Below are 65,031 nucleotides of genomic sequence, written 5' to 3' on the forward strand. Positions count from 1 at the left end.
CCATGTTTTTGTAGGAGCGTCTTCAGTGTTATATAAAACATGCACTTTACAAGCACCACCAGTGGACAATCTATGAAACTAGACCCTCATTTAACCCTTCCAGATGAATACGTCAGCGAATACAACAATGAAGATGATATATGAAACCCCCTTTCAGTGGATCTCCACCATGTAAATGTCACGGAGATGCTCAGAGCTACTGTAAATTTTAGAAAAGGAAATAATGACGCCGTCGCACTGTTTCAGAACACCAGGAGCTTATTTTTGAAGTCGATATTATTAGCTCATCCATGAGGGAAAGGTTGGTTGCTTCAAACCGTTCACGGGAGGGACGTCTGGCTGTTGGCATCTTTGATTTCCCTCCGCTTTAAGTGCTCAGCTTATAGTCCTCTGCACTCTCCACCCAGAGGAGGGTGTGCTAAAAATAGCCATTTTCTTTGGGAGCAAAATAGATGGGGAACTGGATGCATGTCTAAGAGATGGATATAGGTGTATAAAGCCTGTCAATGTATACTGGAAAATGCTCTGGAGAGTGTGCAAAGCGAGAATGTGTGTGTGTGTGTGTGTGTGTGTGTCGAAGTGACAATAGGAGGAGGAACAGAATGTTCAGAAGAGACAAGAATAGATGATGGCGAGCGGGAGGTGCAGGATCAAATATGACACCTTTGTGAAATATTTATGGTTAGGCAAAAGATTTTGTCCGGCAGCAAATACTTCCTTATCCACCTTATTCATAGAATATTGATTATGTTTGCAGCTGTTTGTATTCTGATTGAATAATAATAATAATAATAATGCATTTTTTGAGGGGGCTGAATAAATATGGATTGTTTTATCAGTTATATCAACGTGGAGTGACTCTCTCTGAGGTCAGGAATGTAGAACAAGCTCTATTTGCATATAGTGAAACAATATAATAGTGACACGGTGGCTCAGTGGTTAACACAGTCGCCTCACAGCAAGAAAGTTGCTGGTTTGTGTCCCCGCTGGCTCAGTTGGCATTTCTGTGTGGAGTTTGCATGTTCTGCCCATGTTCGTATGGGTTTCCTCTGGGTGCTCTGGTTTCCCCCATAGTCCAAACACATGCACTGTAGGTGAATTGAATAACTACTAAATTGGCCGGAGTGTATGTGTGTGAATTAGTGTGTATGGATTATTCCTAGTACTGGGTTGCAACATCTACTGTGTAAAACATATTCTGGATAAGTTGGCGGTTCATTCCACTGTGGCGACCCCTGATGAATAAAGGGACTAAGCCGAAGGAAAATTAATGAAATAATATTACAATAATCAAGCTTGTTTCTGTATCTGGTGCTGGTCATTTCTCATTGAAAAGGAGAGCATAGACGCCCTCTAAAGGCAGTGCACTGAACATAACTGTACATTACAGTACCAAAAAAAAAAAGAGCATGTTTTTGGTTGTTTCATATGTCTGGGTCATATTTTACTACATTATCATAAACAATTGGGGAGAGAAAATAAAGACAATTAAAAAATATATAGTTTATTTAAATTGAGATTACTAATTATGATTAATTGACCAAAATTCTAATTATAGTTACAGGGTAATTAAAGTGAACCACAGTGCTCAGCATATACGAGTGCACCCCATTTTAAATGTTTTATTAATTGATTCATTTAATATTTATAATAATTTATATATATATATATATATATATATATATATATATATATATATATATATATATATATATATATATATATATATATATATAATAAAATAATATTTTAGTCACAAAACATTTTGAGAAATGGAAATACATTTAAATTCATGCTAAAAATTGCAAAATAAATTATAAACTATAACATTTTAACAAAATTGTATATATTTTTTGTTCCTCTTCATTTTTACTACTTAATTTTTTTATTTAACATTTTTCTATAACATAAGTTTGGGCTACAAATTTTTGAACCATTATATAGTTATTTTGTTCGCTTAGCTCAAGATTTGGCTTCAGTATCTGACTAAACTATTGTATATGCACAAATATAATATTGTAAAGCATCCTGTCGAAAATAATAATTTAAATGAGATTTGTAGGAGGTGGACTACTCATTTATTCTGAGCACTGTAGATGTACAAACGTAAAATTAAAATAGTTTTTACTTAAAATAAAATAAACATTAACTTAAACAATAAAATAATATAAGAAACATATTCAAATTCATCAAAATGTATTTAAACATTTTATATCTGCTTCTTGAAGTAATTGTTTTATTATTTATTTTTATTTAATTATTTATATATTAGTTGTTTTTATTATTATTATTATTGTTATTATTATTATTATTAACAAAGTAATTATGTTTATCATATTTACATTAAACTTAACTTTTTTTTAAAAACGGAAAGTAAGATGTGGTAAAACTATAGACACATATTTAGAATAATTTAAAAGGCAAAAAAGGCAACCAAATCACAAAAGCTATGGCAAAAATAGCCAAAATATTACCATATACAGTTGAAGTCAGAATTATTAGCCCCCATTGTAATTTTTTTCTTTTTTAAATATTTCCCAAATGATGTTTAACAGATTCACAGGATGTCTGATAATATTTTTTCTTCTGGAGAAATGCCTTATTTGTTTTATTTCGGCTAGAATAAAAGCAGATTTAAATTTTTTATAAACCATTTTAAGGACAAAATTATTAGGCCCTTTAAGCTATATTTTTTATCGACAGTCTACAGAACAAACCATCGTTATACAATAACTTGCCTAATTACCCTAAGCTGCCTATTAACCTAATTCACCTATTTAAGCCCTTAAATGTCACTTTAAGCTGTATAGAAGTGTCTTGAAAAATATCTAGTCAAATATTATTTACTGTCATCATGACAAAGATAAAATAAATCAGTTATTAGAGATGAGTTATTAAAACTATTATGTTTAGAAATGTGTTGAAAAAAAATCTTCTCTCCATTAAACAGAAACTGAGGGAAAAAATAAACAGGGGGGCTAATAATTCAAGGGGGCTAATAACTCTGACCTCAACTGTATGTATGCTTAGAATTGTACTTTAAGCATTTATTTATTAATTTGCTGCTGTATGTAGCTGCTTTGACAATAAACTAACAACAAAATCTTAGCTGTTCTAAATGAACATTATTTTAGAAATTTTAGAAAAATACAATTAATATACATGCATACAAATATACAGTATCAGCCCTCCTGTTAGATTTTATATTTTGTCCCCAATTTCTGTTTAACAGAGATTTGTTTCAACACACTTCTAAACATAATAGTTTAATAGCTCATAATAACTCATTTCTCATTTCTAATAAGATTTATTTTATCTTTGCCATGATGACCACATAATATTTGACAAGATATATTTGAAGCTGCTAGTATTCAGCTTAAAGTAGGTTAAATTAGGTTAATTAGGCAAGTTAGGGTAATTAGGCAAGTAATTGTATAACAATGGTTTGTTCTGTAGACAATAGGGGAAAAAATGACGCTAATAATATAAAAATATATTAAATAAAATATTGTAGGAAATACTGTGAAAAAAAAACTAAAAAATAATTTTTAATTCAACTGTATATAATGCAATAAAATATTATTTGTATTTGTTCATAGTTATGCAGACCATCCTGTGTTATATTAACCATTTGTGGGATTGTTAAACTCCTTAAATAATTTATACTACACCAATGTCATTAGTATTCAGCCATCAAATCTCCTTTCAGTCCCCAAGTGCAAAGTTGCCATATGGCCTGGACTGAGATCCAAGAACACGGGCTCCTGAACCGCACCCTCCACCCTGAGAGATGGAAAACTGGAGGTTCCCAGAGCGCACCTCACTCACACAGTCACAACCGGCTGTTTGTTTACCACTGATGCGCTACAGCCCTCCACTAATATTCACACTCTGTTAAATACAAGCAAAGGCTATAAAAAAAGAACGTCTTTATAGCGTCAACTTTGGATTTGTGTTTAATTCAATTCAATTCATCTTTACTTCCATAGTGCTTTTACAATGTAGATTGTGTCAAAGCAGCTTAAGAAGATTATAGTAAATTATAACAGTGTCAGTTCAGTTTTTAGAGTTTAAGTTCAGTTTAGGTTAGTTCAGTGTGATTTAATTTTCACTGCTGAGTGTCCAAACACTGAAGAGCAAATCCTTTGATGTGAAATCGAATTCAAAATATTAACAACAAATCTTTGCTATGATTGAAAATAACTAATTGCAAAAAATGCATGAAAGTGGGTAATAAAATAGCAAAAACTATTAAAAATGCCAATGCCATCACAACAATAGTTAAGCAATGTCAGTCAACTGGAAGTGTTATGAATCAGTCAGGAGAAAGACATACAGTTGAGTATGTCAAAATTATTCACCCTCCTGTCAATTGTTTTTCTTTTTCATATATTTCCCAAATTATGTTCATCAGAGCAATGACTTTTTCACTGCATTTCCTAAAATATCTTCTTCTGGATAAAGTCAATATCATTAGCCCCTTTAAAGGTTTTTTTTGATTGCATAATTACTCTAACTTGCCTTATTAACCTAATTTAACCTAGTTAAGTCTTTGAATTGCACTTTAAGCTGAATACTATGTTGAAACATACCATGGCAAAGGTAAAATAAATCAGTTATTAATGAGTTTTTAAAACTATAATGTTTAGAAATGTGTTTAAAACATCTCTATGTTAAACAGAAATTGGGGGAAAATATAGAGGGGGGTGTAATAATTCAGGACAGTTAACAATTCTACTTATTCTTCAATAATTAAGAAATATCAATCAATTGTTATGAATCAAGTCAGGAACAGGGCATTTGTCTGTCTTGTTTCAACACTGCTAAAGGGACAGTACACCCAATACTGAACATGTAAAGGAGCACGTGGCACAAAGTAGCGCGGGGTAAAATGCAACAACGAGTTTTAAGGTATTTGCTCAGGGTTAACCATGGCATGCTTCTGAGGTTTTCACCACAGTGTTGCCAGTTATTGAAAAAGCTCTGCGAAGTTTGGATGTGAAACGCAAGTGTTTGCCTAATAAATAGGCTTGTTTTTAATTAAAAATTAGAATAGCATCCATTTTTTTTCTAATAATATAGAATGTAATAAATTTTATTTGAAAAATAAGTATTATTCTCATATTTTTTCTGCTAAATCTTTAGGAAATGTTTTTGGTACGTCAAAAAGTGTTTGCCAATCCATCAGAAAATAGTGCTTAAAAAGTATTTAAACCTCATAAATAAATAGAAAATGAGGCTTATAACTGCAAAAAAGAGCATATTTAAGAAAAAAAAAGAACCATCCCTTTCACCAGACCGCCTACTTGCCTGTAATAGTGTAAATTCACCATGATTTATCTACTATTACTGATGCAGAGAATAAATCCACGTTTTTAACCAGCAAAACGACAAGTAAATGAGGACCTGATATGGAAGGAAGGGCTTTCCCAGATACTGAGTCAGGATGATGACGCATTTGGCTCAACCTCGGGTTACATCGTTTACACACACACACACACACACACACACACACACACACACACACACACACCTGTGTATCTACTGTTGTAATCATAAACATCCTCATAAATCCCGAGTCTCCTGCTGATGAAAGCTGTGGGTTTTAAGGTGCAGCATGATTCTTGTAACCTACCAGAGATATGATAAGTCTTAAAATACCCATCATGAGTTAATATTTCATCGCCAAATGCAAGCTCAGCGGCGTCTCTCTTCAACACGGAATATTTCCTACGGAAGCCAACAGAAACGTCAGCGATAAAAAGGGGGTGACCTGAATTTAAATGAATGCAACAAAAGACTTGTTAGAATCAGAGGCAGTGAAATTAATGAGGGGTGTGGACAGAAATGGCAGCACAATAAACAAAAGTTGCCCGGAGGATTCAAGGGAGAAATATGTAGCTGCACAATTAAAACAAACTACAGCTGTATCACACCGGTAGGACGTTCAACCAATCAAACACATTTCTGTTGAGTTTATGAACGCAGCAGCCAATAAAATGCGCAAGATTAGCACCGCTGTGTTTTGTTGATAACACACTTACAAAACTTTTCACATTGCTGAAACGACGTACTGTACGTAAAACATTCATTTCTGAAATTCAGTTTTTCGTAATTTTACGCTATAATAATGTCTTTGACCTACGTGTTTTGCCTATTTAGTCAAACAATGCAGTGCCATGCCAACTGACTGATAATAATTAAACTATTAAGTGCCTCATTACTTCATTATGCTGCAGTTTTACTCTGTAACGAATTCATATTAAACATTTTTTACTGTTTATTTTTGTTTATTTTGTTAACAGTTAATGTTTAGATTGATGTAAGTTGCCAACTTAAATAAATATAAGTATTTGGAATAAAATCAACACATTTACACAGCTGATAGGGTTAAACATGTGCCTTAAAAAAAGTCAAATAAAAATAAAATACTCTGGATGTCCATTCCATGGCCGAATATTCAACCTTAATGAATGAAATAATTTAGCCCCTGAGAAATATATGACAAAATTTGATTCCCTTTTGACTCCCTAATATAGCTCTGTAGCTCACTTTATACAAATGTGTTCATAATGTATGCAACTGTTTCACACAAACGTAATCTAAAAGCATCCAGTAACGCAGAGGTGGGTAATTCCAAAGACTGTGGTAATTCTCTATACACACTTTTCCTGTAAGCAGGTGATTTTGCTCTTGTCCACTGGAGGCGGTGTGAAACAACACTAGGGCTCCTCCTCAGATCAGCTTTCAGCAGCACACAGCATGCTCACTACAGAGGGAACCACACTAGGGAGAAAAAGACAGGGGCAAGTCAAAAGTAAACATAGCATTTTTATATCAAAATATGGTTGAATATAGGCTACATTATCATTTATATGCAACAAGTCTATTCATGTACAATTTAAACACTTATTATTTCCCAGTGATGAGTTGCGGCTGGAAGGGCATCCGAGGTTTTAAACATATGCTGGATAAATTGGCGGTTCATTTCACTGTGGCGACCCCTGACTAATAAAGGGACTAAGCCGAAAAGAAAACAAATGAATGAATAAACACATATTCTGGGCTGTATTTAATTAAATGCAAGTGTTCAAACCAAATTGTGTGAATGATTTTGGGTATAAAGAATAAATTCTTAAGTTACATACAGTGATCATCATAACTGAAAACACCCTATTTTGAAAATGAATATTTTTATAAATTTTTCAGTGAATATAGGCAATGTATTTTGGAGCATTTGAACAAAACAGATTTATTAAACATATATTTATTAAAATAATATTCTAGTCACCAAACATATTTAGAAATTGAAAGATAATACAATTAAATTCAAGCAAAATATTGCAAAAATAAATTACAACCTACAAAATTTAAAGATAATTTTTCAATTTTTCAAATTGTTTTTAATATTTTTCTATAACATATAAATTTGAGTACTACTTTTGTTAGATTAGCTCCAGATTTGGCTTCAGTACTGACTAATCTAATGTATACGCACAAATATAAAATTGTATAACTTCCTATTTAAATATGAATTTAAAAGATAGATTTGAGAGGGGTGTACTTATATATGCTGAGCACTGCAAGGAGTATTTTGATGCAGCACTATGGTTTTAATATTTCTTGAAATGTGTTTACAAAGAGTTTTTTATGTTATGTAAGAGTTTTAAGTTTGAAAAAGTGACTTTTTTTTTTTATAGTTTAAAGTGATATATTGTCTGTGTTGATGTTGTATTACGATACAAAAAACTTGTAATAAGCTGACAGTACTTTTTCTGTTGTTTTACAGACTCATTTCCAAATATATTATTTGTTATACATTACGTTATTTTAAACTACTAAAATGTCACTAAAAGTCACTTTGTCTTTTAAACTGTAGAGTTAAATTTTCTGCATTAAAAGTCGTCAGTGTTTAATTCACAAACCATTTCTACAGTGTAGACACCAATGAAATATTTCCTATTAAAAGTAAACCAAAAAAAGCAAATCTATAAAAAGAAACAAAACAGAATGACTTAAAATATCTCATTGCTAAAACATTGCTAATGTATAATTGCTATATAATAAAAATTGCTATAACTCAAACTTAAATGAATTAAGATATAATACAAATAGATGTATTACGTTTTAAATATAATATAAATTTACCTTTAAAATGTTTTGGTCTTAAGGGAGATAGTAGGAAATTAAAAACATTTTTTATTTTGAAAGACTTTTTTGTGGACGTTTTCTGTAAATCATAATAAAATTCTGATTCTTTTTAGCACAAGCAAAAAAAGTAAACATGCACATTGTAATGTATACAGAATTAATTTATTCTATTATTAATTATTTATTAATTTATTCTAAATAAATTATTAACTAAATCAATCCATCAATGAATCATTCAACCATTTTTATTTATTAGGTATGGGTTTAAGTTAATATTTTATTTTATATATATACATACATATATATATATATATATATATATATATATATATATATATATATATATATATATATATATATATATATATAGTAAAAAGATCGGCTAACATCCAAATTTCTAATAAAAATACTCTCTTTTTTGAAGTCATAAAAACCTGCTCATCGATTTCCTGTTGAAAATAAACCGAAAAAATAAAATCTAAAAAAACAAACAAAAACAAAATGATTAAAAAATTGCTATAACTTAAAATTAAATTGATAAATAAAACATAAATTATTAAAATAGCCCAATTCAAATTGTTTAGAAAACTTCATTAGAACCTCAACCGCACTAAAACAACACTGCTCTGAGTTTGCACAATTAATATAACACAAAAGATCCTACATTCAACCCTCAGAAGGGCAATTAATAAGCCCGGTTATCGTTCCCTTGAGCAAGGTGCTTAACCTCAGCCCTCCACCTTGATAATACATACAATAACTCTCCGTTAAACAGATAACAGCAACTACATCAATATTCACTTTACCGCCAGACCCATACATTTCATAACCGCCCCCATAAACAAACTAGCATTTAAAGAATCAATGCTAAAGTAAGAGTAAAGCTAAAGACCCAAGAGGTGTAAATGTTCAAACCCATTTGTTTATAGAAAGCATCATCTCGTTGTAAGTGAATTGGACTGCATAAAATCGATGGAGCCGTTGCATTACTCTCAGGCCTATTGATCGCACAGAGCAGAAAAGAGCAGCAGAAGGACAGTCCCTAAGTCTGCGTGTTGCTAAGGTAAGGTGATAGACAGTGCGGACACCTCTGTGAAATACTATAGACAAACTGTAGAGCCCAACAGCCCACGTCTCATTTCACATGTAAGACTACACAGTTAACTTCTGACACGCCACAAAACAGACTCAGTACAGTAGCTGCAGGAGCTGTTTGGATACTGCAGTGGATGAATGTCAATAATCTGTCAATGTTACTTAAAAATAGACAAGAAAAGTGAGGAAAGTGTTTCACATAGATAAATGATGAAATGAGCATGGATTTTTAGTCATTTCATTCAGCTTTTTAGTTTTGGGTAAAGATAAGACATCACGTTTTGGGGGTAAAATAAATATAAAATGTGATTTTACTGTATATGGATTTAGTAAACAAAAATATTTTTGTGCCGGGCAAAGATTGATCACGATCATTCGCACTCCAAAATAAAAGTTTGTTTTGACATATATGATTGTGTACTTATATTTACTATGTATATATAAATCCACACATGCATGCATATTTGAGAAAAGGTTTATTCATATTTAGTTATAAAATATATACACTCACCGGCCACTTTATTAGGTACACCGTCCAACTGATTGTTAACGCAAATCCACCAATCACATGGCAGCAAGTCAATGCATTTAGGCATGTAGACATGGTCAAGAGGATTTACTGCAGTTCAAACCAAGCATCAAAATGGGGAAGAAAGGTGATTTAAGTGACTTTAAACGTGACATGGTTGTTGGTGTCAGACGGGCTGGTCTGCGTATTTCAGAAACTGCTGATCTATTGCGATTTTCACGCACAACCATCTTTAGGGTTTACAGAGAATGGTACGAAAAAGAGAAATATCCAGTAAGCGGCAGTTCTTTGGGCACAAATGCCTTGCTGATGCCATAGATCAGAGGAGAATGGCCAGCCTGGTTTGAGCTGACTGAAAGGCAACAGTAACTCAAACAACCACTCGCTACAACTGAGGTATGCAGAAGAGCATCTCTGAACGCACAACATGTCCAACCTTAAGGCGGATGGGCTACAGCAGCAGAAGACCACACCGGCTGCCCCTCCTGTCAGCTAAGAATAGAAAACTGAGACTTCAATTCGCACAGACTTACCGAAATTGAACAATAAAAGATTGGAAAAATGTTGCCTGGTCTGATGAGTCTGAATTTCTGCTGAGACATTCAGATGGTAGGGTCAGAATTTGGCATCAACAACATGAAAGCATGAATCCATCCTGCCTTGTATCAACAGTTCAGGCTGGTGGTGTTGGTGTAATGATGTGGGGGATATTTTCTTGGCACACTTTGGGCCGATAACTACCAAATGAGCATCGTGTCAATGCCACTGCCTATCTGAGTATTGTTGCTGACCATGTCCGTCCCTTTAAGACTGCAGTGTACCCATCTTTTGTTGGCTACTACTTCCGGCAGAATAACGCGCCATGTCTTAAAGTGTAAATGATCTCAGACTGGTTTCTTGAACATGACAATGAGTTCACTGTACTCAAATGGCCTCCACAGTCACCAGAGCTCAATCTAATAGAGCACCTTTGGGATGTGGTGGAACAAGAGATTCGCATCATGGACGTGCAGCCGACAAATCTGCAGTGACTGCATAATGCTATCATCTCAATATGGACCAAAATCTCTGAGGAATTTTTCCAGTTCCAGGAGGGGTCCAAGGGGTTCAACCCGGTACTATGTCAATGTCAATTGTATTTATATAGCACTATTAAACACAACCAGAGGTTGACCAATGCACTGCATTATACACATCACAACAGAGAAAAGAGATAAAATATTAAATTATAGCTGAAAAGAGGTTAGTTTTCAGTTTCGAGTTTGATTCCGGACTCGAGGTCCTTTGCCGATCCTTCCCCTCTCTCTGCTCTCAGTGCTTTCCTGTCTGTATCCTCCAACGTCCTTTCCAATTAAAGGTGAAAAACCACTAAGCTATTTTTTTCTCTATAAAGGTCTGAAACAAATTTTAAATAAAAATTTTCTCTTTTTTTACAGTAATAAAATAATTTAAAAAAATATTAGTAAAATCTGCACATGGAAGTACAGGGTACAAAAGCATCTTTAAACATTATTTAATATTCTAATATGACCACAAAAAGTGCAAAGTGCAAAAAAGGTACTTAAAGACATTTGTCGCAGTGACTTGTTTTTTACTTTCCTTTAAATTGACAAAAGTCAAAATAATAAATGTTTTAATTCATTGTAATTTAAAAAATGAAATCAGTCATTTATTGGTTTCTGAACTCTATACCAAAGTTAAGCCTGTCTAAAATTGGCAATTGCCCAACATCAAGTGGCTTTGCATTGCATTCATGCATGTTACAGGCCCGTAAGCCAATAAATGGCCAATAAAAAGTTGTGAAGCACTAAAAGCAGCCCATATTAATACTTATTGGGCTAGTGTTGTTATCCATACATTTTTAAATGTGCTTTTTTCTTTAACGATTTTTCTAAAAGAAAAGTTAGAAAAATCGTTAAGCTCTACATTATTGTAATCAGGTTTATTTTTTTTATATTCAAATGGCCAAATTCTGAGACTGAGGAAAGTTGAATGTACTGACCAGTTTATTTTTTGCCAAATAAATGACAATAGGCCACAATTTTAAATTTAATACTTTAGCAGATTGTTATTTTTTTTTTTCCCTTAGTGAAATTTATAAAGTAGCCTAAAAATATAGCCTCTTTAAATTTCTTCATTTTAAATCTTTGGCGATCCCTAAATCATGTGACCATCTGACAAGCTAATCCAGCTAACAAATGTGCTTAAAATCATAGTTAAATAGAAAATGAGTCCACTTTTAAAAGGAACTACCCCTTTCACAAGGCTGGCTACGGGCCTGCAATTCAAACATCTATAAGTGTACAACTAGTTTTTGGGGGTCACTGTTGACGCACAGTATCTCCAGGGACATAATGAGCACACAAGCCTGAATGTTGGAAGTTTACAGATGAGAAAAAAGTCAGAAAGAATATTGCAATATATGCAAGTAAGTGTGAAACAGCTTGTTCTGGGAAATAAGCCCTAAAAATACCAGCCCAGGCTTTCCGGCTATAAATAATCAGGAGGGGCACGACTACCTTCAGGCCCCATTAGTTTCATACGGAACTCAGTTTAAACCTTGATTCTCTACTATGCACATTTACATGCCAGATTGCCTCTGCTTAACCAATGCGAATGTTGCTGCTGTACTATTGGCTATCCAGATGGTTTCACAGTGTGAGACTGACACCAGTGTAAGCGACTCTGGAGAGCAGGAGCACCTGTGAAAGCTGTGGAGGAATAATGAGGAGAGCTAACAGGCTGCTTCCAGAAGTGCAAGGTACAGAGAGAGAGAAAGAGAGAAAGAATGCTTACAAAATACACTGCCCTACTCCACTAATACTGGCACCCTGGGTAAACATGAGCAAAGAAATCTACAGGGGAGTAAAAAAAAAATATTTTATGTTTAACCTTCTGTCCTTTTGCTCAAAATACGAACACAACGAGGAGCAAAGAGTTTGTTTTTGGAGAAGAGGTTTTTGCTCAAAGTTCTTTCTAACAATTTGTGGTGATGTACAGTACTGTGCAAAAGTTTTAGACTTGTTGTTTTACTGGTGGTGTAATAGATATATGTGATCCTTAACCACAAATCCAGTCATAAGTGTAATTTTTCTCGAATTTAGATTTATAAAGGGTGAATAAATGATCTTATTAGTTGATGTATTGTTTGTTAGGATAGGAGTTAGGTTTGGGTTTGATTTATTTTTGGTTTATTTAATGGAAAAATAATTATATTGAAATGCAAATTAAGTATAAATAGCAGAAGTGAACAAATAGGTTTTCCCTACCAGCAAATATTAATCCGACACCAAATATAAAAGCTGACACTAATCCGATATAACATCATCACCAATGACTAAATCTCCAAAAGAGCGATGAAACATTGGTGAATTGTAAAGTTTGTGATCTCTGTTTTGTTCTGTTAATATTTAATCCAAATATTCGTAGCTTAAAACTGATGGAAATATAACTGGATTGTGCTGCTTTTACAGCCCCTCACACAGCTTTATCCACGCTGGCATTTCTCCCTTTGGGTTTTAGGTTTTGGAAAGGGAAAAAAATTCCACCACCCCGTCCGAACTTTTAAGATACCGGGTATTAGATTTGCACAATCCATATGCACAACGCTATGGCTTGTTTTCCTCGCTCAAAAGCTTGACAGGCCTCCTGCGTGTAGTTACGGTTGCTAAACCACGATTGGTGTGTGGTGTTTTTGTTTTTTTTAGGTGTGGCTTAGCAAGGGTCAATTTGCAGATTATCATCATGCTGAAAATGAAAACTATTACCACTGAAGTCCTTTCCAGAAAGAATGGCATAATGGATTAAAACCTATCTGTACTTTTTAATATCACAATTCCATCAATTCAGATGATATTGCTAACAGCACTGGTAGAAATGCAGCTCAAACCAGGACAAACAGCCTCTCTCCAACATTGTCTTTGACTTTCAGATTTTGTGTTTCCTCCTATTTATACCCCTGTGAAACAGGAGGCCATGGTTGAACATTGTCCTGATCCTAGCCACACAGATACTAAAAACATAAAATATCAGTAGGAATATATTAACGAAACATTTTGCTATACATTCGTGAGGGTGCCAATAATTGTCACACATTTATTCAACCATGTTTGTATATGTTAGGGCTGCACGATACTGGAAAACAGTACATTGCAATATGTATATTTTCTGTGATTTTGAATTGCAATTTTTAACAAGATAACATAATTAATGAATAATTTGATATTGATTGGGATGATTTTATAAAGGAGAGCATAAAATATGATAAACAAATTACAAGAAGAGATAAATAAATCAGAGAAAAATACAAGTGAAGGAGTCTAACTGCATTCAAGTTCACAAATAAAACAATAAAGCAGCATATTCTTCATTGTGTAAATAATTAAATACACTTAATCGTTGGTAAAGCTATAAATGTAATATTCCCTTGTGCCCAAATGCTTAAAGCTAGCTTAAAATGTTTACTGTAGGCCTTAAAAACACAAGCAATTGATAAACCTTTACATTATTATGGTTTAACTGATATTACCTCAAAATTCCCATGTGTTCTGAACTGCTGTATCTACTCAACCAGCCTGATCTCATGAGGAAACGTAAGTATTTTACGTTTTGTCAGTTTAGTGGCTAATTCGTATGAGTTCAGTCGTACGAAATTGTACCATTTTAAAAAGGAGGCATGACACCTAACCCCACCTCTAAACCCAACGGTCATTGGGGGATAAGCAAGTCGTACTAATTTGTACGAATTAGATCTTACGAATTCATACGAATTAGCCACTAAATCAAAAAGTTACAAATTGCCGTGAGATTGTGTTGGCTCAACTACAATCATGACTCAACATTGCACATCCTGTAATGTGACTTGCGTATTCACACATTGTAATATCAATGCTGAAGGGATAAATTGTGCTGCCCTAATATATATATATATATATATATATATATATATATGTGTGTGTGTGTGTGTGTGCGCGCGCGTGTGTGTGTGTGTGTATATGTGTGTGTGTGTGTGTATATATGTCTGTGCGTGTGTGTGTGTGTGTATGTGTGTATATGAACATTTTTTATTAAGATTTCAAGCAACACAAAAGGTTAAACAATAAAGATTTTTTTTTTCACTTCCTTTGCTTGTATTTACCAACAGTGGCAATATTAGAGGAGGGAATCTTAAGTGGATGCGGCCTGTTTTATTGAGAAATCTTTAGCCAAGTGAATGACCGGGCTGTAACAGACGAGTGCTCTCAGAATAAATTAGACTACAAACCGATATTTGCTATATATACACACATTTATATAAAACAGTATCTATCTCTAATTATAGGGGCTTTTGCTAATTTATACCACCTGAGTGATGCACTGGACAACATCCAGAGCCCTTTATAGGAGAAATCCCTCTGGGCCGGCGGATCATTTCTGGCCTCATCGGGAACCTGCAGCTCAATCCTTTAATGGGTGTGATGCGGCAATGCAAACGAAGCAACTGTAGCCGTTTCTCATTACTTAAGACCATTAAAAAGAAAAAAGTGCTCATCAGAACACTGAAACAAGTGGTGAAAGGATAAGTGAAAAATGAAAAATGTCACTACATATACTGCATAAAGGTTGGCCTGCATATACACAGCTTTGGGGAAAATTAAGGGAGCACTTAAACATATTTGGTTGCTCATAATTTATTAGGTATGGGTTTGGTTAAAATTCAATACTTGTTTTATTCTATAAAGGTCCAATTTCATTTCTTATGTAACGTAACATTTATTTATTCATTGTCCTTCACTTTAATTCTTTATTTATAAGGGGGTTACCGCAGCAGAATGAACCACCAACTATTCCAGCATATGTTTCCCGCAATGTATGCCCTTCCAGTCGCAACAACCTGCTTTGAATGTCATCACTTGACTGAATGATCGTTATCAGTGGTTATCAGATAGATAGGCTACTGGTAGGCTCAGAGGGCTGTTATCATCCATCCATATGGTTAATCAGCTAATAGAGAAGACTCCAGATCAAGATCTTTTACATTACTGTAACAGTTGGGTTTTGGGTTAGGGTAGACTTTAATAAAAGTACAGTAAATAATATCATTTTATAAATAATATAAATAATTATTGCTAACTTCCGGCCGCAGCCGTATGTGATCTATAGCTGATTAACATGTGGATGGAGGATAACAGTAGGCGCAGAAGGCCCTTACTGCCCCATATCGATCAGCTGATAAAAACTGATAACGCCCATTCATTCTAGTGACAACATTCTAATCGACTGTCGCAACTTAGTACTGGGAAACACCCATACACTATTGCATTCACTCTATGGCCAGTTTAGTTTACCCAATTTGCTTAAAGCACATGTCTTTGGACTGTGTGGGGAAACCTGAGCACCCGGAGGAAACCCACACGAACATGCAAACTCCAGATGGAGATACCAAATGGCCCAGTCAGGACTCGAACCAGCAAACTTCTTTTTGTGAGGTGACAGTGCTAACCACTGAGCCACAGTGCCGCCCTTCTTGTAACATTTTAAATATAAATAACAAAATTTTGTCCAAGAAAATTATTATTTGACACACGTTGATTTAACTAATCTAAAGTCAAAACATTGGTATTACATCATCTAAAATGAACAAACATGGCATGGCGAAAATGAAGTTTTATGTTTATTTCTTTTGTGTATATTTATTAATGTACTATTATTACATTAAAGAAAGATATACACTTTTGCCTTCAGAACTGCCTTAACCATTCATAGCATAGATTCAACAAAGTACTGCAAATATTGCTCAGAGATTTTGGTCCACATTGACATGATAGCATAACGCAGTTGCTTCAGATTTGTTGGCTGCAGCACATCCATGATGCGAATCTCCCGCTCTACCACATCCCAAAGGTGCTCTATTGGATTGAGATCTGGTGACTGTGGAGGCCATTTGAGTACAGTGAACTCATTGTCATGTTCAAAAAACCAGTCTGAGATGATTCTCAGATTCGCATCATTCTGCTGGGAGTAGCCATCAGACGATGGATAAACTGTGGTCAGAAAGGGATGGAGATGGTCAGCAACAATGCTCTGGTAGGCTGTGGCATTGACACTATGCTCAATTAGTACTAATGGGTTCAAATTGTGCCAAGAAAATATCCCCCACACCTTAACACACCAGCAGCAGCCTGAACCGTAAAGACAAGGCAGGATGGATTCATGTTTTCATGTTGTTGACGGCAAATTCTGACCCTACCATCAGAATGTCGCAGCAGAAATCAAGACTCATCAGACCAGGCAATGTTTTTCCAATCTTCTATTGTCTAATTTTGGTGAGTCTGTGTGAATTGTAGCCTCAGTCTGACAGGAGAGGCAGCCGGTGTGGTCTTCTGCTGCTGTAGCCCATCCATGTTCAGAGATGTTCTTCTGCATACCTCTTGTAATAACAAGTGGTTATTTAGGTTACTGTTGCATTTCTTCAGCTAAAACCAGTCTGGCCTTTCTCCTCTGGTATTAACAAGGCATTTGTGCTCACAGAACTGCCATTCACTGGATATTTTTTTTTTTTCATAAATGTATCAAAAGGATATAAACACTCCAAAAATGCTTTTCTTATTTAGGTTTTGTCTTGTTTCTAGTCCAAATATCTAAAAATTCTTAAATAAAGAAGCATTTTTAGACAAGCAAAAATATAGTCTTGATTTAAGAAATAATTAGCCCAAATTAAGTGATTTTTTTTCTTAAGACAAGCTAAATAATCTGCCAATAGGGCAAAAATAATCTAGGTTTTTTCGTTTGACATAAGCCCAATTTTGCTTGTCTAGAAAATGCTTCTTGATTTAAGAATATTTAGATATTTTTGGACTAGAAACAAGACAAAGAAAAGCAATTTTGCTGTGTATTTTATAGTGAAATACCACAACACTATCTAATCCTCGCAATCTTTAATAGTCCTAATAACAGCTGCCTTTCCACTGTGACTATTTTAAAAAACATCCACCCTAAACTGCATGGAGTTTCCCTCTTTACTGTTTTAGCCTGGATGATTGCAGCGGATTTACGGTTACATTCTTTCTGGTTTTTATCTCTTGCTGTCTCCCATCTCAAATTCATGACTGGCCGTTCATTCTGTTAATCTGGCCATCCCTCGCCTGCTGGCACGGTTTTTGCTTAAGTTGGCAAGGACGTCAAGAATGAATTACAGTCAGCCTTCCGGCGCGCTGGAAACTTGGGATGCAGAAAGAGAGATTTTGCTCTTATATGGAATATGACACTGCACTAATTGCCCCTCACAGTCCTCTGCCATTATCATTTGCATGGACGAGCTCAGAAGAATTCTCAGTTGCTACTATAGTTGACAAAAAAAAAAAAAAAACTGCTAACTGTGTTTGAATCAGCTCAGATGAAATTTGACTCGTGACTGTTTTTCCCAGGTGTGGTTATTGTGCAGTGTGTTGTTTTAAAGCATTTATTTTTAAGAATGACAACAAGAAGTAGAAACTTTAGCTTTCCAATGAATGACACTCTTTTCTGAGCCATATGCACATGGCAAACGAGAACAAGACAACTGAATCAATTCTGGTGTTATGTAACAAAATGAGTGGCAGCAGCACGATCAGATCACTAGCGCTTGATGTACTCGGGCCTCGGTGGTCCATTAAATGCGGGGAGAAACAAATAGAAACTCTATCACTAATATTGACAGTACATTTGACATTATTTTGTTCCTCGAAGTTTGAGAGACAACGTGTTGAATAGATGAGCTTTTTCAACTTGGTAAATTTAGAGCATATTTTGGCAAGAAAACACCCAAATTTACAGTTTTTGCGAAGGTGATGTCAATTTATTTACATTTTATCCATAAAAACATCAACTTGATGATTCAACCAACTCCTCTATAATGACTTGACTCAAACTCAAATGACATGACGGAATTTATTTGACTCAAATCAACTTACTAGACTAAACTAAAACGACTAAATTGGCTGGACTCAATTAACTGAAATCAACTGACTTATCTGGGCTCAAATGACTGGTTCATCTAAGCTGACTCAACTCAAATGACTCAATGGATATGACTGAAATGGCTCAACTCAAATCAACTTACTAGACTCAACTCAAATGACTCAACTAAAATGACTAAATTGGCTGCACTCAATTAACAGAAATCAACTGACTTAACTGGGCTCAAATTAAGCTGACTCAACTCAAATGACTTAACGGACTTGACTAAAATGGCTCAACTCAAATCAACTTACTTGATTCAACTGACTTGACTCCAACAACTTAAGTTAACTCAGCTGACTTGACTTTACTTATCTCATCTTAAATTACTTAATTCAGCTTAAGGGACTCATCCGGATTCAACTTAACTGTCTTGATTGGACTCAAAGAACTCAACTAAGTCAATTCAAATGACTTGACTCCAATAACTTAAATTAACTTAACTAAATTGACTCGGATCACATGACTCACCTATTTGACTCAAAAAGCTCTAAGCAACTGATGTGACTCAACTTATCTCATCTCAATTGACTTGATTCAGCTCAAATGACTCATCTGGATTCAACTTGACTGAACTGAAATGACTCCTTTTAAATTACTCAACTCAGCTGACTCGACTCTAATAACTCAAATTAACTCAACTGGCTTGACAAAGGGGTGGCGCAGAGGGTAGCGATGTTGCCTCACAGCAAGAATCTCGAGCCTTGGCTGGGTCAGTTAGCATTCCTGTATGGAGTTTGCATGTTCTCTCCGCGTTCGCGTGGGTATCAAGGTGCTCCGGTTTCCCCCACAGTCTAAAGACATGCACTGTAGGTGAATTGTGTAAGCTAAATTGTTCGTAATGTATGTGTGAATGAGAGTTTATGGGTGTTTCCCAATGATGGGTTGCAGCTGGAAGGGCATCCACTGCATTAAACATATTCTGGTTAAGTAGGCGGTTCATTCCACTGTGGCGGACCTTGATTAATTAAAGGACTAAGCCGAAAAAGAAAATGAATGACTTGACTCAGCTCATATGACTCAACTCAATTGACTTGACTGAAATGACTTAACTTATGGGTATGATGGGTTAGCACATATAATATCAACTTAAAATAACTCATTTCAAAATGTGAATAACTCAAATTAACTTAACTAAATTGACTCAGCTCATATGACTCAACTGATTTGACTCAAATAACTCTAAGCAACTTGACTCAACTTACCTCATCTTAACTGCCTCATCTGGATTTAACTTGACTGAACTGAAATGACTCCTTTCATATGACTCAACTTAGCTCACTGGACTCAAATGACTCAACTCACATGACTCAACTTTCTCGACTCAAATAACTAAAAACTCAAATTGACTTCATTCAGCTCAAATTACTTATCTGGATTTGACTTGACTGAACTCAACTGAAATGACTCTGCTCATATAAACCAAAGTCAGTTGATTCGACTCAAATTACTCGACTGACTCCACTCCATGAATAAATCAAGTAAACTTCAGAGTACTATAAAAGAATAAGTGTAGCATTTTTTTTTTTAGAAATTCTGTAAAAACGGTTTAATTTGACATGCCATTTTAAAATGTCAAAACTCATGCCATAAAACATTGATAAGATAACTTATTAACCCTCGCAGTTGTTTCCAGTTGTATACCTTTGTAAACCCAAATTACTCAACTGACTCCACTTAACTTACTTGATTGAAATGAATGAATCAAGTAAACTTCAGAGTAGTAGTAAAAGAAAAATTGCACATGCCATTTTTAAATGTCAAAACTCATGCCTCAAAACATCAGTTAGGTAACTAATCAACCCTCACAATAGACTGATTTCACGTGGCTGCCATTTTAAAGAATAATCCAGGCCCGGAAGTACCGTGGAGTCACACAGGAACGCCGTCCGCAATGGCACATTGTTGTGTACCAGACTGTATATCTTATCAGCAAAAAGAAAGTGACACAAATTTATCATTTCACTGCCTTCTGAGTGACCCGTAAGTCAATAGATGTGAAAATAAAAAGAAATATCAAACCTCATTTTTAACTAAGGGAAATGGCACTAGTTAGCAAACGTTATCTTTCCCAAACACACATTTTAGATGCCAGTTATCAAACTCAAGTTAATGAACTGATTCATTCACTATAATATACTTGTCACAATACTAAATTTAGGTAGTGACATTTCAAAAATGTCAATTTCCTGCTAACGTTTGAGTGCTTTGATTGACTGTGAAGGTCATCAGCTCACCATACTTCACTGATGTTTATCGAGTGCAAACACAGATGAGCAATCCGCGGCTTTAAAACGCTCCACTGTCTCTTTGTTTGTATTTAGTGACGATCGGAACTGAAGACTCTCACAGCCAATCAAAGTAATTTCTGTTGAGCACTGGTGAATACTTTGGCTAGTCAGCGGTGTCTAAGAAATTGTAGTCCACAGCATGTTGTTGCAATGTTTACAGTGCTGATTTTAACTTCCGGGTTTCTTCCCACCACAACCTCACTTTCGTTTTTTTAAATGGTGGCTGTGTGAAATTAGTATAAAGTTCCCCATTGCACACCTTTGTAAACCCTAAAAAAAGCAATAAATACCTGTGCACCCAAACATGGTAAACTGCGAAACATCATCCAACATGCATGTTTCACATTTCAGACAGTCCATGAACGATCCGTGTAGGTGTCACCCCTGAAACTAAAGCGTGACATGAATTCACATTACTCCAAGTATGATGGGTTAGCACATATCCAATCAACTGATACAGTGAACACTTAGGCCACCAATGTCTCTCGGCCCTCCGTCAATCAATAATTGGGTGACATTCAACTTCTGCTCACCTTCTGTTTGAGTTTCACAGTGGAGCGTTTCAGCACTTTTGCGACCTACTCAAAACCCTTACTCAGGCCCTGCTGAACATTTATAGAGACATACAGATTGTCCGAGCCAGTGTCCTGCAGCCCTTAGATACATTCTTACCTTTTGTATGTTTCATTTGCAGTAGCCAGACATCAGCAAGAGGCTAAAAGAAGACTTGATGAATGGCCCTTTCACTTCTGCCTCTGGACCCTGAACAGAATTACCCTGGATCTCTTGTATAAGCAGTTTAAAGTTCTGGACTGCACTCACTGTGTAGCTGAATCGCTGCTGAGCACTGCTGCAGATGTTTGTGTGTGTGTGTGTGTGTGTGTGTGTGTATTTGACAGCGATACCGGGTGCAGAGTCAGGTCCCCTGAGCTGACGAGGTAAGAAGGAGCCTGAGATGTATGTGATGTGATTTGTGTGTGTTTCTATGTGAAATAAAGTGTGTGTAAATGTGTGCGCTTATGAGTTTTGACAGTGATGCCGATTCAGGTCCCCCGAGCTAACATAATGGAAAGAGGCTGGAACATATGTGATGTGTGCATTATACAAATCTTTATGTGTGTATGTGTGTGTGTGCGTGTGTGTGTGTGTGTGTGTGTGTGTGGGTGTGTGTGTGTGTGTGTGTGTGTGTGTTGTCCTGAACACTAAAAAATAAAACAAAATGCAATGGTAAAAACAGAATTGATGACCACAGCACATTATATTTTATAGTACCTTTCACAATTTGTTTTATTCTACAGTAAGCAGTCAATCAATCTATATGTCACATGAATTGTATTACCTCGTTATACTTTAATTCAGCATTTTTAATCTAAAGGTTTTCCATTATGACAAAAATTATTGCTTCAATTTGCCAAGCATGCATTAAATTGTTGTTAAATTTAGAATTGCTTATTCATCAAAAGAAAATAGCATTGTTTTCACAATAAAATACTAAACACAACAGTAATATTGATTATAAAAAGGATTGTGTGACACAGACGACTTAATATTTCACAATTGCACTGTTTAATAGTATTTCTGAACAAATAAATGCAGCTTTGGTGGAAATAACCAACATAGTTCAGATCTACAACTTTCAAATAGTAGTGACATATAACAAGACACAATCATCCATTTTTGTCATTACACTGGAAATTACACTAACTGAGAGAGTTTAATGTCCTAAAATTTGAGAAAACCCATGCAAGAAACATCTTCACATGCTGGCAATTCTCAAAATACAAACACATTTAAAAAACAAATTAAAATGCGCTGCATGTTCCCACAATGCAAACAAATTAATAAAATGCGCTGCATTTTCTAACAAAACTTGCAAAAAAAAACGAAACACAACAGAAATGTTTCAAGGGGACCCAAAAACGTGACAGATGCCGCTGAGCCTTTGTGTTTCTGCAGTGTGTTTCTGTAAATTGTTTGTGTTGTGAGAAACTGAAGTGCGTTTTCATAAATTGTTAGTGTTGTGAAAAAATGGAGTGAGTTTTCGTAAATTGTTTGTGTTGTGAGAAACTGGAGTGCGTTTTCGTAAATTATTTGCGTTGTGAAAAAATGGAGTGCATTTTCATAAATTGTTTGAGTTGTGAAAAAAATGAAGTGCGTGTTCGTAAATTGTTTGCATTGTGAAAAAAATGGAGTGCGTGTTCGTAAATTGTTTGCATTGTGAAAAAAATGGAGTGCGTGTTCGTAAATTGTTAGCGGTGTGAAAAAAATGGAGTGCGTTTTCATAAACTGCTTTTTGAGAAAATGGAGCGCGTTTTCGTAAACTGTTTTTTGTTGTGAGAAAACGGAGTGGGTTTTCGTAAATTGTTAGCATTGTGAAAAAAGGGAGTGTGTTTTCGTAATTTGTTTGCATTGTGAAAAAATGAAGTGCTTTTTCGTAAACTGTTTTGTGTTGTGAGAAAACAGAGTGTGTTTTCATAAATTGTTAGCGTTGTAAAAAAAATTGAGTGCGTTTTTGTAAACTGCGTTTTGAGAAAATGGAGTGCGTTTTCGTAAACTTTGCGTTGTGTGAAAATGGAGTGCGTTTTCGGAAAATGTTTTGTGTTGTGAGAAAATGGAGTGCGTTTTCATAAATTGTTAGCGTTGTGAAAAAATGAAGTGCATTTTCGTAAACTGTTTTGAGAAAATGGAGTGCATTTTCGTAAATTGTTTGCGCTGTGAGAAAATCCGGCTTGTTTTATTAATCTATTTGCGATGTGAGAAAAGTAGCACATTTTTATATGTTTGCATTGTGAGGATTTGCAGGACATTTTTCAATTGTTGTTTTCATCAATTGCAACGCAATTTCGGCCTCCATAAAAATGAAAAGTCAAAGCCCACTGCATTACAGTGCATGTTATTTTTAAGGCCAGATGTGATATTCCCACTTGTTATCTTAACAAATACCATGTAATGTATAAACAAAGATACAAATTAGTCAATGTTTATCATAAACTTCATTGTTGACATTGATTGGTTTTGCTGTAAAACTGATATTTTGAAGTTGGAAGTTTAAAGTTAAGTTCTGCACACACACAAAAACTAAACATAAAATGTACTTAATATTTTTTTTGCAAGTTTTTTGCACTGATGTACATTAAATACATGCAATTAATTTTAATTCATTTAACTACGTTATTTAAATGTAACATTTGTCAAGTAAATTTCACATCGTTTTTGGCAATTTGTTCTAGAACATTTTTTCTCTCTTTTTCTTTGAAATTGTTTTTTACAAACAATGTATCTCAGGGTGGCACAGTGGCTCAGTGGTTAGCACTGTCACCTTACAGCAAGAAGGTCGCTGGTTCTAGTCTGGGCAAGTTGGCATTTTTTGCATGGAGTTTGCATGTTCTCCCCACGTGTTGGCATGGGGTTCCTCCGGGTGCACCGATTTCCCCGACAGTCCAAAGACATGCGGTATAGGTGAATTGGGTAAGCTAAATACTAGGTTGCAGTTGAAAGGGAATCCGGTGCATAAAACATATTCTGCAATAGTTGCCGGTTCATTCTGCTGTGGTAACCTCAAGAATAGAGACTAAGCCGAAGAAAAATTAATAAATGTATTAAAAATGAATTAATCCAAACTTCTAAAAGGGAAGGCTTTACCTTAAACATTTTAGCAAACAAGACCTTAGATTAGTTACTATAATCAATACTTTCACAACGTCATTTGGAAAAGTGGCAGAAGGTAGATTTTTGTTACAATGAATCATCTGTTTAACTGCAGAATACCTATTGGAACCTGCAGGGACCTATGATTCTCACAAAAATCATTCAAGTTTGGTGAAGAAAAAATCATGGTTTAGGGTTACAATCAAGGTGGGGCTTGCGAGAGATCTGCAGAGTTGATTGCAACATCAGCAGCCAGAGGTATCAAGACATTTGTGCTGCCCATTACATTACAAACCACAGGAGAGGGCAAATTCTTCAACAGAAAAGCACCCCTCATACTTCAGCCTCCACATCAAAGTTTTCTGAAACCAAAAAAGATGAAGGTGCTCCAGAATTGGCCAGCCCAGTCACCAGACATGAACATTATTGAGCATGTCTGGGATAAGATGAAGGAGGAGGCATTGAAGATGAATGGAAATAATCTTGATGAACTTTGGGAGTCCTGCAAGAATGCTCTTTGCCATTCCAGATGACTTTATTAAGTTATTTGAGTCATTGCAGAGATGTATGGATGCAGTTGTCCAAGCTTATGGGAGTCATACCCAATATTCCTCCTCTTTCCACTGCACCATGACTTTATATATTCTATACTGTACATTATTTCTGTAAGTGACAAGACTTTTGTCTAAGCAAAGTCAGATCTTACTGTCCTAAATAAATTATTAAAAATCAAGGCATGATCATATTTTATTTGGGTAAAATAGGCGTAATCTAGAGGCCTTTGTCTGTCATATAAGCCACTTCTGATACAAATGATCAACTAGAAGTCAAGTTATTATTTGCTGTTTCTAAAACTTGGATAGGTGACAAGACTTTTGTCAGGTGGTGTACAATGTAACTTTCATATTTTTATTCTTGCCTGAACTCTGAATTATTTAATGCTACATTTTAAAATGTTGGTTTATTATCTAGTATTTACCCAATCACAGAATAATTTACAGAAATGATTGCAATTTCATGCCTTAAAGTTGGTCTTCCAAGAACTCTCTGAATAGCATGACTTTACACAGCACTAATAATAGTAATAACAGCGCAGTATTCTCCTCCCAACATAGCTTTACAGTGTGTGTAACTGCTTATGTCTATGCGCTGTAATTTGCGAGCGAGAGTAAGTGTGAGAGTGTGTGTTTATGTGTGTGCGTGGAGATGTTGCTCTGTTTGCTTACTCTGCAGGAGCTCAGGTCCTGCCGTCCTGTACTCAGCGCTGTTGGTCCCGCAGAGCTTTCTCCAGCCTCAGCGCTGTGGGGTTCTCCTGACACCCCAACACCCCAAAAACAGACACACAGAAAGTGAGAGACACGCACAAAGAAAGGAGAACCTGCTCTAGGGTTTAAAGCCAAGCCAGATGCGAAAGGTAAGGTGTGTGTGTGTGTGAGTGTGTGTATGTGTGTGTGTGAGTGCGTGCGTGCATCTCCCTGATGGCAGCCATGGGTCTCAAGTTACTCAGGAGGCATAAGATTACTGAAAGAGAGAGAGCTTAAACAGAACACAAGGGTGTGCAGAAATCTGATTGTAATGCAGGCTGAGACGAGGAGCGAGGATAGAGAGGCGATCATCCCGGATCATACACACTCACTGAAGGACCGTCCGGGCACTCAGATCTCCCCTGGTGGGTTTTTTTTTTTTACTTTGAGCGATTGTGTGTTTGTTGGTCTTAAATGTGTTGGTTTGTCCACTGGAAGTAGCTTTTGAAAGGATCTGGTGGCTAGTAGGAGCTGGGTAAATATGATGGATGTGAATGGAGCTGCTGGAGAAGTTTAGAAATACTGCATATGTTGTTGCTGTTGTTTATTTTGTCTGTATAGCTTTGTTGTTTTATGTAGCATGTGCTGTCAGGTCTGGTTGTATATCATATTTTAATAACTGAGGAGTTAAGATAAGAATAAAAATAGTTAAACTTTTGGTTTGACTTTGAATTTAAGATATGGATAAGGATATGAATTGGATGTGTTGGACTCTAATATTTATATTGGTGAATTTAAATACATTCAACTTATTTATGTATATACACAATTTCAGTTGAAATCTTTTTTTTAAAGGATACAGCCTTTATTAAGTCATTTGTTTTAGTTAAGCACAGCAAGTCTAACATGCAAATGTTCATCTTAAAGGGACAGTTCGCTTAAAAATAATAATTCTGTCATCATTTACTCACTGTAAGGGACCTGTAAGGAAATAGAAAATAAATTTGAGCAAAACGCATTCTGCAAAATATCTTCTTTTGGGTTTTGCAATATTAAGGTTGTTTTAAAATTGTATTTATTTTTTCTTATTTAAATATATACTTTAATAGAATAAGTGATCAAACAAAGATTTACTGATTTTAAATCATGACAGAAGGGTAAAACCCAGTTGTTTTAAAGGGACAATATGCCAAAAATGACAATTCTGTCATCATTTACTCAGCAAACCAGTCTGAGTTTATTGTTCTGTTGAACACATAGGAAGATATTTTGAAGAATGTTGGAAACTGGTAACCATTGACTTTCATAGTATTTGTTATTCCTTCTATACCTAATTGTATTGATAAATGATGAATGTTTTGTAGTTTAAAAATGGATATATTCTGCAATATATTCAGATAAAGTCAGAATTATTCATTTCTAATAACAGATTTTTTATCTTTCTCTTGATAACACTACATAATATTTTACTAGATTTTTCAAGACACTAGCATTCAGCTTAAAGTGACATTTTAAGGCTTAACTAGATTAACTTGGTCAACTAGGCAAGTCATTGTATAACGATGGCTTGGTCTGTAGCCAATCAAAAATATTGCTTATATTTTTTCTTATTTAAATATATACTTTAATAGAATAAGTGATCAAACAAAGATTTACTGATTTTAAATCATGACAGAAGGGTAAAACCTAGTTGTTTTAAAGGGAAAGTTTGCCAAAAATGACAATTCTGTCATCATTTACTCAGCAAACCAGTCTGAGTTTATTGTTCTGTTCAACACATAAGAAGATATTTTGAAGAATGTTGAAAACTGGTAACCATTGACTTCCATTGCATTTGTTTTTCCTTCTATACCCAATTGTCTTGATAAATGATGAATATTCTGTAGTTTAAAAATAGGTACATTCTGCAATATATACAGGTGAAATCAGAATTATTCATTTCTATTAACTGATTTCTTTTATCTTTCTCTTGATGACAGTACATAATATTTCACTAGATTTTTCAAAACACTAGCATTTAGCTTAAAGTGACATTTAAAGGCTTAACTAGGTTACTTTGGTTAACTAGGCAAGTCATTGTATAACGATGGCTTGTTCTGTAGCCATTTTTTTCTTATTTAAATAAATGCTTTAAAAGAATAAGTGATCAAACTAAATTTGATTGATTTTAAATCATGACAAAAGAGTAAAACCCAGTTGTTTTAAAGTAACTGACTGCCCAAAAATGAAAATTCTGTCATCATTTACTCAGCAAACCAGTCTGAGTTTATTGTTCCGTTGAACACAAAAGAAGATATTTTGAAGAATGTTGGAAACTCGTGAACATTGACTTCTTTAGAATTTGTTTTTCCTACTATACTGTAGGTGTCAATAGTTACCCGTTTACAACATATACAGTATAATGACAGGACTTTCTTATTTGGGGTGAACTATGCCTTTAAGGATTGGGGCAAAGTATAAATGTTTTGGAATGAACTGTCCCTTTAAATTAAAAGTAAAAACAGCGGCAGCGTAATAATATTTCTGTGATTAGCCAGTCATCACAAACTGGATATACAAAACCATGTTTTTATACAAGTATGCTGCATATGTATAGTGCTCAGCATATATAAGTACACCCCTCACAAATCTTTCTTTTAAAACTCCTATTTTTAATAGGATGCTTTACAATCTTATATTTGTGCATATACAGTAAGTACTGAAGCCAAACCTGGAGCTAATCTAACAAAATAACTTACGATACTGGTCCAAAAACTATTTCGCCCAAATTTATGTTATAGAAAAATATTAAATACAAATTTTAAAAAAGGAAAAAATCGAGAGAAGCAAAAAAAAAAAACGGAAAAAAATGTGGAAATTTTGACGGTTGTCATATTTTTGTGGAATATTTTGTTTGAATTTAATTGCATCATCTTTCCATTTCTAAATATGTTTTTTGATCAAGAGTACTATTTTAATAAATATATCTGTTTAATAAATCTGTTTTGTTTAAATGAACCAAAATACATTGCCTATATTCACTAAAATGGATAAAAATATAAATTCAAAATAGGGTGTACTCAGTTATGCTGAGCACCGTATATATACACGTGTTACATGTGACCTGCCCCAGAGGTGCGCCATACAAAACAATGGGTTTGTACCTGTGATGCTGCAGGGAAACTTTCCCACACATTGGCGATCGATCTTCTAGACACACGCTGGCATACACACACACACACACACACACACACACACACACAGCTGAAGGATATAGATGTCATCTCTGTCCGTGGTGCATTTTCACATCTTCAGCATTTTCCCAAGCATTGCTGGATAAGGACGGACGCTTCAGTCACTTGTAACCTTTCTCCACCTTCCCTCACTTTATAACTGAACTGTAACCTCGAATATGGATCTCTGAAAAGAAGAAAAAAAGTGCTGATTACACAGTACACTGTAGAAAAAATACTGACTGCCTAAATGTTTACACTGAATCAAATTACCCTAACGGTTGTTTTACATTAGACTGACATACTGTATATGCATAACTTACAAAAAAAAAACAGTTAGGAACATGATTAACAGCATACTTGACATAAAGCATGTGTTGTCATCAGAGATGGGTAAGTTACTCTGCTTCTCCGAAGGTATATATTATATTATCATGAACTCATTTCTCAATATTTTTTTCTCTAGCATTTGCAGTTATTTTGATTAAAGATGAATGTTCTTTAGATTAAAAATAGGTATATTCTGCAACATCAAGTCAGAATTATTGACCCTTCTGTTAAATTATGATTCATTTATAAATTTTCCTTTATTCTGTTTAGCGAAAGAGTATTTTTTCTGCACATTTCTAAACCCAATAGTTTTAATAACTCATTTCAAAACCGGATTTATTTTATCTTTGCCATGATGACAGTAAATATTATTTGACTAGTCATATTTCAAGAAACTAGTATTAAGATACTAGGCTTAACCAGGTTAATTAGGTTAACTAGGCACGTTTGGTTAACTATGCAAGTTATTGTATAAGGATGGTTTGTTCTGTAGCAATAATATTGAAAACAAATATTGCTTAAGGGCGCTGATAATATTGATAATATGATTTTTAAACAGTAAAAACTGCTTTTATTCCAGCCGAAATAAAACAAACAAGACATTATTTCCTGAGGAAAAAAAATTATAGGAAAGATTGTTAAATATCACTTAGAAATATTTGAAAAAGAATACATATTGCACAGAAGGGCTAATAATTTAGCCCTCAACTATATATAACTAATATATAACAAGCTTCTCTGAATTAATTTATATACACCTGTAAATTTATGCACCATATTTAAGCAAGTACATAATCAGTAACTGTAAATAAAATACCTACAAATTAAAAGTGATTCCTTACTTTAATTTTTAGCTGAAAAATAAATTCATTACAGTAACTAGTTATTTTGTATTTAATTACACACTATTTTCACACAATTTTGATTGGTCATATATTTTAGTATAGTGTATAACTTTGCGTTTTTACTGTATACTGTATAGATAGACTGACAGATCTATGTCAACCTTCTTATTGTCACTGAAAAGGTATAATGAGGTTAGTTTCCTTTCCTTTCAAAAGGTCGTTGCTGTTACAGTTGAATAATGTAGGAAATAAATAAATATAAAGAAGTGCAATAAATAATAAATAAAGAAAAGGTTCAGAGTGCATGGGATACGGTTAACAAAGGCAGTGCAAAATATTACAACTGTGAAACTGTGTAAGTCTCTCTGAGAAGAGCAGACTAGGAAAATAAAGGCAATAGAGCACATTTAAGAGGCAAAATGGGTAAAAAAAATAAATAAATAAATAAATAAACATATATTTAAGTAATTGTTCATTTTAAAATTAAGTGTGTGTTGATTTATTCCAAATGTTTTTTTTTTCTTAGTTTCTTAGTTTTTCTTTAAAAAAAATATCATAAGAAACCCCGGAGTTTAAACATTGGACTGGGAAAAACAGATATAAAGCACTTCTTCTCAAATGAATGCATAATAGGTTTGGAACAATATTTATATTTTGGGTGTGCTCTCCCTTTAATATATGTGCACAGGTTAAATAAGAAATGTCCAATGTTTATATTTACAAAAGTGATTTTATATAACAAAAGGCATGTTTAATGCAAGTAAAGTGTCTACATCAGTGTTTCCAACAACCATTGCAAACAATTCATTAAAATATCATATTCAACATAATATTTGTATGTTAAAAGTATACCAAAATATTTATTCTGATCTGTATGTATAAAATATCTAAAATAATAAATAATAATACATTTTTATTGGATTTTAAATTGAAATGATATGTAAAACCTAGTGCTTTGAATAATAGCAGCAAATATAATGACAATTACTTAGTATTAGGCCTTTTAATATGTCATCAAATGATATTTAAAGAGATAGTTCACCCAAAAACGAATATTTACTCACCCTCTAGTGGTTCCAGAGTTTCATTATTCCGTTAAACATGAAGATATTTTAAAGAATGTTAGAAACCAGTAAGCATTGATTGCCATAGTACACTCTCAGAAATGTACACGAGCTGTCCCTGGGGTGGTACCTTTTCAAAAGGTACACATTTGTACTTAAATGATCCATACTGGTACCTCAAAAGTATATATTAGCACCTAGAAAATTTAAGAGGAGCACTTTTGTACTTTTTAGGTACTAATATGGTATTAATATGGACCTTTTAGGTACAAATTTGTACCTTTTGAAAAGGTACCACCCCAGTGACAGCTTGTGTACCTTTAAGTCAATGGTTACAAGTTTCCAACATTCTTCACAATATCTTCCTTTGTGTTGAACCTAGTGCGTTGAATAATAACAGCAAATGTAATAACAATTAATTAGTATTAAGATTTTTAATACATCATCAAATGACATTAAGAGGCATAGTTTACCCAAAAATGAACATTTACTCGCTATTTACTTACCCTCAAGTGGTTCCAGAGTTTCATTATTCCATTGAACATATAAGAAGATATTTTGAAGAATGTTAGAAACCGGTAACCGTTGACATCCAAAGTAGGAAAAACAAATACAATACTGAATGATGAAACTTTGATTAATCAATGGTTACCGGTTTCCAACATTCTTAAAAATATCTTCTTTTGTGTTGAACAGAAAAAAGAATCACAAACTTGTTTAGAAAAAATGAAGGGTGACTAAATGATGACAGAATTGTAATTTTTGGGTGAACTATCTTTTTTGTCTAAGTTTGTCTGACAGCATTTTTGCTACTCTTAGACCGAATTACATGTTATTGAATGTCTCAAGTAAATCATCTTTTGTAACAGTCATTCTTCTTTGTTCATTAAAAAACATTTTAAACAAAAAACATTCTGCTGTCCAAAAATAAAAGTTGTTTTGATGCTTCTTTGACCCATAATCAAACCAAACACTCTAAAAATGCAGAGTTATTTAAATCCAATTTGGCTAAAAATGGACTAACCAAAACATTAGCTTAAATTTTGGCCATATTATTTTGATTTTAAAAAAATTAACCCAGCAGTTGGTTCAGTATGCATTACACCCAGTATTGGGTTTAAATAACACAGCAGTTTTAGAGCGTATTCAAATACTGTACAATATCTCAGATATTACACTACTCTATGTAGTGCTCAACATATGAGTACACCCCTCACAAATCTCTCATTAAATTAAAATTAAAATTGTCTATAGGATACTTTACAATATTATATTTGTGCATATACATTAGATTAGTCAGTACTGAAGCCAAATCTGGAGCTAATCTAACAAAATAACGGTCTAAAATCAGCACACCTAAATTTATGTTAGGAAAATTAATTAAATAAAACATTTAAAAAAAACAAAAGAAACAAAAAAAAGTATAAAATTTATTGAAGTTTTGTAGTTTCTAACTTTTTTCCCAATATTTTGCATTTAAATCTATTATCTTTCTATTTATAAAGATGTTCGGTGACTAAAATATTCCTTTGCTAAATATATAAGTTTAATAAACCTGTTTTGTTTAAATGCACCAAAATATATTACCTTTATCCACTAAGAAATAAATACAAATACTTATGCAGAGCACTGTATCTGAATATATAACAATACAGCGCAATGATGTTGTAATTCAACCATAACCACTGCTCAAAAACTTTCCCTACAAAACTAAACGCCAGCACAACAGACATGCACTTGCTGCCACACGAAAAAGATGCATCTTGCTAATGGCGTAAAAATGTGGCCAGATGAAACTGAACGCCCGTGTAACCCACCCATGCAACAATGGAAAAGATAGGCCCTGCTGTATACTAATAGGGTCAATGGAATATAACGCGGAGCGAAGGTGAGAGGTGTGCGTTACCTTCCAGTGCAGCCACACACGCTGTCATGGAGCCAGAAGCTTTTCTCTTCGGCGGCTGTGGGCTCGATGGTGTCAAGTGGTACCAGGGGTAGCTCTTTAAATCCTCTGTTCAGGTTATGGTTACCCGTCTCCATTAAACTCGCTGGAAAATGGAACGCTGTAGATAAGAGGCCCCGACTCCACCTTTGACCTGCACCTTTGACTTATGAACAGCCCTGGAATCCTAAAAGCTCATTTAGTCAGATCTGAAATACAGTGCGTCGTATGGGGAAATTGAACACATGTGCATTTTACTATAACTCATATTATATGAGTCTAAATTTACAGTTCACCTAAAACTGTAAAGTTCTGTCATTGTTTACTATTTCTTTACTAGTTGTTGAGATTGGGACTGAGACATGTTTTCTTATTCAATACAAAATAATAGATTTTAAGCCGGTGTTACAGTTTAACCAGTAACCGTGTTAACTGGTGTCCCTTTCCAGATGTAAGCTATTCACATTTTCAGATTGGCAAATTTGTCACATGCCCATACCAAAAAAATAATCTTATTACTTGGTTTCAGTGTCATTTTAAACATTATTGATTGTAATATTTGTGTAGCAGAACAGTATATAACCAAAATAATCTAAAAAAATTATAATAATTTACATCTTCAACGGGATTCGAACTCATGTAGTCAAAAGGTTCAGTATCAATCAACCTATCTAACTGAGCTATTACTATACATGTAGTGGTCTGTTTAATATCTTTATCAGTCAAAATATGCTTTGCTGTGGTTGTGGACTCGTGTTGATCTGTTGTTTACGTGTTCTCGCGTTAACAAGTCAGAATTATGGCGTTTCATCAGTTGGTCAAACCATGGCCGGAGTGGGACTCCTTTTCAGCCCTGGAGTTTCAAGGCTTAGACCAGCCCACCTCAGTTCACAACTGACTATATTAAAATAAGGTAATTTCCAAATCAGTTTCTAATAACACTATCACGTCTTTTTTTGAGAAAACAGCTGCTTTAGAACTTCAAATGTTCAACAACCCAAACAATATTATATGTCTCAACAATAAAAATGAAAATAATAACATACTCAGACGAGGATCAAACCCGGGTCGGCGGTGTTGTAATTTTACATGCTAACCACTGGACCACAACAGTTAAATAGTGAAAGGTGAATAAGAAGACTGTGGTCAAGTAAATAAATAAATTAATTTAAAAAGTGTGACTGCTGAGAGCAACAGATTCTGGAGCTAGGGACACCGGCCCTCACTGCCAAAAAATGGACCGGCCCACCGGGAATTCTCCCTGTCCTCCCAATTAGCCAATCCGGGCCTGGGTCAAACCATGTTTTATAGTTGAAGACCCGTGTTGACCTGTGTCTACAAAGTCATGCGAGCTATTTTTTCTCAGAATAGCTCTAAATGACGACGATGTACCACTAAAATAGCTTACATTATAAATCGCAGTCTTTAATTTACGTAATAAATCGCAGTCTCTAATTTTAAAAGGATAGCTCACCGAAACAAATTAAGAAAGAAAAAAAAGTTATTTACTCACCATCACTAAATTAATACATACATAAATATGTAGTCTGTTGCGCACTATGAGCAGCACTTGATTGCAGAGTTTTCAGTGTTTTGCAGCAGCTTGGTTTTGCTGTAAATGATCCATACAATATCTGTCTCTACAAGTCCTGCGAGTTTGAAAAGTGATGCAACATGCATCAAACATCTACCTAGGTTGGTAAAGAAAATAATGAATAAATTAGACAAACATTACAAAAAAGCTTCCCTGTGGCTAAAACTGATGCTCTATGGTGTAATATTTTAAATTAAAGAGACAAAACACAATCATATATATTAGATTTTGACATTTTTATTGTTGAAATTAAATATTAATATTATTTAGGTAATTTAATAATAGGGTGATGTGATGGCGCAGTGGGTAACGCTGTCGCCTTACAACAAGAAGGTCGCTAGTTCGAGCCTCGGCTGGGTCAGTTGGCATTTCTGTGTGAAGTTTGCATGTTTGCATGGGTTTCCTCCAGGTGCTCTGGTTTTCTCCCTCAAGTCCAAAGATGTGCTATAGGTGAATTGAGTAAGCTAAACTGTCTCTAGTGTAAGAGTGTGAAAAAGAACTTATGGTGATGGGTTGCAGCTGAAAGGACATCTGCTGCAAACGAAGGAAAATATTAAATTTATTCATTCATTTTCTTTTCGGCTCAGTCCCTTTATTAATCAGAGTTCACCTAAGCAGAATGAACCGCCAACTTATCCAGCATGTTTTAGGCAGCGGATGCCCTTCCAGCCCCAACCCATGACTGGGAAACCCATACACTCTCATTCACACACATGCACTATGGACTATTTCCCTTAATGCAAACATGCAACGCCAACTGACCCAGCCGTGACTCGAACCAGCAGACTTCTTGCTGTGACCCAACAGTGCTAAAGCCCCCATGTCACACCTAATTAAATATTATTATAATTTAAATATAACATACATATAAAATGGGCGACGCAGTGGCGCAGTAGGTAGTGCTGTCGCCTCACAGCAAAAAGGTAGCAGGTTCGAGCCTCGGCTGGGTCAGATGGCGTTTCTGTGTGGAGTTTGCATGTTCTCCCAGTGTTCGTGTGGATTTCCTCCGGGTGCTCTGGTTTCCCCCACAGTTCAAAGACATGTGGTACAGGTGAATTGGGTAAGCTAAATTGTTTGTAGTGTAAGACTGTGAATGAGTGTGTGTGGTTGTTTCCCAGAGATGGGTTCACAGCTGGAAGGGCATCCGCTGCATCAAAACATGCCGGATAAGTTGGCGGTTCGTTCTGCTGTGGTGACCCGATTAATAAAGGGACTAAGCCGAAAAGAAAATAAATAAATGAATATATATATAAAGTAGAAATACAAATTAAAATATAAAAATATTACGATTTATTTATTTATTTATTTTTAAATTCCCTAAGTTGTGAATGATTATTAACAAATTACAATCCACACTCAGTTTCATGGTGGGCAAAATATATTTATGGCCAGTAAATTTTCTCAGGTAACTCACAATGGCAAAATGTTAAAGTCCTGCATGTTAATTACAAATACTCAGAATTATATATTTGGCTGCAAAAGTTAGTAAATTGTGTTGTCATTAAAAAAAAAAGTGTAAATAACGCATTATACCACACTACTAAAATATTTTTGCAGAGTAATAAAATTAAGATTATTGGAGTATATTTTTCAAACCAAAGTGCTATGTACATCAATTTAATTACATATATTATGAATTTTTAACATTTTGTGTGCAAAGTGTTGAAGTTTTGAAAACTGTACAATGGCTAAACAGTTATATGCGTTAATATGTGAAAGTAAAACAGACAAGGAAGTGATGTAACACTTACCTGAAACTTCACCTGCAGGAAATGCATGGTTACAACATCAGATAACCTGAAGTTCATTACCCTAGAACAGCAGTCCCAGCATAAATGGGATCAATGTAATAAAATGTTGACTGAGCCAATTTTACAGCTCAAATAACATATTTAATATCAGCTTCATTAATTTGAACCAAATTAAAAAGATCTCTTCGTGCCTGTTATTCTTTGTTAGCTGAAATTGGCTAAGTGTTTTGGGTTAATTAACTTTTATTAATTCCATATGCAACGCGGCAGTGTAAGTACAGCTCTTCTGCTGTTTAAACACTTGTATTACAACACAGAAGATGTGAATTAAGGTGTGTCTGTTGACACGGGAGGCCATAAGGGAGAAATGATGATAAAGTGCAATTCTCAGCTCACGAGCAGACTTGGCAGAAGACAGAGGACAGGAAAACGTGTTCGGTTTGACTGCATTATTTATGTTTGTTTAGACACATTCAAGGAGTTTTCAAGGAGAGACTAAATGCAATCTGCTGGCTGTAATATATATTCATACAGGATTAATTCCTTCAAAGTACTTATAAATAGCAGAGCTGACTGATTTCTTATTTTGTTAATCATTGTGGGAAAAAAATCATTAATTTGGCTTATTTAATTAGCTAGACGTGAATGACTTAGTACTAAACTGGAAATAAAGAAGACTTCAGCTTTTATTGTCATTTTGAATGCCTCATGTCATACTGTGCATGTGTGAAACAGCAATAAATTTAGAGTCTTAACCGGGGTCTTGTGACCTCCAGTTGGCCTGAAGGGAGTGTTAGGGCTGTGTGGAAATATTTAGAGAATAATCATTAAAAAAAATAAAAAAAAATTTTTAAATAATTGAAATAAGTCAATAAAGAAAATATTATTTTTAAAATAATCAAACACTGTATTGGGTTAAGGGTGTTTATGGGTGTATTAAGTGTAAGGGTGTTTTTGGGTGTATGGGTGTAAGTGTATGGGTGTTTCCCAGTGATGGGTTGCAGCTGGAAGGGCATCCACTGCGTAAAACACTTGCTAGATAAGTTAGCGATTCATTTCGCTGTGGCGACCCCTGATTAAAAGAGACTAAGCGGAAAAGAAAATAAATGAATGAATGTATTGGGATAAATATAAACAAATGAAAAATCTAAATTAATCTAATAAAATAATTAGATTTCTTACAAAATAATAATTGAAATTAGAAATGTCAATAAGGAATATAAATAGGTTTCAAAATAATAGAAATTGTATTTCAAATAAATAAGTATAATAAAACATCTAAACATGTTTATATAAAGTGCATTTTTGTTTCGGCCTACTGACATTTTATCCAATTAATTGCTCAAAAGTGATCACATACTTTTATTTTAAGACGTATTATTTTCATTCATTTTCCTTTCGGCTTAGTGCCTTTATTAATCAGGGGTTGCTACAGTGAAATGAACCGCCAACTTATCCAGCATATGTTATTACGCAGCAGATGCCCTTCCAGCTGCAACCCAGCACTGGGAAACACGCATACACTCTCATTCACACACATACAACACGGCCAATTTAGTTTATTCAATTTGCCTATAGCGTATGTCTTTGGACTGTGGGGGAAACCGGAGCACCCAAAGGAAACCCACGCCAACATGGTGAGAACATGCAAACTCCACATAGAAATGACAGCTGACCCAGCCGGAGCTAGAACCAGCAACCTTAATGCTGTGAGGCAACAGTGCTACCCACTGTGCCACCATGTCGCCTGACTAATTATTTTACATTAAAACACAAATACTTAAAGCAAATCCTGAGCTGAGCTGTGAATAGGGTCTTTAAACAAGAAACCAAATAGATACCGTATACATTTTATGATGAATCCTCACACTAGGATAATTATATCCCAAGTGGTCTTTGCTGTGGCATCTAAAAGAATAAAGACCCTATTTTAACCCAAAGCTATAATGTTCTGCAGTTGTAGGCGTCGTGTTAGCCAATGTTTTATTCTAATCTTGAAGCAGATGAGCTTAAAAATAAAATATTTTCTTTGTCTTGTTGTGGAGTTTTTATTACTTTAGATTGCTTTAATTGTTTCCTGCCTGGCTAAGGTGCAACCTTACCCTCCACGCAGTAACACAACTGTTTTGTTCCCTTTGTCTTTATCTGCAGATCAGGTGACAGTATCTTGGGATCCGGCTCTCTGCTGCAGAACCAGCCCGAATCTTCCCTGATCTCCTCACACCAGCGGTGCGCAGGTGGCTGGCTGGACCTGTGCTTTTGGCTGCCTGTCTGTCATTTCATCCTGGGTTAGGAGCCCGAGCTCAGCCCCAGGGAGGGGAGGGAGGCCATGGAGGTTCCTCTGGTCAACTTTGAGAACCTGGACGACATCGGGATCAATCTGGGAGACCCGAGTGACTCGGGATATCCGACCTCACCCACCTCAGATGCCCCGGAAGGAAACCAGGGCACCTGTGGCATGAACTCACCCACACACTCACCCCAGAGAGGAAGACAGCCGAGACACTCACTGACATCCCCACCAACACTCAGCAAGAAGGGAACCTCCAGCTGCAACAGCCTGATCTCCAACTGGAAGGTCCTGATGAGCAGCGAAGGCAGTCCCAACGAGGCTCTGCTGGGAAAAGTATCCAAGGATTGTTGCGAGGACTATTTCACCGAAAAGGAGAAATTCCAGGAGGGTGAACAAAAAGTGGTCATCAACGTCTCAGGGATGATGTACGAGACAACGCTCAAAACTTTGAATCAGTTCCCAGATACTCTACTGGGAGACCCCATGAAACGGATTGACTACTTTGACCCCATGAGGAACGAGTATTTTTTTGATCGCAACCGCCCCAGCTTTGATGGTATCTTATACTTCTATCAGTCTGGAGGAAAGATTCGGAGGCCAGCGAACGTGCCATTGGATGTGTTTGCGGATGAGATGGTGTTTTATCAACTGGGGCATGAGGTGATGGAGCAATTCAGGGAAGACGAAGGTTTCATTAAAGACCCTGAGCCTCAGCTCCCGACCAGTGAGCTCCACCGGCAATTTTGGCTGCTCTTTGAGTACCCCGAGAGCTCCAGCGCTGCCAGGTCCGTGGCCTTAGTGTCCGTTTTTGTCATCACTATATCTATTTGCATCTTCTGCCTGGAGACGCTCCCAGAATTCCGTGACGAACGCGAATTTGTTCCTGCATTCGTCAATTTAACCCGGGATGCCAATGGCACGCTGCTGTCCCGTCCTCGTCCCCATAAGATCTCTGCCTTTACTGACCCCTTCTTTGTGGTGGAGACTGTCTGTATTATATGGTTTTGTTTTGAGCTCGGAGTACGTTTCGTGGTGTGCCCGAGCAAAAGTGAGTTTTTCAGCAATATCATGAATGTTATAGACATTGTGTCCATTATGCCCTACTTCATAACCGTCATTACGGAACTGATGGCCACTCAAGAGGAAGAGGAAGAGGACCCCACCGCCAACCAGAACATGTCTCTGGCCACGCTACGTGTCATCCGATTAGTGCGTGTCTTCAGGATCTTCAAGCTGTCTCGCCATTCCAAGGGCCTCCAGATTCTGGGCCAAACCCTGAAGGCCAGCATGAGGGAGCTGGGTTTGCTTATTTTCTTCCTCTTCATTGGCGTCATCCTCTTCTCCAGTGCCATTTACTTTGCTGAGGTTGACGAACCTGATACTCAGTTTGTGAGCATCCCGGAAGGATTCTGGTGGGCTGTGGTCACGATGACAACAGTCGGCTATGGTGACATGTGCCCCATCACGTTGGGGGGTAAGATGGTTGGGATCCTCTGTGCCATCGCTGGCGTGCTGACCATTGCGCTTCCTGTTCCCGTGATCGTCTCTAACTTCAACTACTTCTACCATCGGGAAACGGAGCAAGGCGAAAAAAACATGATTGATGCCGCTGCTGAGGCTGCCGCAAATCAGAAAAACAGCTCAGAGGAAAAGTATGAAAGCAATTACTCGCTGGACAAGAGCAATGGGAACTGGCAGACGGGAAAAAATGGCATTCCATGAGGATTAAGGTATATTTCGCATGACTAGCAATAATGACTGTACAACAATGCACTTAGAAACTCTCCGTTTTATGGTTTGACAACTGCTTAATTTAGAGTTCTACATATATACCCAATGCTATGCATATACCAACAGTACCTTTGCAGAATGTGCTGTTTCAATGGGAGACCTCAAACAGGATGCTGTTTTAGCCAAAGGCTGCTAAAAAAACATCTTATAGATGGATGACTATAAACCTTGGAGGCACTATCTACTCAAAGGAAGCAAAAAATATTGCAAGGAACATCCCTTTAAGGCTTTACGGTAACACAAACTGAACTGCACTGAACTGACAAAAAAGGAATATGAATCACAGAACACTTAAGGAAAAAAGACTCATGTCATCATTTGCGAGGCAAACGGCGTTTGACTGAGGTCAAAACAAGCATTTAATTAATAGCGATTAAGTGCCTGTGTTGCCGAGTCCCTCAAATTAATGCCGAGGAATCATGAATCTGCACTCTGAGCATCCACCCAGCACCACCTTTTGCTGATGTTGTCGTTCCTTTATAGAGTTTTGCACTGACATCACCTTTTGTCCCTGCTGCTTGTGAGAAAAAAAGCTTATGCCAAACTGTTATCCATCTTTCAATGTCACCGAACGTCTCCTCTAACAGGCCTGGTAGTTGTCATACATAATCAGGTCTGTTTGGAATTTAAATACAGTATCCTACGCATGCAAGTATGTTATATTTGGATGACCCACCGTGCTGTGGCAGCATCAGCCTGCTGCTCGTCCCACATTTTTTTCTGGTGTTTCTATTCTGGTCAACACACACACAGAACGAGACACTAGAGCTCTATCTTTAGGGTGAGTTTTTCTTCTTCCTTTTTTTTAAAGTCTTTGTATGCTGAGTGAGTTTTTGTACACGCCTTTGCTTGGCAAATTTTAGTCCAGTATAACAGTTTCACTATCTTGTCTCGTTTGACCGAATGTATACGACAACATTGATGACAGCCAGTAAGATACAGAGCACTTACTCTTTAACTGAAGGCTTTATTGGCCTACTATCAGCCTTAGTCATTATGCACATGGATATGTACGGCTGGAAAACGCACAAGACTTTTAGCATGGATTTATATGGGTTAGCCACTCAAAACAATACCTGTCGGTCAAAGGAGCACACATAAAAGAAGCTTTAATTGGTAACAAGTGTTTTTCTGGAATAGATTTTCATGTATCACACTGATTTAAGCTGACTTGAATGCCATTAAGGCAGAGTGCATGATCGCACAATGCATGTACTGTACAGTAATTAATGATCTGCCGCTGCAAAAAAGATGGAAAAGACTGCAGCACATATATCATCTAATCCAGCCTAAAGACTGTAACAAAAGACATGCAACATCAGGGCTTTTCTCGCGGACTTATGCAACGTAACACATTCATATTATAAAGAGAACAGGAAGAATTGTTATTTTACAAGCTTATTAGTAACATTCATAACTACATGAAAACAATTACACAACGTTTTATCATGGTATCCTTAAAATGAGCACTATCTTTGTCCATAATGGATTTCCATCAATGAGATACTATTGTCTTTCATAGGAGTACAATTTCTGACTTTGGAGTAAGTGTAAGATCTATAACACTAAACAATTTTTCACTATGCCTGAGCTCAACTACTTTGAGGGATAGTAACAAATTGTTGCTAATTTGCTTACCTTTAACGCATGCACAATGTTCAATTCCAGTAGATTTTTAACTAACACTGTGGCGCTTGGTTGTTCATTAAGTGCCAGACAACATATATATAGGCAAAACAAAATAACTAATGATCCATTACCACATAAACAATACTATAGTTTGTAGTAAATACCACAGCTGTTTTAGAACCATAAAATGGTAAAGTAATTGAATGAATCTATTGTGCTGCTTCTATAGTTACTATGATAACACAACAACTATAGTAATATCAAAGACTCTAGAACAGTGGTTCTCAAACAGTTTTCATCAAAACCACCTCAGAAAACAAGTTGTCTTTGCACTTACCACCATAATGAGCAGTAATAAAGCAGCTAAAGCACTGTACATTTCAAAAACAAGGCATATTAGTTCCTATTATGAAGAACATTTAAATTAAAATGTGCGTTTAAAAAGTAAAAAACGGTTGGTTACTCTTCCTAAAAAAGTAAAAAAAGAAAAAAACTCCTGGTTTATCAGCACCTGGAAATGTTGCCTGGACCTCATAAATATAGGCATTATGTCATCATATTCATATAAAAGATTTTTGATAATTTATTTAAATATATGTAGCATATACATATGACATATTTGATTCATCCGCGTACCACTAGAAGCCTGTGTACCACTAGTGCAGGGGTGGCCAACCCTGTTCCTGGAGAGCCACCTTACTGCAGATTTCAGTTGCTACCCATATCAAACACACCTGAACCAATTAATTAGGACCTGAAGACCACGTGATAATTACAGGCAGGTGTGTTTGATATAGGTTGCAACGGAAATCTGCAGGAAGGTGGCTCTCCAGGAACAGGGTTGGCCACCCCTGCACTAGTGCTACATGTACCACAGTTTGAGAACCACTGCTCGAGAATATACAACATAAGTCACTTGAATATTTTTCAATGGGAAAAAGTGTAACGTCAATATGGCGAATTAAGCCCCGCCTTCTAGTAAAGTAGCCAATCATTGACCGCTACAGACTGACGTTTCTCCAGGGAGGGGCTCAGAACAGACGTCAGTTTCTGCAGATTTTATGTGATAACGTTTAGAAATTAAACTAAACAGACAGTTGTTGTTTAAAGCTTGGGAGGCATTTGGAGAATTTGACGTTTCCCTGTTCAAACAGAATGGCCGAGCATACTGCCCAAGAGGCATTTCAAAGATGGCCGCTGAGTAAAATGCCTTAAAGGGACTTTGGTAATGTAAACCAGTGGTCTTTCATTTCGAAAAACATTTTATTTAAAAAAATGACCATATTTTCTTGCTTACACCTCAGTTACATCTCATATTTAACCCACAAGCAGCGGAATGAGTAAGAAACAGACGTCTTTAGAAAGTTTCTTTACTAAGAGAAAGACCCGCGAACTGCCAAGTAGTAGATGTGCTACTTATTTATCAACAAATTAGGTAAGTCCAGCATATTTGTGCAAGAAGCTCAAATGCTGGAGATTGCAAACGACGGCGGAATTTTAGAGTCCGTTCGTATATCATGTCTTTTCTAGAGTTCGCGCAAGTTGGTTATTTCCAATGGAGATACGTGGCTTGTGTGTGCAAGTGGCGTAACAAGTGACAAGTCTTGTTAAGAGTCACATGACAAGAACTGACCGATTAGCTTTATACTTTGTTTGGAATATACACATTAGACTGATTATCCCAGACAAACACAGAGCACCCAAACACTGCAGTGCTTTGTCATTTTCTCCATAAATAAAACATGTAGGCGACGCAGTGGTGCAGTAGGTAGTGCTGTCGCCTCACAGCAAGAAGGTCGCTGGTTCGAGCCTCGGCTGGGTCAGCTGGCATTTCTGTTTGGAGTTTGCATGTTCTCCCCATGTGCTCCGGTTGCCCCCACATGCGGTACAGGTGAATTGGGTGAGCTAAATTGTCCGTAGTGTAAGAGTGTAAATGAGTGTGTGTGGATGTTTCCCAAAGATGGGTTGCAGCTGGAAGGGCATTCGCTGCGTAAAAACATATACTGAATAAGTTGGCGGTTCATTCCGCTGTGGCAACCCCAGATTAATAAAGGGACTAAGCCAAAAAGAAAATGAATGAGTGAATAAAACATGCATTAAAGTGACAGCAATATTTTGTCAGCTTGTCATCCTCTAAGAAAACTGTTGATGGTAGTCTATCAACCTATAAACAAACCCCCTGGTTCGCAGTAAAATTGTCAAGCGTTGACCGGTCCGTGGTGATAAAAAGATTGGGGACCACTGATGTGAACTAATGACTCAATAGTGTAGTTTTCTACAACTAATGCAATTTTTTTAATATAATACACCACAGTTTACTGTAGTAAAAGCTAAAGTATAATGCAGTATGCGTTACATTTCATCAGTTCACTATAGTGATACTACAGTATGCCATAGCATTCTTTATCAGAGGTGTAAATAATGTACTATAGCTTGGTTCAGAAATACTATAGTATTTACTTTAAATTTCTGTATTTTTTATGTGGGTTGAGGTTTTTGATCACTACTTATAAATGTATTACCATGACCAAGGACCACAGTCTCAGCTAAAAATCTTTTTAAAAAAATAAAGGGTGAGAAAATCAACAAAGTTTGACCTTATGAGTGAACCATCACTTTAACATTACTTTATAGCAGGAATTCATTTTATGGGAGAATAATTCCTGCTTCATTCGCACTAAACATATTGCACATTTGCATGTTTTGTAAAAAGCAAAGTTTTAAATAAAAAATTAAAAAAACACACAGAGAGAACAAATATTTGTTTCCAAAGCAAATTTTGATTGTAGCATTTCAGCACTGACTAAAGCAAAGCAATACAGCACTTTCAGGGAAGCTGAAGCGAGTTTTCCAATAAGCTTGAAAAAGAACCTTATGCCAGCAGGTAACATTGCATTTTCCACATATTTAATGTATAACTGCAATATAAAGCCTAAAATGCTTTTTATCATGTACATTTAATAAAAAAAGATGCATGAAAACATTCTGAATTTGATAAAATGACCATGCTTTGACTAGAGGTAGAAATATAATATTTAAAAAATGAAACCCTCCATTGCGTCAATGGAAAAATCTTGCGAGTATTCCCTCATGCATGCATTTTTATGTCAGTATGGCATAATACTGGAAGCAATATTGAAGGTGATTGTTCAGTGAATCCTGAGAGCTCTATTTTGATTTTATACAATTATTCCACCGACAAAGGTGATAATGCCAGTGTTATGTGGTCATTATGGCATTTAGCATCTCATGAATGTATGCTATGGCTGTATGATATATTTTGATTGTTTAAGCACTATATTTTATTCATGATATTCTGAGTGCCTTTTATTAAATATATATGAAACTTATGGCTCTGTCTTTCTGTGATTTGACAAGGACTCATACATTCTCACTGTGTCCCAATGTGCACAATATATCATTCCAGCATTTAAATCGCAGGATGTGTGATGATGTCAACATACAAAACAGTTGACAGGCACCACAGCTTTGTGGATTGTTTGTGAATTTAACAATATTAGAGTAAAATTTTATCATTTACTTGTTTATAATAGCTTTCAAAATGAGATTAAAGCATTTGGCAGCAAGAATATGTAATGTTTGTAGATATCACATGAGATTATTTTAAACTGTGAAGATGACAGTGTTCATTTACATTAGATTTTTTTCTATACGTATAAACTGTCATATTTGCATGAACATTTTTTTGCCTGTTTATTTTATTTAAAGATTTGTTCTGTTTATTAATAAGTTGTTTATTATATTTTATATTATATTTTATGCAGATGCACACCCCTGTAAAATCACCCTGTTATTCTAAAATAAAAAAATAAAATAACTTTCTAAATAGAGATAATCAAGTAATCTGGTTATTTTATTTTTTCATATCACGTGCACATTTGAAAGTAAAATTATTATTTCTCCTGTGAAATTTTAATAATTTAGCAAAATATTTAGAATTTCACTCATGTGCTGTTTTTCACTAGTTGTTTTGCAAGTTATTATTTAAATTAAAGTACAATGTAAAGTCTTAAACGTGGCGGCACGTGGCTCAGTTTCGCCTCACAGCAAGAAGGTCGCTGGTTCGCACCTCGGCTTGGCATTTCTTTGTAAGAGTTTGCATGTTCTCCTCGTGTCCGTGTGGGTTTCCTCTGGGTGCTCCGGTATCCCCCACAGTCAAAAGACATGCGGTATAGGTGAACTGAATAAACTAAATTTGCCATTGTGCATGAGTGTGTATGGATGTTTTCCAGTACTGGGTTGCCGCTGTGTAGAACATATGCTGGATAAGTTGGCAGTTCAATCCGCTGTGGCAACCCCTTATGAATAACGGTACTAAGCCGAAGGAAAATGAATGAGTAAATTAGGCAAGTTATTGGACATTTGTTCTGTAGCCAATCAAATCCAATTAACCCAACCGAGGCTCGAACCAGCGACCTTCTTGGTGTGAGGCGATCTTGCTACCCAGTGCGTCACCGTACAAAACAGCATACAATATTTTAATATTTATCAATATACACTAATATACAGTATACATATTTGCTCATTTAAAATCGATTTAATAAATTGATATATTATTAATTAGTATTATTAATTAAACACTATAACTTTTAGTTTTGTCCACTTCAAATGTTGACTTATATTAGGGTTAGACGATGCCGACCAAATTGGCATCGTACGATGTCTAATGTGAAAAATCACCTTGGACGATGGCACTGTGGTCATGTGCAGCGGTGAACTAATTATTTATGAATAATTAATTAATTTATAACAAGTTAATTATTTGTAGTCTATAATTTCAACTACCTGACCCGCATGGTCTTTGTTTTATACCCATAACCAAATCATAAATAAATAAAGATAAGTTAGACACAATTTAACACAGTCAATCACTTTTTTCCGCGGGACTCGCAGAGTGATCTGTGTCGTTATAATGGGGTCGACAAACTTGGTTGGTAAAAAAGATGCACAAACAACAGAAACCAACCAACAGCATCTGAGGTTTTCACTAAAATTACTAAGTACAAGCGTGAAAGACTGAAGCAGTGTACTGACGCTGTGACACATTACCTGATAGATTTTAAAGATCAAAGAGTTGCTAGATAGAGACAATATTAATTAAATATCATGTGGCACATCCTTAAGAAACAGTCGACGTGCACTGCTCTCTGGGATTTTGTGCTCAATGCACCTGCTGACTGCTGTAGCTTAGATGCGAGTGTATGCTGCAGCGCATGACAAAGTGTGTGTTTTAGTGGGTTCACATGATATGCGTTTTCAGCAGTATAATGTTGATGAAGAGCTGTTCAGAAATGCTAGATAAAACGCCAGAGTGGACGTGGATTGTTTTTGTTCTAAAATGCCATTTTAAAACTAAGACGTATTAGTATAAACGGGGCTGTGTGTATTTTTTGTAAGCAGGATCTTGCTGCGACAGGGGCAGGGCGGAGGATTGTGATGCCGGCTCAGCATCATGATGTCTATTGTCCACCAGCGATGGACGATACTATTGTAGATATTAACAGAGAGGTATATTAATCCTAACACAAACGACTCTGCAATTGACATTTATCACTATCTCTTTCAAGTCTTCAAACCTCGCAGATGTTTTTATCCACAACCAAAGCATTACATTATTATTACTCATACATCATCCTCATAATCACAAAAACATCTCTGATCATTTTTACATGGTAAAAGCGTACAGTTTAAAGTTTTTAATGCAGCATTTGAGAGGTTAAAAAGGTTCGTCTGAGGTCACTCAGAAAGGTGAGAGTGAGGCTGTGATTTGTTGGCACGACCAGTGGAGTTTTTCGGAGACGGAGACTAAACAGTGCGAGATCCCACAATGAGAATGCATTAATCATTAATCTTTATTTGGTTTGTGTACGTGTGCATGCATTAATGTTTCAGAGCTGAATTGTGTGTATGTACTGTACAGTATGCAGACGTAATGGGCATTTCAAGCTGATCCTTTCTCAATGATCTCAATGGCTTTCTTATTCACTTCAGCTCCTCTGAAATAACCACTTTAAATAAAATTTGAAATTTAATTTTGATTTGTACATATTAATATTATATTGTCTCATAGTTTGTTGCCAAACAGGGGCTTATATATATATATATATATATATATATATATATATATATATATGTAGGTAGGTAGGTAGGTGGGTAGGATTGGATTTTTTTGTTGTCTTTTTAAAATATTTCCCAGATGATGTTTAACAGAGCAAGGACATTTTCACAGTCTGTCTAATAATATTTTTTCTTCTGGAGAAAGCCTTATTTGTTTTATTTCAGCTATAATATAAGCAGATTGAATTTTTTTATGAACCATTTTAAGGACAAAATTTTTAGCCCCTTTAAGCTACATTTCTTTATCTACAGAACAAACCACAGTTATACAATAACTTGCCATATTAATATATATATATATATATATATATATATATATATATATATATATATATATATATATATATATATATATATATATATAATCCAGCGTTGTTAATTTTTAAAAATATTTCTGAATATCTACGTATTATACAAAAATATATATATAAAATAACATTTTTGTATAACACATAGATATTCAGAAACATTTTTAAAAATTAACAACGCTGGATTATTGATCATTTATAATAATAATCTTAAAACAACTTTTTAATTTACTTTTCATAAAGATTCTTACATTTTAAAGGATTCCCATCCTAAAATAATTTCTTCAGTCTCTCTAGATAAAAAAAACGCTGTCTCGTAACACTGATAAAAAAAAGTGTTTAACATGTAAGATATTATGGATATTATGCTATATGTAGAATTCCGAACCCTTGTTATTGCTAGAATCAAAACCAAATCCCTTTACAGTGATTAACTAACGAATACTTGAGTGCCATCCACTCTACTTGTAGAGAAGTTTTCAGATAAATATGTACATGTGCTGAGCTCTTTCCCATGAATAACAAAAATACACAATAAAAATGAAAGAGGTCAAAAAACTGCAATTAAGAAAGCATCTGATCATAGAAAAAGAGTTATGGTTGTACAAGCATTTCAACTTACAGGCATAATAAAGTATTTTAGGGACTATAAACTATATAGATAATTAAACAATGATGTTACAGTATAGAATTCATCAGATTTTTCAGAGAATTTTTACATATATAGCTAATTTAAGTGGTTTTAATATAGCCAATTTGAGTGCTTTTAATTTATAGCCAGTTTAAGTGCTTTTTGTTTACCACAGCATGTAAATGCCTTATATTATTAGATTAAATTAGATTCAACTTTATTGTCATTTCACATGTACAAGGCAACAAATGCAAGTTTAGGTCTAACCATATCAAAATATGTTTAAACATTTGTGACCCTGGACCAGAAAACCATGGTCTCATGTTGCACAGGTATATTTTTGGCAGTAAGCAAAAATACATTGCATTGACCTTATTCTGCAACACCGAAATGCATTCGATTTTGCAATTGTTTTAGAGCTTCCAATTCAGTTGCCTATGGTAGAAATCACTAGCAATAATAAACAGCAGAAAACAGTCAAACAACTTGCTCTACAAACAAGTTTGTTCATGACTATACACAAAAAGTAAAATGATGTAATTATAAAATATCAGTTTGTAGCATCAATAAGCAAAATGAGCTGTTAATGTCTAAAAATCAATGAAAGTGAATGAGAAAAGAAGTCTTGAGCCAAAAAGTTTCTAATGGCTGAGCTCCCTTGTACGTCAACAATAATCAGTCAAGATTTGTTTTTGGGTTTTTTTTGGCAAAAATCATTAATTATTAGGTAAAGGCCATGTTCCAACAAGAAGATATTTTGAAAACTTTCTACTGTAAATATCCCAAAACTAAATTTTTCATTAGTAATGCATTGCTAAGCACTGAATTTGACCATTTTGAAAGTGATTTTCTCAATATTTGGATCTTTTTAAAGCCTCAGATTTCAGATTTTCAAAAAGTTGCATCTCAGCCAGATATTGTCCTAGCAAACATCAATGGAAAGTTAATTAATTCAGCTTTTAGGTGATGTATACGGCTCAATTTTTATAATAAAATACACTTATGACTGGTTTTGTGGTTCAGGGTCGCATTTACACAACTGTCACAAAAAAAAAAAAAAAACTTACTAAAGCCCAAAACTGCTATAAAAAGAAGCTGTATAAAGACAAAAAAAATGAACACTCACTACTTTAACTACTGTTTGCTTTGTTTTTATGTTTGTTTCGAGGCATGGCAGCGTTTAGTCATTTGACAGGCAGTCATAAGAATCTCCCTTGTCTGGAGGCGAGAGTCCAGTTGAGACACTAAAATATTAAGCAGTGAGACAGCAAAGTAACCAAATACTGAACTATGTATATAGTATGTAAGAGAATGCTGTTAGTGTTTTGTGGTTATGCAAGAGGAATGCTGGGTATTATATGACCGTCATCTGAGTGGTGTCAGTTCTGAAATATGATATAGCAATATTTGTTTGTTATAAAATAAACTGTGTTTTAGGACCTTTTGCCTTTAAAGCAATAAAATATACTAACAAAACTATTAAATAATTGTGATCCTTGACCAAAAAACTAATCATAAAAGTCAGTTTTTGGAAATTGAGATTCGTACATGGTCTGAAAGCTGAATAAATAAGCTTTCCATATGTTGTTGTTATAGTATGATATTTGGTTGAGATAAAACTATTTTAAAAAATGGAATCTGAGGGAACAAAAAAAATCTAAATATTAATAAAATCGCCTTTAACGTTGTACATTATGCACAAAACAAACATTATAATTACTTAGCAATACATATTAATAATCAAAAATATTATGTTATAATTTGATACATATTTTGATACATTTATGGAAATAAATTTACACTATTTCGTCACGGAAGACTATCATTACTTAATATTGTAATGATATTTGACATAAAATAAAATAAAAATAGATAATTTTGGCTTTTCCCATAAATACACCATAAAAAAAATTAAATCTTGTTCACTTGACTTAAACAAATCATGTTGATTGAATATTAAAAGAGCCCAAAAAAAACAGCCACTGTTCTCCAGAATGGTTAATGTTAAAAAAACCATCAATAAATCTCACAAACACAAAGCAACCATTTTCAATTCAATTATTTTTAATTATTTAAAATCATGTGTGATTTACAAGTCTACATTGAGCTCATAAAGCACATTCAAAGCATTTGAAGTTTATTTGATTTGATTAGATGGACATCGGGTGCCACGATTAAATCATGTTTATTCAACAAATATTTTTTAGTGCACTTAAAAAATGATTACTGCTGCTTGTTCAAATGACCTGTTTAGAATGAGCTGAAACAAAACAATCATTGTAATTTCTTTGGCCAGTTTCTTTGCTTTATAAGTTAACTTAAGCATTTTGTGTTGGGACAACATGAGGGAATTGTCTTGGTGTAAATACCTGGTTAGGGGATTGTAGTTCCCAGTATGCTTTGCATGGGATTGAATTAGGAAAATGTTGACAATAAAAGTAATCTTAGGTGTTTAAATTATTAGAAAGACTTTCTAATTTTCACTTTAGTTTAAAGATTTAGAAGAGTTTCATGTAATGCTTTGAGTTTTAAGACTTTTGATCTTGCGGAAGCACCCATGCTTTAAGTGTTGGCAGCTTAATTAGCAAACATGCAGTTTGTTGCTTTATTCAGTGAGCAATAACTGTCCTAAAATTAGTTCTGAGATCAGTCTCAAACAAGTGTATATGTAACTCATGAAATATGCTTAAAAATGGCTCTTTTGGTTCATTTAGGAAAGGGGTGCCCACACTTTTTCGTATGAAGGGACAAAAGCTAATATCATTATGAGCCATGGTCTAAAGGTAAATATACCAAACTTACATTAAACTTGCCATGGGTCATTTTCTCATTTATTTCTAAATATTTAAACATAAATTGAAAACTTTAAACTTTAAAATCATGTTAACTAATTAAGTATAACTTGTAAAATGATAACTTATTGCAATAAATACATAAACAATCACTTTTATGAGACAGTGCTGAATACAATAGTCAAGCAGAATCTGCCTTTGGCTTGTTTTGTCAGCAAAGACTGCATTGTCGAGTCACAGTATGTACATTTAAACTAAATTTGAATAGTTTCCGTCATTTAACTTAAACATTTAATTTCAGTTAGCTTTTAACAATAAAACAAACAAAGGTTTACATAAAACTTCTAATAACAATCTCGAAACCATCCTCATCATTCTTCCTCTATTGTCAGAGAGATGGCGGGCCAAATCAAAGATTACCACGGGCCAACTTTGGGCATCACTGATTTAGGATAACTTCAAATAAAACTAAAAGACTTTGAAATGTATAACACAAAGTAGGCATACATGATATCATCAGACCTTAAGTTAAATAAAAATACAAATGTGTTTAAACTTTTATTTGATAAACTCATGTTGGACCAACTCAATTGTATTTAATTCTGTAAATAGTTTTGTAGTTGGTGCTAAACAAATTTGTTGGATGGAAATCCTGCCCTCAATTAAATTGAGTTTGTCCAAGGAGTTATTATTGAGTGTGTATAACCATATAGCGACTTAATGTGTTTATGTGTCAAGCCTGAACATGAATAGTCTAAATACTGGTGACTTTTCCTCTGATATGCATTGCCACTTATATGATTGTATGTAACACTGTAAAAAATACTGGGTTCCACACAATTCCTTCATGTTGTAAAGTTAACTTAATATTTTTTTTACAAATTCAAGTAGATTAAACATAAAACAATTAAATTGTTGCCAATAAAATGTAAAGAATTGTGTTGCTTCAACTAATTTTAAACAAGTAGACTGAAAAAGCAGCAGCATAATGTTTTAAATGGCCCAAGATCCTTACTTTAAAATATATATTAAGAAACTCTTCAGCAGTAACACTGACCACACCGGTCCAGACTAGGTGGCTAAAGATGTGTCCTTAATTTTATCAGCGTTTATCTGAAGAACCCGACACTATTGCTGATAACCCTTGCTAGGACCAATTAGGAGATTGGGGAAAGAAAAATCACACAAAGCCAGCAATCGCCTTAATACCCTGGAGATACCCTCGGTCTCATTTATACTTAACTGGTCAGGTGCACAGTAAGGTCAAACAGGGTATGGAGAGAGACGCGGTTATAAACAATTAATGACCAGCCATTTTGTTCTAGTCTTGCACTGTTTAGAGCGTTCAGGTCTCTCTAGCTCTGCGGCTGGAACGCCTTACTAGCAAGTAAAGGCTGGGTAAGACTGATTACATCTACAACAGGCAGAAAGTGAAAGAAACTGACCCCTATAACCCGAGCGTGGCTCGATTTGTACTTTCACGCAATCCTGATTACTGTGGTAACTTTAGTATGCAGACCAGACGATATTTCAGCTGATTGCAGTTTTAATCAAAGGAAGCTAACACTTGGCGATTTAGGGATTCTTGCGAGTCCTCAGCATTTGACATGGATCACTGGATTAATTTGATTAAACAGCGCCTCACATTTAACCTTTCCCTTAGGCCTGCACAATATATTGTTTCAACAGCGATATTGTAATGTTTAAATCTGCAATAGTTACACTGAAAGATCTGCCATGGCAAGTTGGGATAATTGTTTAACCACATTTCTGAACATAAAGGATTTGTGGAGCCATTGCAATGTTAACTGTAATAGAGTGAAAGTATCCACTATCATGCAGCCCTGCATTTCTCTGGTTGGTTTGCTGTCACATTCTGTAATGCCAAAGTTATGAGTTAACTGCCTGAAAAATAAGGCTTGGCTTGGCTTCCATAACCATAAAAAGAATGGAAAGGAAAAAAAATGGTTCAAATGGCATCTGCTGTTACAAAACTCTTACCCATTTAGCCGTTTTTATTGTCTCATCTTAGTGATAATGTCCTGTTTTTGGTTTGTTTTGATATCTTTGGTCCATGTTATATGAATTTTTGTATTTGAAAAAGGATCAAAACCCATTGTTTAAAGCAGGGGTCACCAATCTCGGTCCTGGAGGGTCGGTGTCCCTGCAGGGTTTAGCTCCAACTTGCTTCAACACACCTGCCTGGATGTTTCAAGTATACCTGGTAAGACCTTGATTAGCTTGTTCATGTGTGTTTGATTAGGGTTGGAGCTAAAATCTGCAGGACACAGGCCCTTCAGGAACAAGTTTGGTGACCACTGGTTTAAAGGTTCCACTCTGCTTTTTTAGCTATTTAAATAAACCGCACTAATAAAGTAATCAAACCAGAGTTTGGTTAAAATTAGCATGTAAGCACACCTTATTGGGGATCTTGCATGAACTTTAATTAAAATTGAATAGTTTTTTTAACCACGTTTTTGGTAACTAAGGGTGCTTTTACACCTACACTTTTGTTTCGGAACCTGTCTTGTTTGGCCAGTTAGCACGGTTCGTTTGGCATATGTGAAACCACCAATCGCACTCGGATCCGCGCCAAAACAATCGCCCCGAGAAAGTAGTGAGAAAGCAAACAATCCGAGCCCGGTTATATCACAGCGTTTTATGGATACGTCATATGCATACGGCTAGATAAAGAGAGAATTATGAGTAGGGCGGGAGGTCATTCAACAGACATCCCAAGTCTCCCGGAAGTTTCGGTAGTCTTCCGCAAATGCACAGAGACTCCCGGATACCCGCAAACGAGTGATAATCTCGAAATGTACGTCGCGCACCCATCTCACACCTCCCCCTGCATCCCTCCTCGCTCTTTAGACATGTCGCGCGCACCTTGTCAAACACCACCAAACCACCACCTCCCATGACAGCTGAGCGGGACTCTGCAAAATAAACCCTGAAACTGAGACTTGTTTTAGCTCTTTTGGTCCGTTTAGAAACTTTGCCGTGTAAAAGCGAACCGCACCAAGAGCAAAACGCAACAATGTTACAATTTTATTCCCTGTTTCGGAACAACTGAATCGATTCACAGGTGTGAAAGCACCCAAATTGTTAAATCTGTTCTTAGATTCACAATTCTTCATTTAGCATTTTATCCAAAATAACTTGGTCTGCACTATAGGTCAGGTATACATTTTATCAATTCATGCATTTCTTGAGAATCCAACCAGTATCGTCAGCATCATGCATGCTGTTTACACTGCAAAAACCTTTATACATTTACAGTGACAGCAATTTGCAGCAAAAAAAGGGACTGGACATCACTTTCAAAGAGAGAGGAAAAATGCAGATATGGACTTCAGACAAATGAGAATAAACTAAGAAAAAAGCCCAAATAGTGCCCCAAATCCTGTAGAAAGGTGACTTTTGACCCTCTAACCTCTGAATGGGTCATTATTTACCAGTAAACGTATGTGCATGTACAAGCATAATTCTACATGTCAGAGATAAGTCTATGTAATGTATGACCATGTGTGTATACAACCTTAAGTGTCAAGCTCTTAACAACAGAAGCTTTCCCCTGAACACAGATTAATGTTAGAAAACAGAAAGGAACTCAATTAAGATATATAAATACATACACTAAATAGAAATATATACAGCACTGTGCAAAAGTCTCAGCTTTGAGAGCCTAAGACTTTTGCGCTAATCTATGGAGTAAGTCTATGGTCATTACTTTTGGGTGAACTATATCTTTAATAGACAAACAAAAATATATAGGAAATATGTACACAATATTCAGAACAAAATTACTTTGGAATTAAAATACTAGCATCAGAAGTATGTTTAACATGACCTCTTAAGCACCGAGCAGCTTTAACTTTTTTGTTGAGCCTTTTCTGAAATGATGTGCTATTTAATATCAAGCATCTTTCAGCATTTCTAAGAGCTTTTCCGAAGATTTAGCATGTTTTATCCTTTTCTCTCCAGGTGAATTTCATACTGCCAATAATATTGTCAAACATACTATATATATATAGTATTTGGGTCTGGTCTCTGTGGATGCCCACTCCATAACTGTCTATGTTTCATTAGCTGTTTTTTCTCTCCAAATGTAATTCCATTACATTAGTAGTGTGTTTGGGATCATTGTCATGCTGAAAAATAAAACAATTTCAAATAAGGTGCTTTCTAGTAGGAATTACAAGATGAAATTAAAACCTGTCTGTACTTTTCAGCATTCACAATCCAATTAATTCAGGCAATATTGACAACAGCTCTGGCAAAAATCTGGTCTTAAAAGAACTGAACCCCAAAAAAAAAATCTACAACTTGTTTTTCTGGCTGTTTTTAAATAAAGACAAAGAGAAGAAATATGTAACGTTATTATACCCTTGCTATAACCTCAAATGTAACTGGGGCCTAAGACATTTGCACAGTACTGTACTTACTGTAATTCCTTTCCAAGGACGTTCTAATCACACAAAAGAGACAAAAAGATCAAAATATTAAGAGAGAGCAGGTGAAGTTTGGACCTGAACACAAACCCACAGTCTATGTGTTCAGCTAACCTGATACTTAATTCACTAGCAAACAGGGCACTTACATAGAAGTCATAAGCACAAGTCAGTCTGTGTAATTGGCTTTATAAAGGAAACCACATATTATCCTGACACAAGGAGAAAAGTTTTAGCTCACTGATGATATGCAGGTAATATAGAAGAAGACGCACTGACTCCATATCACTATATGAATAGCTAATCAGACTGCCAATTGGACAGTGCTCAGCTTTTAAGCTCAGTGAGTAATCATACTGATTCATAGAGCTGATTCAGATATTACTGCTCTCAATGTCTCTAATAATCCATAATGAGGTTTATGATCCAAATGACTGGACAAAAATGTATTATAAAGTAACTATATTAGAACACTAAAGTCAATTACAACAAACACAGATAAAATAATTTTAACAACATGACAGCAATGGCAGTGTGAATTGACACTAACTTCTCTAACAAATGACTGGTCCTAAAAAATTGCTCAAATTGAACATTAAGTCAATGTGCATTAGTGTACAGCGTGTATATTAGCCTACACTAGTGAATATGTCCCACAAAGTGAAATGTTGTCATGGTTTTCCTTACCCAGTAAAGAAACTTTGACACAACCCAGCAGGCACACAACATCACGTTAATATTAGGATAGATTTAGGTCATGACGTCAGGTGACCAAAATTCTAAGTCTAGTCAGTGTCTAAGGATGTTACGTCAAGTTACGTTGATATTTGGTTGATTTTAGGTTGTGACCAAAATCCAACATCTGATAGATGTCATGGTGGTAACGTCTTCACAACGTTAAGGTATAACATGATTAGATGTTGATATTTGGTTGATTATAGGGGTCCGTTCTTTGTACCTCGCTTAAATGATCTAAGACAGTGGTTCTCAAACTGTGGTACGTGACCACTACTAGTACGCAGGCTTCCTTCTAGTGGTACGCGGAGGAGTGAAATATGTCATGTACATGCTACACACATGCAAAAATTTATCAAAAATGATGTATATAATATGCCATATATGACATATAGCCTATATTTCTGAGGTAATCAGCTACGTTTTTTTAACTGTGCTGAGGTGTAGCTGTTTTACTGGGCCTACTACGCTATTGTATTTCAATACTGCTCATGTTGGTGGTATACTTGGAGAGACAATTTTTTTCTGAGGTGGTACTTGATGAAAAAGGTTTGAGAATCACTGATCTAAGATGATTTGGCAGATCCTGGATCTGTTCATCTTGATAACTGGTCTCTGGCTAATTTGGTTCTTCAAACAAGTTCGCGAATCTGATTAAAATGTCTGGATAAACTGATCTGAGATCGCTGCGTGTGTTGTGAAGGACAGATCTATCAATCCTCGAAATCATGATCAGCAATGTAACGATTGGCTGACGGCACAGCAGCGTAATGACATCATCTGATTAATATTCAATTATCCATGTGAGCAAAATTACATTAAATTAGCAGTAACGGTTTGTTAAATATGCAATAACTTTCCACGTTTGTTGTGGTCTGCAGGCTTTACACTTTCATGTGTCAAGAGTATTCATCATGTATTTCAATGCATATCAATGTATTTAGTTCTATATTTAGAGAAGATTTTATCTGCTACTTTTTTGAAGAATCAAATAACTGGTATATTAGCAGTAAAAACACGTGCATGACTGCCTAAATTATTATCCTTTTTCGAATATTGTGCATGTATGCGTTTGTCGTTCATATCGATGAAGTTCATATCAATAAATTTTCACTTTGAACCACCAGGCGGCAATCTTTGTAGTTTAATTTTTGAGTGCAGATTGCATGTTTTATTAATACACATATTTTTAACTTTAAAATTAAACTTAAATAAATAAATTTATATTTAATTTATAAATGTATATTTATTTACTATTATATATATATATATATATATATATATATATATATATATATATATATATATATATATATATATATATATATATATATATATATAGTTAAATATATATTTACTATTTTTACCCAATCTAATCATGTTTCATATAAAATGAACCTGCTCCCGAGCAGGTTTGAACTACCAGAACTGTTGCTATGACAACAACTCTCAGATGAGTTTTGAAGAACGAAACTCCTTCGTACAAAAACGCCATACTAAAAAAAAGTCGAGCCACACTCATTCTACTCACATTTCAGCCTACATAGTGTCCATGTTAAGATAGGTTTATTTTACATTTTGCAAATGCCAGCTGGGTCAGTCGGCATTTCTCTGTGGAGTTTGCATGTTCTCCCTGTGTTTGCATGGGTTTCCTACAGGTGCTCCGATTTCCCCCACAAGTCCAAAGACGTGATTTACAGTTGAAGTCAGAATTTTTTCAGTCATTTTTTTCCCCAATTTCTGTTTAATAGAGAGAAGATTTTTTAACACATTTCTAAACATAATAGTTTATTAACTCATCTCTAATATCTGATTTATTTTATCTGTGTCGTGATGACAGTAAATAATATTTGACTAGATATTTTTCAAGACACTTCTATACAGCTTAAAGGAACATTTAGAGGCTTACTTAGGTTAATTAGGTTAACTAGACAGGTTAGGGTAATTAGGCAAGTTATTGTATAACGATGGTTTCTTCTGTGGACTATCGAAAATATATAGTTTAAAGGGGCTAATAATTTTGACCTTAATTTTATTTATTTTTTATTAAAAACTGCTTTTATTCTAGCTAAAATAAAACAAACAAGACTTTCTCCAGAAGAAAAAAACATATATTATATCAGACATACTGTGATATTTCCTTGCTCTGTTAAACATTGTTTGGGAAATATTTAATAAAGAAAATAAAATTCAAAGGGGGGCTAATAATTGTGACTTCAACTTTAGGTGAATTGGGTAAACTAAAATTGACTGTAATGTATGAGTGTGGGTGTCAATGGGTGGCGCATCTGCTGCGTAAAAATATATGCTGGATAAGTTGGCGGTTAATTTCGCTGTGGCTACCCCAGATTAATTATGGAACTAAGCTGAAAAGAAAATGACTGAATGAATGAATGAATGAATGAATGAATGAATGAATGAATGAATGAATGAATGAAATTACTTATCCTTGCTATGTAACACAATGAATTGCAAATAGAGTGTATGTGGCATAAAAATACATTTGTTATAATATTAGAGGTAATTTATCCTGATATAATGAGGAAAGCTTTCATATATGTTACCGAGTTAGGTCATCCAGTTATGATCTGTATTGTTGTATAACAATAACTTGTGGGAATACACATGCTGAACGTGCTGGATCTCCCTTCCTCTCATTACAATTAAGCTGTAAAATCAGCTAATGAATGTTACTCATCCCATAAGGGATTTCCCCTGTTGCTTCACGTCTGTCCGTCTAACTCTACCCAGCTTTGTTACACCCTTTTCATTCATTATTTACATGATGTTTTGGGCTCACTCAATAATTCAAAATGGTCACATGATGATCTAATAACTGGAGTAAAGTTCAGAATTTATATATGCACACTAAAGCAACACCTGGGGTTTTAAATGTTTGTATCAGTAAGAAACAGATTTGGATCATATAGTAGTGCATTTAGCCTACTTCATTACAGAAGACATTAGTAAGCAGGTGTATTTTTAGCAGCAATATGCAGCACCCATTAATCATCTGTCTCAGAACATATGTGTGTTTGGAAGGTGAGTTTCCTGCCAGCTGTGCATTGTTAACCTAAGAGAAGATACTTTATCTTCTGCATGAACCTACATGTCCTTGCTTGTGCACTGAAACCTTTAAATCATACATTCGCTGGGTTTAGAATAATGAGAATAGATGTGCGTCTCTTTTTGTGCTTACACTTCGTTGAGCTTGAGTGTGTCATTTCTCACTCGAAGGTCAATCTGACAAGTTTTCATGTTCTGCCTTCACATTTATAAACACTGTAAAAAATGCTGGGTTACACACAATTGATTTGTGTTGGGATTACATGAAGGAATTAAAATAACTTATCTATTTTTACTAATTAAAGTGGAATGAACGTGAAACAAGGTCTTAAAGTGTTAGTTCATCCAAAAATCAAAATTACTTAATAAATTACTCTTCCTCCATGTTGTTCCAAACCCCTGAGACCTTTGTTTTTTTTTAATTACAAGTTAAGATACTTAGATGATGTCTGAGCGCTCCCTCATCATCTATATAAAAAGTTACAGACTCTTTCTAGTTTACCTGCATTACTTTTACCTTGGCGCACCCTATTCTGACACTCAAAAGAAGAAACTGTTGAATAAAGTCGTTATTTTTATTTTATGTGCACAAAAGTATTCTTATAGCTTGATCATATTCTGATTGAACCACTGAAGACATATTGTCTCTTGTGAGGATGTTTGTTTGATATTTTTCTAGTTCCTTGTTTTTATTTCCAGTTTGAAATTACATAAGGGTGAGTAATTAATAACATAATTTTCGTATTGGTTGAACTAACCCTTTAAGGATTGATGGTGAGTAAATTAACTTTTTTGGGGGAGTGAGCTATCCCTATAGTTTATGAGTACTCAGGGCTCATCTGCTTGCTTCTATACAGCAAGCATGTATATAAAATTTGATCTTTTAATACCACAGTCTTGGCACAGTTTTAATTTTTAATAATCAAAATACTTTCACATATACAAGGACACTTATTGACATGATAGTTTCACACAGTTGCTGCAGATTTGTCAGCTGCACATGCATGATGCGAATTTCCCGTTCCACAACACCCCAGAGGTGCTCTATTGGATTTAGCTCTGGTGACTGTGGAGGCCATTTGAGAACAGTGAACTCATTGTCATGCTCAAGACACCAGTCTGAGATGATTCACGCTTTATGAGGTGGTGCGTGTTATCCTGCTGGAAGTAGCCATCAGAAGATAGGGACACTGTGGTCATAAAGGGATGGACATCGTCAGCAACAATACTCAGGTAGGCTCTGGCATTGAAACGATGCTCAACTGGTACTAATGGACCCAAAGTGTGCCAAGAAAATATCCCTTACACCATTACATCACCACCACCCATCAGAACTGTTTATACAAGGCAGGATGGATCCGTGCTTTCATGTTGTTGATGCCAATTTCTGACCCTACCATCTGAATGTTGCATCAGAAATCGAGAGTCATCAGACCAGACAATGTTTTTCCAATTTTCTATTGTCCAATTTCGGTGAGCCTGTGTGAATTGTAGCCTCAGTTTACGAATTTATGAGTCAGTATTATAGTCACTGTTGCCTTTCTATCAACTGGAACCAGTCGGGCCATTCTCCTCTGGCCTCTGGCAAGGCATTTGCACCCACAGAACTGCCGCTCACTGGACATTTTCTCTTTTCGGACCATTCTCTGTAAACCCTAGAGATGGTTGTGTGTGAATATCCAAGTAGATCAGCAGCTTCTGAAATACTAAGACCAGTCTGTCTGGCATCAACAACCATGCCATGTTCAAAGTCACTTAAATCATCTTTCTTCCCAATTTTGATGCTCAGTTTGAACTGCAGCAGATCCTCTTGTCCTTGCCTACATGCCTAAATGCTTTGAGTTGCTGCCATATGATGATTAGAAATTTACGTTAATAAGCAGAGGGACAGGTGTACCTAATAAAGTGACCAGTGAGTGTGTGTTTATGTATATTTTATGTATATGTATATTTTTCCATTTTTGATAGATAACTGAAAATGATGAATAAAGGAAGAAAAGAAAATGAATGAATGAATGAATGAATGAATGAATGAATGAATGAGCTCTAAATACGCAATCGATTATGCAGTTGCATATGTACTGCATATTTGTCCTAAAAGATAGAAGTACAAAGCAGTTAGTCATCATCAAAATCACATTTAACAATGGGTGGAACATCTCCATCAAAGTCAGATCTCTCCATATTACAGAAAAAACAGGAACTTCCTTAAGTTGCCTGATTTGCATATGCATTTCCCACAAACCACATCACTCAAAAGACAGATCTAGTTTGCTGATTGTTGGTGTTGTAATTACTGTGCTTTTCAGTAATAAAATGTCAATAATATGTCAATTGTGTAATCACCATTTCCTAAACTTTACAGGCTTTACAGGTGTGTGTGGAAAAGGTCTTTGAACAAAGGTGAGAAGTCTGTCTTCCAGGAAACCAGACAAGTCTGCCCCCACACATCCTTCAGATGACCTCTAGTGGCCGTAATGTTGAACTGTAACGCGTAAATGTGCCACAATCAAAATATACAACAGAAGCATTCAGTTCATTCATCTTAAGTATATGAAAATAGATGTGTGGTATGCAGAGATTTAAAACAACACACAATGGAATGGTATCACTGCAGAATATGGCATATGCAAGTTTTACAGGAAGAACTGTAGTATATGATATGCTGGTAAAAAGTGTATCTGTCATCATTTTCTGGATGCTGCTGTAATGTACACCAACACTGTCTGTATTGATACTGTCTACACGGTAAAAATCAACGCACTATAATCATCACAAACACAATATAAGGTCAAGCAGTTCATGTTTTGAACAGAAGAAAGTGTGTAAATGTAATGTGCAAGTGCTTGATCACTTTATATGGGCATCTATGTGCTAAAATGAATCAACAGCTCCTGACTATACAAACACTCCTTTATTATTCCAGTCTATAATAATGAAAGAGTGAATTGTGAAAGTATGAGCGCTCTTTATTTGGAAAAACTTTACGCAAACAAAAGGAGGGCAAACTGGTTTGACTTTAAACGGATTTTCCCTCTCTCGTGTTCGATAAACAACAAGTGACATAATGCATTAAGTCGACTTAATGGGCAAATATGTCTAGTCAGATTATATTTATGTCAGTTATTGTGTATAAATTTTTTCATGCTAATTGCACTGACATTTAAATGATTTTGTCTCCCAATTATGTTTTACATAAAACCTTAAATGTCATTCCCCAAAAAACTTCAATGCGATGCGATGGGTATTTTCACTCACACAAAAGAAAATAATGTTTTTTTAATCAGTTTAATTATTTATTTGAGTAAATACATTCACAAATGCAAATTCACAGATAGTAAACCTGCCTTTGTGGTCTTTATTAAAGATATGGAGAATTATATAAAGTTGATTTCAGAATTGTTTAATAAGAAAGCTTTAAAGACTGTCAAAATACGCTCTGCTTTTAAGAGCTTCGTAAAGGTAACCTTAAATTAACCTTTGTATTTGCAAAAAAATCTTTAATGTTTTCATTCATTCATTTTCTTTTCAGCTTAGTCCCTTTATTAATCAGCCACTGTTGAATGAACCGCCAGCTTATCCAGCGCGTGTTTTACACAGCGGACTACAGCGGTGCACTTCTAGCCGCAACCCATCTCTGGGCAACATCCATACAGTCTCATTCACACACATACACTACTGACAATTTAGCCTACCCAATTCACCTGTATCGCATGTCTTTAAACTGTGGGGAAACCCGAAGGAAACCTCGAACGCAGGGAGAACATGCAAACTCCACACAGAAATGCCAACTGACCCATGCCGAGGCTCGAACCAGCAACCTTCTTTCTGTGAGGCGACAGCACTACCTACTGCGCCACTGTGTCGCCTCGTTAATGTTTTATTTTCCTTTTCTCTCTTCTCATATCTCTTGTTATTTTTTCCATTGTTTCATGCTGTATTTTTTGTCAGTGTCATTTGTTGATTGACAGTGTAATTTTTGTATGTATGTATGTTCTTGGTTTCAGCAATAAAAAAATATGCAATACGGTTCTATTAGTTAATATTACTTACTATTTACTAACGTGAACAAAGAATAAACAATACATTTATTACAGAATTTGTTTAAATTTGCTAATATTAGTAATATATAATATCTAAACTATAATAGCTATATGATAAAATAAACTCAACTTTATAGTTTATTAATGCACATATTAACTGCACAATGTATTAGAAGCATAATGAACTATACTTAACATTCCAACTTAATTATATCTCAACTTCTGGACTTTTTCAAACGTACATTTCATTTCTTGCCTTCATTTTCATTATGAGTCAGACTTTCCATGTCTTATCTTAGGTCTGCACACACACACACACACACACACACAAAAAAAAGAGTTCAGGAATTTCTTACCCTCATAAAGTGCTACGTTTGTACATGCCACCATACATAACCTGCTGGCAATGACTAACTAGCTGCAGAATGATGCAATTTCTTCTGTATGTCAAGGCTTGTGTCTAATACATTTAAAAGGGAGAG

At 35.2% G+C, this 65,031-nt stretch overlaps 1 protein-coding gene and 1 long non-coding RNA gene across 3 annotated transcripts; one reads left to right on the top strand and one right to left on the bottom strand.

The window, feature by feature from the left end:
* Nucleotides 1–24,078: 24,078 nt before the first annotated feature.
* On the top strand, nt 24,079–45,101 carry LOC567521 (potassium voltage-gated channel subfamily A member 10). 2 transcript variants are annotated; one of them, XM_068222054.2, is made up of 2 exons: nt 24,079–26,104; nt 38,824–45,101. In XM_068222054.2, the coding sequence occupies exon 2, from the start codon at nt 39,002–39,004 to the stop codon at nt 40,685–40,687; it is 1,686 nt and encodes a 561-aa protein (XP_068078155.1). In that variant the 5' UTR covers nt 24,079–26,104; nt 38,824–39,001; the 3' UTR covers nt 40,688–45,101. The 2 variants fall into 2 exon arrangements, with proteins under 2 accessions (XP_068078155.1, XP_021332962.1); XM_021477287.3 differs by having other exon boundaries at nt 25,968–26,359.
* A 5,944-nt stretch (nt 45,102–51,045) lies between these two features.
* LOC141386405 (uncharacterized) lies at nt 51,046–58,565 on the bottom strand. Its single transcript, XR_012408359.1, has 3 exons — nt 55,274–58,565; nt 52,568–54,938; nt 51,046–52,508 (listed from the first exon to the last, which is right to left on the bottom strand). It is a non-coding gene; the product is annotated as an uncharacterized lncRNA (long non-coding RNA).
* Nucleotides 58,566–65,031: the final 6,466 nt, after the last annotated feature.

The sequence above is a fragment of the Danio rerio genome, chromosome 6, assembly GCF_049306965.1.
Source record: "Danio rerio strain Tuebingen ecotype United States chromosome 6, GRCz12tu, whole genome shotgun sequence".
In the NCBI taxonomy this organism is placed as follows: Eukaryota; Metazoa; Chordata; class Actinopteri; order Cypriniformes; family Danionidae; genus Danio; species Danio rerio.

Bases quoted from the DNA above. Each gene is read 5' to 3' on its own strand.
- LOC567521 (XM_068222054.2), top strand. From the start codon at position 39,002: ATGGAGGTTCCTCTGGTCAACTTTGAGAACCTGGACGACATCGGGATC.